The 72,089-nt window shown below is 37.6% G+C and overlaps 1 protein-coding gene and 1 long non-coding RNA gene across 4 annotated transcripts; both read left to right on the forward strand.

Annotated features, from left to right (window-relative positions):
* The first annotated feature begins 1,464 nt into the window (after positions 1-1,464).
* On the forward strand, positions 1,465-3,506 carry LOC109611444. Its single transcript, XR_002193829.2, has 3 exons — positions 1,465-1,925; positions 2,812-2,996; positions 3,126-3,506. It is a non-coding gene; the product is annotated as an uncharacterized LOC109611444 (long non-coding RNA).
* Positions 3,507-17,978: 14,472 nt separating this feature from the next.
* Positions 17,979-43,773, forward strand: LOC105286176 (LHFPL tetraspan subfamily member 6 protein). 3 transcript variants are annotated; one of them, XM_011350924.3, is made up of 6 exons: positions 17,979-20,238; positions 26,554-26,672; positions 31,553-31,728; positions 32,522-32,617; positions 35,937-36,183; positions 40,939-43,773. In XM_011350924.3, exons 1-5 carry the CDS (start codon positions 20,149-20,151, stop codon positions 36,068-36,070), a joined length of 615 nt encoding a protein of 204 aa, XP_011349226.1. In that variant the 5' UTR covers positions 17,979-20,148; the 3' UTR covers positions 36,071-36,183; positions 40,939-43,773. The 3 variants fall into 3 exon arrangements, with proteins under 3 accessions (XP_011349226.1, XP_011349227.1, XP_011349225.1); XM_011350923.3 differs by having other exon boundaries at positions 18,632-20,238; positions 32,519-32,617; XM_011350925.3 differs by lacking the exon at positions 35,937-36,183 and having other exon boundaries at positions 17,983-20,238; positions 32,519-32,617.
* Positions 43,774-72,089: the final 28,316 nt, after the last annotated feature.

Consider the following 72,089-nt stretch of genomic DNA (forward strand, 5'->3'; position numbering starts at 1 on the left):
GATCGAGCAACAGTTTCGAGAAGATTGCATGAGATGAGAAGTTAAGGAAGTGGGTACCGCATGAATTTTTCGAAAACAGCATTGCTGGCCGTCTCAATGTGCATTTCATTGCTTGTCAGAAGAATTTTCTGTGAAAAATTGTTACCGTTTATGAAAAATAGATCATCTATGATTTGATATTTACCTGAGAGATAACAAAGTCATAGAAAACGAGAAGAAATATTTGGATGATTAAACTTTTGCACACATCTGATAACATTATACATAATGAGACAAATTATTCGTAATGCTATAAATAGATTTTCAATAATTTTGATAAATTTGTTATTACAATACTTGGTTACTGTTTATAATAAATTTTTAAAGCGTAATGCAGGTACGTGTAGGTCTCAAAATATTTATTTCTAGCACATATTCACCTAGAAGTACAGAAATACAAGAGTATCCAACACAATATGCATGGACACATGAATAGTCATTGCAGAGTAGATGGTAAACTGAATCTTTTACACAACACGCTTTGAATGTTCAAAGCACTTATACTTCCAGGTACTTTTACATCAGGCACTGAAAATTGAAGGCATTGAAAAATCCTTTTATCACAAATGACAATTCTAAGCATGAAGCATATTCAAAATCCAGAAATATGACTTATATGGCTAAAAAACATTTGATATATTAATATAGTTTTACAATTATTAATTAAATAAATATTAGATTCGTCAACGCAAAATTCATATATTTTTTAACTGTCGAAAGCGACAAAACAAAACTGTAAGAAATATTTTACAATCCCGGTTTCCCTGAAACTTTCGGACCAATTACAATCGTTATTGTCTTCTTTTGTTGTGATGCCAGTGTCGTGAATGATAGTATTGTATTTTTCGATTTTTCTGCGGGATGATTGCTATTGTTTAGCACTCGTATGTATCCATTGAATTCTATTTGTACAGGAAGCCAAGTGAACATTCCGTTCTTGTTGTATATTCGGAACTTTTGTTGATGCTTTACACATTGTGTCATTAAATTTCAATTAAAATCGTCAAAAGTTGATTACGTATCTGCTATAGCGCTTCCAGTTTCTATCCAGAAGCTCATTCACGCACAGGCGGTGAAAGAAACATCGTCTCTATTCGGCGTCGAGAAGAGGATTTACACCAGTCACTTCATTTTTCAGTGCGGGTTTACCCGTCGCCCACAGTTTCGTTGTAACATGGAAAACGCTGCTGCGGCGTCGTTATCAAAAGCCGGATAGGAAATCCACGTTAAAGCGACACCAGCGAGAACCTCGGCCCGGATAGAATAAGAGGGAGGATGGGATAGTAGCGTCGAAGAGGATAGGGGTTCGTTCAAGAGTGACGGAAGACGGACGGGGTGACGGGGAGAGGTGGAAAAGGCAAAAGACGTTTAATGCCCGCCATCGATAATGTCGTCTGTGCCCAGGCACCGGGGGAATACGCAGTTAAGGAGCGGACGAGGTAGGAAGAGCACGCCTCTCGGCAAGACGAAAGAGAAAAGATGGACCATGGAAGAAGCGACAAGTGAGTGACAAAGAGGCGACGGCGGGGAACAAGGATGGGTACCGGATCAGCGGAGAATGGGAGGTCAGAGGCTGCAAGAGGAGGGTTGACACGAACTAATAGCAGTCGAACGATTAAAACTAACGATCCCGTTGCGTCGACTAGTTCATCCCCGGGCTTGTCCCCTCGACCAGGATTAACTGCCGGATGACGGGCGATCCCGGACCAAATGAAAATACGGTGCTCTGCCTCCCGACGACCACTACCTTCCATCTTCGTCCGCCACTCTAATTGGCGCCCCGACCTCATCGTTTCTTCGCGGATCGACTTCAGATCTCCTGTTCGTCGCCGGACGAGTTTTCCCGCACGTTCATCGCGCTTACGCGTCTGCCTGATGCGTGCCACGTAAGTGCGTTCGCGAGTTTAATTTTTCGATATATTAGCGGAGAAATTCCCCTTTCATGAAATTGAGGAAAAAGCTTAGTTATATAAAAATTTATGAAAAAGTTCAAAAAAGTAGAAAACTGTTAAGCACAGCTTATGACAGGGCAATATTAATACTTTATTCGATGCTAAGCGGTAATCGAATAAAGTGCCCGCAAATTCTGGTCTAGAAAATTTAAAATACCATATAAATGCATGACCTATAACCAACACAGAATCAACCTATTATTGATACATGTTATTTTCAGGTTTCATATTTCAATAAAACATGAATTTGATTGCAAGCAGCTTTTATCTAGGGCAATGCAAAATCTAAATAGAATAAAGTTGTTCTCATGATAAACTGTTTTCGAAATATATAAATATATGTAATGATCCTATAGCAACTATAGCATATCTTTGTCTTAAGAATTGAATATCATTCTTTCAATAGTTTATAAATTTAAACTCGGCAAATTTTTTTGAGCGCACATGTTTGATCTGTAGTTGATTTTCGTGATGATGAAGATAGCGCACAAGTTATCTGCCAAAACGTGCAGAACGTGAGATCGTGCATTATACAATATTATATTATCTCCATAGTAACTTTTCAAATCGTACACCTTCTTCCGATTCTTTCTCCTTCTTGTGCCTTTATATGGAAGATACCTTTGTCGGGGATATCGGGAATAAGTTACATGTATTTTACAAGCATCGTGCAATATCATGACACAACTGGCTCAGTTCATTTAGTATGATTTACTTCATCTATTAAGATAGATTGACTGAAAACATACAGCCAAAAATTAAACTATTAAAGCAAGAATTATTAAATATCAAGTTTTGATGAAACAATTTGTTTCAATAGAATAGTACAGCATTCTCACGCAAAAGATGCTTACGTAAAAGGATCCGTCGAATCCGTCAATATCAAGATTTATGGAACATTTGAGGATAGATGTGGGTAATTCAACGCGGAAGCGTATTTCGTTCGTCGGCGACGCTATAAATGCACGTTCCCCGGACCAATTTCGATAGCAGTGCGCGAGAAAGGTAATCCATCAAGAAACGACACATCGTAAGACTTTCGTACACAAAACGTACATATCACACGCACTCTCTGCGCTTTTCTTGTCCTTTTATGTCTCGTTCACGTGGATTGGGGGAATTGGACGAAGACAGACAGAAAGGAAAAACATAGCGCGAATGGACGGAGAGCGCGACGAGAGAAGGAAAAGAGAAGGAAGCCAGGACAATACCTCGGAGTTCCCATCGTGACCGGCATTTTCGATTCCTTGCATAATTCATTTTTTTTTCCCAACGCTACCACCATCTACTGCTTTTACACCCCTGGGTTCCTTTCGTTATCGGTACTACTTTTTTCCCTGTCACGGCTTTCGAGGACACGCTTCCAGTGATTCTCGGGGTATTGATCGATCGTTTTACAAACGAGGAAGCATCCGCAGCCAATAAGAGACAGACAAACGATTAACAATTTAAAAGAAATCGGAAATAAAAAGACAAAAAATATAGTATTGGGTCGTCCGGAAAGTTCGTGCCGATTTTTAATAGATGGCGTTGGAACATGTCTGAATATATCAATGTTATTGAAAACATACGATTTATATACATATGCTTAAAGGTGACATTTTAACGCATCTTTAGGAAAAAAGTTGTTTGAGATAAATTGATTCGTGTCAGTTTTGTACTCTTTTGAAGATGGAAGAAAACAAAGAACATTTTAGACACTCGATGCTTTTCTATTACCGGAAAGGCAAAAATGCCTCACAAGCAACAAATTCGATATGTTCTGTTTACGGAGAAGGCGCTTTAGCTGAAAGAACCGTACGTAAGTGGTTCGCTAAGTTTAGAGTTGGTGATTTTAACCTTAAAGACCAAGAACGCTCGGGCAGACCCTCTACTACTGATGATGACCAAATCAAGACACTGATCGAGAATAACCCGCGCTACACGACACGTGAATTAGCAGAGATACTGAAAATATCGAAAACCACTGTCCACGATCATGTAGTGAAGCTTGGTTACGTAAGTCGCTATGATGTATGGGTTCCGCATAATTTGGCCGAAAAAATTTAATGGATCGCATTTCCATCTGCGACTCGCTGTACAAGCGCAACGCAAACGTACCATTTTTGAAGCAATTAGTGACGGGTGACGAAAAATGGATAATTTACAACAATGTAGAACGAAAAAGATCCTGGGGTAAGCGAAATGAACCAGCATTAACCACTCCGAAAGCCGGCCTTCATCCAAAAAAAGTCATGCTCTGTGTCTGGTGGGATTGGAAAGGAATCCTATATTATGAGCTCCTACCACACAACCAAACGATAAATGCAGATAAGTACTGCTCGCAACTGGACGAATTAAAGACAGCGATTCAGGAAAAACGTCCAGAATTAGCTAATAGGAAGGGCGTCGTGTTCCATCAGGACAATGCCAGACCTCATGTTTCTTTGACTACCCGACAAAAATTGTTGGAGTTTGGCTGGGATGTGCTACCTCACCCACCGTATTCACCAGACATTGCACCTTCAGACTTTCACTTATTTAGGTCTTTGCAAAATTCTCTTAGCGGCAAGAACTTCAACTCTTTGATCGACATAAAAAACCACCTTGAGGAGTTTTTCGCCGAGAAACCTAAGAAGTTCTGGGAGAATGAAATCTTCCAGTTGCGTGAAAGATGGACAAAGGTTGTGAAACAAAACGGTGCATACATAAGTCAATAAATATTTATCGACATAAAAAAATGTTGCCTTTGAATTTTCCTTCAAAATCGGCACGAACTTTCCGGACGACCCAATATAATAATTAAGACTATTAGAGGAGAATCCTCTATTATGAGATATGCTCCTAATATGAGATAATGGGGTTTCTGCTAAACTAGTGAGCACCAACTGTTAGTTCCACCATGAACTTATTACTCTTGGTGTAAAATGTATTTAGTGAAAAATTCATTGTTCGTTATTGCGTTTAGCCTTTGCAAGAAAAGATTTGTGAAATTGTAAACATGTCAAAGGAACTTGAGGTAAGTCTTTAAACCTTGTTTATTATATAATAAGGAAATGGTTGGCAATAAATTCAGTATGCAATGATAGAGTAGAATCATAGTAATAGGAAAATACGCAATTTGTTGAATTGCTTAATTGTAGAGGTTAGATTTCATGATCGCGGAACCGCTAGGCGTGTGGCTCGTATAATGAGATATTCAGCGTACTCTTAATATGAGATAATTATTGCTTGAATATGAAGATTATGTAGTGTAATAAAAAGAAAGAAAATATTACTTAAGGTTAAAGAAAAGTTAATACGAATTTATATTACGAATTTTTGTGTATTTAATTTTTATAGAATCTGACTATGGAGGTTAGAGATACGAGGAAGCGTCGACAGTGGAATCGTGAAGATTTGGCGAAGGCTGTGGCAGCAGTATTTTTATAAAACTATCTAATAAAGTTTTTTAATTGCAATACTGATGTATTTTGCACTTTTAACACCGATTTCTCGAAGTATCTTATATTAGGAGCACACTTTCTCGATCCTGCGTAAAGCTCTTTTTTCAAATTTTTTTAATTTTCAGAAAAAATAATATTTAAATTAGATTTTTCATTTTACCAACCTAAAGCTTATTAAATTCTCTTCAAGATAACGTATTACATTTTTAAATTCTGCCTATAGATTTCCTTACATTCGGCAAAATCGATATGGTATCTCATAATCGGGGACTTTCCTCTACGTATTTAATAATGCAAATATATACAATTATATATCTACTTTTATCTCATTACATTAAAAAGGTAATTACATGAAATATCATATCGCACCCACCGTATTCTCTTGTATCGCATCATCATATTATCACTTTTTTCGATCACTGCAAAATGATTTAAATGGGAAAAAATTCGCATGTTTCGAAGCCGTCAAAAAAATCATCTTTCTTCCTTCTTCAACGTAGGTCATTTTATATCGATATCCGCATACGACGTTGGAAAAAGATTGTAGAAAGCGATAGCGATTACATCATTGATTAAAAGAATTTTACATGCCAAATTACTGCAAAAATGTATTATTTTTTTGTAATAAAGGCTCAATTTGTTCGAAAAAAGGACCGAATTAATTTACGCACTTAATATAGTTATGTTACAATATCATACTGTTCAAACAAACGCACAGTTTGCCAATTCATTATGTAACTCGCGAGAAGCTCGCACGGCTAATAAAATCCCTCTCAGAAATTACGGCAAGTAGCTTCTACAACGCATCCCTCGCGCTATTGCATCCTACTTTGAAGTTGACATGACGGCATGTGTTAGTCTCTATTGGTACATGTTGGTATGTATCACGTATATGGACGACGAATTCCGCAGCCTCCGCCTGTGTGTAAAGTTGGCTAGAGAAGCACTTGAAGACGAAGAACGATCTCGACGAGACCCTGCACATGCCACTTGCCATCCTGCGCGTTATCCCCGTAATAGGGTTCGCACATGCGATCTTGTGTCACGAGATTCCACAAGTTCATGAGATTTCGCAAGTTATGATGAAAATTGGAGAACCGCGGATGTGTGTGTGTGTGTGTGTGTGTGTGTGTGTGTGTGTGTGTGTGTGTGTGTGTGTGTGTGTGTCGTGCCTTGATCATAACAATTATCCGATTTTCTCCCGTAACATAAAGTCATTATACGAGATACTTAGTGTGTCTTCGTGTCTCAATGTTTTGTTTTATAATATAATACATCTGCTCATAGTGCTAAATTTTAAGGACTAACATAAATAAGTTATATACACACTAACAAACAAGATTATTATTAAAAATGGAATGCAAGGATTAAAATAGCTTTGAATTTTCTAAGCTGCAATATATTTCGCTTTCCTTAATTATGGCTTTAATTGATCATTCAAACGACCGGTACTACATATTTCAGGATAATGCACTCTGTTAATTTCACCGTACACGGCCATTCTGCATAGTTATCGAATATGTCTCTATCGCGAATTACTACGAGAAACTCGATTTGAGTTTGCCGGATAAGGGAATGATTAAATACTACGGTAGCGCTACGTTGTATAGCCGTTTACGCATATCTGCCCGTTTCTGTAATCGTATCGTTTGCGTATACATCTGTATTTTGAGTTACTACACGAAACTCGATTTGAGTCTAGTGAATTAAGGGGTTATTAAATAGCATTACGTCCATGCACGACATGCATTGTTTATCATCAATATCGCGGAAATGGAGGAATGCTTCCGTACCACCTCGCTTAAGATAATGACACTTGATTGTTACCGTTACATCATATGTTTTCGATGTGGTAGTTCCTTTGAATAATAACACGCGCATTTCATCAAAATGGATCGACATACAATCTATTTCGGATAAACTATCAAACGTTTATAATTACTAATCCTAACTTTCATAACAGTCCGCAAAATGTTCACGAAACAAATGCAAAATTTTTTACACGAATGCCAATAAATATTTCAATTGTACACAAAGGTAAATTGTATTAAAAAAAAATATTTTTCGCGACGTTTCTATGTAGGAAATTAAATGCTCGCGCCCTCGTAAAGTAGCCCTCATTGTACGTCACGATGATAATCGACTTGCCAATTAAGCGTATGCATAAGTTTCCCGTTTAAGGTCCAGTCTGCGTGCAGAAGTTTTCAATTAACTCTCTGTCTCGCAAGTCGTATTGTTTTGTAGAACTTTTCGAGGTCCATAATTTATGGCATCCAATAGACGGGGTACGAACGACGAAGAACGACCTTTAGAAAACTCGCGACGCACGGCCACGCTATTTCTGTGAGGCGCGGAAGAAACTTCACGTCTGTTAAAGACATCGACGAGTGATGAGTGAGGACAGACGGAGAACGGTACGGTTGGAGAGAGGACGATGGCGAAATACCATTAATAATTATCGTGCTTAAACAAAGGCTCGTGAAGTGAATGACCGAACAACTTGCATAAAAGACTTGACAGGATCGGCCGTTCTCGGTGCCTCATGAATATTCTGTTCTTCATTGCCTGGGAGCTAAAGGTGCTGAGTTGAACGCGGAATCATTTCGAGAGATTGATAATCGGACATTAAAAGCGGCGATACCACATCATCCCTATGACGCGCGCGAGGGACAATTTTTACGACGCCAGTCACGATCTCCCCGGTGGCCGACGACGAACGACGACGACGAGATTTTATCCAGATGGAATTCCACGGATAAGACACGCCGTGCTGACGTGAAACGAAATTTCTTCGAAAGCCAGTAAATGCAAAATAATTCTCGAAAATAATGCTAGCGTGAAATTAAAAATGCCATTATTTTCATAACGTCACGGTCGACGTCAGTTTAGATTACAGAGATATTTTATTATATTCGTTTATGCTCGTTATCTCTCTTTTTGTTGCATGCATGACCGACAGTTTCATATTTTTGTAAATATTTCATTCAGATTTCGATACGTTGTACTAAATAAAATTTAAGTATTGTGCGTAATGGAATATGCGTGTACATAGGTAAATGTATGGAAAATTTTTTGCCGAATCAGCGTTATTGATTAAATATGCGGGTGCGCAAAATGCTCGGTTTGTTGAATATAAATGAAAAGCAATATAATATTTATTATTATATGTAGTATCTGCGCTGCGTTAAGTATTCGACATACACGAATGCAACACAAACATGAAATGCAACATAACGCAACAAGCTCAATGCGGTTTCTCAATCTCAAAGAAGAACTATGAAATTGGAAGTTATTGCCGAAGTTATTTCATTTCGAAGTTAAGTCATTTCGATGGTTTAACATGCTTAGTAATCACAGCCAAAGGCAACTTAGCTCCTGATAGTACCTCGTACATACTCGGATAGCAAAAGTTCATCGATTCTAACGCTGCCTCGGGGTCGATTTGATACATAAAAATCGTTGTATGTAATTATATCCTTTTAAACATTGCTCGACACATAGAGTTATCTTTTATTAACATTGCGTTTTTGATAGGAGCCATTAAAGCGCAAGAAGTGCTGTTTCAAATAATATTATAGTCCAATATGTTTGACGTTACTAGCTTTCATGTTATATGTTTCACGTTACACGTTTAGTGTTGTTGCTTAAAATATTTTCGTGATATGGTTCTTTAATCATCAATTATCGCGAGCTTCACCGTGCTTTTGTTGCACTACTTATCCTTGCAATCACTACATCCCGACGATAAAGGCTTGTTCCAAGCGTGCCAGTAAGTCTCTTTTTATGGCGCAGCTTCACCTTTTCTTCACCTTACTCCACTTATTTCCTCTCAACGAATTTTATTGGTATTGAATATCGATACATGGTCACGACTCGTTACATGCAGTTTCTCGATTAATTATTAGAACTTATTTTATCGATTATCACAAATCATAAGAGTACTATAAACCGTACTTAGAGAGTGCGATTCTTATTCTAAGCGATCGCAACGTATAATATTGTAACAGTAATTAGTGTAGAAATTTCAAAAAATATATATTACAGTAAAATAAAAGATTGTTAAAACTGACGAAAATATGATTTTAACAGACTTTGAATCATCAGATTAAGAATGATTCTTATCTTGTCATTTATGACAGTGAACTTTTCATTGTGATTAAAATATATCAAAATTATTATTATTATTATTATTTAATAATACACTTTTTATTTTACATGTTAGTGTCATTATTGTAACATTCATGTTATCAGAGTTTCGCAAGTATTGATTTATTCGTTACATTAATAAATAAGCTCAATAACGTCTGTTCTTGATGGACAGAGGGAAGAGAATGGACTCCTATATACCATTAAAAAATCAAGAGGAAAGTCGGCCACTAAGTCGGTCGATGATAATATTAACGATATTCAATGTGTTAATTTATAAAAATATAAATCTCAGAAATTAAATTATATGCCATATTATAGCATACATGTTATTATATGCGTGAATACAGAAATAAAAACACGCAGAGTGCTGATCGTTAGTAATGACTGTTTAGTGGCGCATTTTGAAAATCTCCGCGTGCAATGATGTAATATTGAAACATTTTCACGCCAACAGCTTTGATGAAATTTCATGGCGCCGAAGGAATGACTGGTAGGCGGACTTGCGCTGTCGTATATTTACTGGAATAGCGCTGGATTCTGTCGCAAAAACGGCAAAACGTAACCGAGCATTCGGTCGTACATCTGACCAAGGCGTGAAATTAATGCTCCTCGAAAGTTAGGCGCACCAAGAACGCGACACGATTGTGACGTGACACGAAGTTTTATCATGAAATACGCAATGTGAAAATCCCGGTGGCAATGGCACCCCGTGAATATTCTAATGTCATTACACATTCATAAACCCGCCATAATACCGCGCATCCTCTGCGCAAACTTTATAGTTTCATAAATTCTGCTCTAATCCGACATTAAATATTTTCGCATTAGATAATAATAAAATTCAAAACATTTGCATGGGTGCAGCGCATTATGAGAATAAGAAGAATTGCAAATTGTTTTGATTTTCTTATGAGATATTAACAAGAAAGGAAGAAAGGGCAATCGTAAAAATTAAATTAATGAAAAACACGTAAATCAGAGTTGGCATTACTTTCTAGCGTAGAATCGCTTTAACAAGAAAAGGATTACTTTTTTATTCAATCTTATTCAATCTTTTTTTATACCGTTTGTACCACTTTATCAGAAAATGTTTATAACCCTTTCCGATTTATAAAACATTTATAAAAGTCGGAAAGGGTTATAAACATTTTCTGCTTCTATACGATATTATTCTATACGATATTAGTAATAGATACTTTTAGTTTGATAATCTTATTCAGTATCAAATATATTAAATTCAAACCAAGAGATGTTTTCATTATAATAGTTTTTGAGATATATATAGTATAAGAGCGCTGTTATCATTATTACATCCGTGGGCAATAACTTTTTCATGCACGAACGACATCGCACGTTTTTACGTTTTGCGACATCCTACTCTACGCACGCGGTGCAACGCAAATTATTTACTGCAAACGCATCCCATCGTTATTTTTGCTACCCAGACGGCCACGTAATATCTTTTAACTCCCCGGCGAAGTTTCGCGGGGAAAAAGTTGGCGAGTGAGCGAGCGAGTGCGCGCGGTTGCGCTACACGACAGACAGAGATCTCGGATTTTATACATAGTATATTTACGCTTCCGTGTGATTGCGTTGCGTCGAAATTTTCCGTAAACTCCCATTCTCGCACTATGGAACTAGTATAAAAACAACGAATCGTATCCGGCCCCGAGATCGTCTGTATATCTGACACGCGAGCGTGAAATTAATGCGGCATAAAAGTTGCAAGTTTTATCACGAAATAAGTAATACTTAAACCATCTCCCGTACTGCCCATTCTGGATTTTATATCCACGAGTCATTAAACATTCATGACTTTTGAGTGTTTCCGAGTTACTATGGTGTCAATAATTCCCGTTCATTTTCTCTGTCGCGTTTGCACGTTTGTGCGTATTGCATTATCTGCATTGCGTATTAGATTTAATCCGATTTAACACGCCAGCATCCAGCCAAGTCCCATCAGAGCTTGTGTTGTCGTCGATTGCCTTTCTGATCCCAGATTATGTGTGGATTTAAATACAGCGCTATAATTTGGTTGCACCTTGCTACTGACCATTTGCGCCATTAAATGACGCGAGAAACATACACAAGGTAGATGTATCTCCAGCTTTATAAAGAAAAAAATAAAAATGCTTTAAATGTCATTTTAAAAGAATATTTATAATTAAAAATATAATTAAATATAAATATTTTATATAATTAAAAATTTTAATAGTCAGACGTATAATGGGTTGAGACTAGAAATTCATCAAATAAACAAAATTATTATTACACATATACACACACAGAGCAGTATGTTAAATCACGTGTTGACCCCATCATCCAGCGGAAGCTGCGTGAGCGTGCGTGCGTGCCGCGTGTCACATCATCATACCACAAATTCCGTCCGCGTTTCATTTCCGAGGCTTTTTCTGTCATCGTCCTACCCCTGCCACCTGCCACCCACGCCCTGCTAACTTCGTCGCTCTCCTTTCATTTTATTTCATTTCATTTCGTTTCATTCTATTCCATTTCATCTCGTCTCATTTCATTTTATACCGCATACTCGCGTGCGACTGCCTCGCGTTACGACGCGCGAATACGCGCAGTAAGCAACGTTTTCTCGTTTTTCCATGTCTTTTTTTCTGGCGCTTTTATTCGGCGGTTCACGCGGGGCGGGAGACACCGGCGATGAACGAGAAGGAAGGAGGAACGAAGGAGGCGGAGGCAGAGAGGACGTCCGGTTTTATTCCTGTCGTAAACAATATTTTTATTACCGCCTCATCTGGAGAAAAAAAAAACGTGGGGTGTGAAAGCGCAATTTCGGGGGATGTTTGCCGTTCCTGTGCATACCGACGGCGTTGCAAGGCCGAGTTACTGCAAGGCGTAACTCGTACGTTCTCGAGCGGCTGGCGTCCTTATCTTCGCGAGATAAGTATACGTGCCTATAATACACGCCTAACATATGCTGCTTTTATGCATATAGGCAAACTTTTTAAAAACTTTTTAAAAACTATGCCCAACATATAAGATACACGTACAATTCTTGATGTCTAGATTAAATATTAAACAAATGCGAAAAAACGCTCTTTAAGTATTATTTAGTGTAACATTTTGAGATTTTTTCCAAAAGATTAAAAAATTTTAATTATCTTGAATAACTCTGCTTTGCACGTATGAAAGAGAAACGTATATTTTTAATTGTTTTATATACAGGTAATATGCATGCATATATAAGTACTTAGTGCATTTTGCATGTATAAATTTCAAACGCGTAAGAGAATAAAAACCACTTACAAAGAATAATAATCAAGTGGAATTGATAACGTTCTATTAATATATAAAAGCAACAATATGAAAATATCACAATGAAAATTGCGAAATTTCCTTTAATAACAGCGAGCGCACGTAAAACATACTCGTAATATAAAATGAAATTTCCGTTTGACTGTATCAGACAGAATACACTATTTCAAAATTTACTTTAGCTTTCATTCAAGGAATGTTCTTTTAAATTTTGATAAATATCAAATATTGGCCATTTACGTGATATATATCGGTGCATATTATTAATTTATGTTTATGTCACATTTGCGCAGAAGCTTTCAGGGCTCATCGAATAACGATCGATTATCGCGCACGGTTGATAATTTTCATTGTTATGCCGAGAATCTAAATGGACGCGTTAAACGGGCAATGTATCTGTCCAAGGCATTAGATGGGAAGTTTAATTCGGATTTCGCTAACGGATACAGAGCACTAGTTTATATGGGCATTCATGGATACGAGAGTTAACGGCGGCGACTCTACGCACACCGTGACTAAAGCGTCAATCTCCAGAAAGTTTTAGGTCGTTACAGCTTGAAATTTCGCTCACGTATTCGCCAACTTCGTGCAGGTATCGAAAATTGAACACAGTCAAACTGTGACGCACATATAAATACACATACGCATATATATGCGTGTGGACAGGTGATATGGCGTTCTATTGCTGTAACGGCGATTAGTTTGAATATATTCAAATTGTCATGCACAAATTTCACCTGCGTTCGCATTTATCTTTATATTTTGTTCGTCGAGTCGTCGATCTTTACCTGCCTCCCTATTTCCCTCCTTTTACGTCAATAATCAATATATCCCCACGCGTTAAAAATAAAATTATGAATTATATATGTTGTACAATATTGTACGAGAGACATGCATATTATTTTGGATTAAACGTTTCAAAGAGATACTTTTTTTTAATGAGAGGCTCATGTAATTCGCAGAAAAAGACCGCGGAGAGGATGCTAAGGACGATTGTAATTATTTGTATCTCTTTGATTATAGCACAAGCCCTTCATTAGCATGCTCCGTGCCTGTTGTCTACATCGTTTACTACCGGGACGACGATGCCGGGGCATCGACGTCGCAACTGACGTTGACCTCGGCTCAAGTTGTGCGATGCTATCCACGGATTCTCGCCACTTAAGTACTCGATAGCAGCACTCCAAACTCTGTGTATATCACGTAACTATTCGCTACCCTCATTAACTAACGAACATATCTGATCCTCGCAATACCTGATGCAAGATCATCTTCCCAACTGGTGAAAAATAAACCGTTATTTAATTATTATAAAATACTTGCGCGTTGCATAACACCAAATATGACATAATAACTCTAAGTACCTTCAAGTTTCGTAAATTTATCAGAGTTTAAATCCACAAGAATAAAGTTTAAAGAAATGAAAGAATTCTTATTTTAGAACAAGCATGCCGCGTCATGTCGAGATCACGTAGCGATTGTTATTTCGAGATAATATTGAAAAATTTATTTCAAACAGACCTAAGCAATAAGACAATGTACTCCATAGTGATAAGGATTAGGGAAGACTAGACATCAACCTAATGTTAATATAATGATGTTATTCCAATAAAAAAAACAATTATTTAAAATATCTTTAAAAAACAGTAATCTTATAGGTAGTTCACTTCAATGCGATTACATCACATTTTGCTTCGCTAGTGATTCATGACATTTACCAGTTCTCGAGAAAAACGTCTGTTTCCGCGCTAAATGACGGAATACAGATCGGATGGTGCGTAGAACGATAGGAGAAAAAGTACGTAATTAGGCGCCTACGGGGAAATGAATTCTTTCCGGCGGAACGATTAATTCGTCCGAGCGAGAGGAGGAGAAGAGAACAGAGGGAGACTCGTTCATTTATTATATATATGTATGTGAAAGAATGCGAGAGTTTTTCTATGTTTAATACGCAATTCTGCTATAATCATTATAGCTTTAGTTGTACACTCTTTCAAATTACATTGATCCATCGTAACGTGAAACATTTCTGTGATACACGTGAGACACGAGTGCGTTTTTGTGATTATTTCAGATGAATGTTATTTATAATAAAATAAACGAAATGTTTTCACTGAAAATATTCTGTTATAATATCCATGAATTTAAAAATACTTTTCTCTATAAGTTTCTTGTTTCTTCTAAAAATAATCTTACATTATTAACTTAATTACATTATAAATATCTTCCATTATAAACATTATATATTTAATTCTACACACAAAAGCTCTTCTTTATATTTCTATATTATTCTGTTTTTTACTCTCTCTCTTTTTCGCTTTAAGTATCCTTGCCCGTATTTCAAATTTGGGCGTTGGACTGGAAGGCTAATCGCAAAGTTCATCGGTTGCAAGTCGAATCGATGGTATTTATTCAGCAGTTGGTCCCATAGCTGTTCTCTGAGATAAGATTTTCTTTTCGAGTAACGATCACCAATGCGTTGTTAAAATGCGCGAGGCAAAGTAGCAGAGTGTATCCCACTCCTGCTTTCCTTTTGTAAAATTGTTCTCGCGTACAAGAAGGAAAGAGAGAGAGAGAGAAGCATTCGCCCGAAGCATTTCGTTTGACGCATTGTATTGTAACAGCCGGAAGCGACGCCGTTATCCGATAAGTCATTTTTTTGAGCTGTTGCCTGTCTTTGATCCTGGTGATACGTAATTTGCTCCGAAGCGTATACAGGCGTAGTAACAGCCCGTTATTTCTCATGTACGCGCTTCCATGGACAGACAAACATCCGTAAGAGTTGGCACAGGGCAATGTTGCATTTGTAATATAACGGTTGGGAAGGTTATTACCCGAACAAATGCAGGGAAATAAGAGGGTAGATAAAAGAAAGTTCTCCTTCCCTTCCCATCATCCCCCTTTCTCTCTCCTTCTTTTTCTCCTCCTTTTTTTCTCTTTTTTTTCCTCTGCACTTATACCGCTTGTATTTTAACTTTATTTGGTTAATTATTGACGCAATTGACGATAAACATGAGAACGCATTGAATCCGTTCCGACATCGATGAGGCAAATGTTTCGACGAAGACGCCGCTTTTCGTATGAAGGAAGAAATAATTTAACGATTCCTTTGACCGTTCGGCCGACCATGATTATTTTCGCTCGCGCAGCTTCCTATAAGAAAGTGCGCTATACATTTCACGGTGCCGTGATTCGGAACGCTGCCATCGAATCAAGAGCGGTATCAGTTCGCCTTTGCCTCCTTCTCTGCTCGCAAGCGGAGGCACAGAGACGAGTGCCGGGATCCGACCGATCGTAAAACTAAATCCGGGACTCATAATCTGTTTGAACGGATAGCGCCTTTCTCGTTTGGCGTCGGTGGACTCCGAGCCCGCGCGATGATATCGGAGACAACGAGTTCACTCTCCGTTTTAGAGCTTCGCTGCATCCGTCGTCGTCCTTCCTCGGATCTTCCTTTTGACGATTTTCTTGAAAGCGGGTTCGTGCAAACGCCCATCGGATCGAACGTCTCATATAATGTACAATATATTGCTGATTCTAGTTCACACTAATGGCATTACTTGTGTGTGGCAGCGTCGTAATAAAATTATCATTATCATTGTGCCGTTGTAGCTGGTATAATATGGCGCAACCGTATGTAAAGGCGCATAAAAGTGTGCTTACGCGAACGAAATTTCGCGGTGGCGCGCATTATACCTACCGCCGACAATAAAGCTCGATGAAATTTACGCCAAAATGAGCTTTTACCGCCCTTGAAACCATCCACTAGCGTGTCGGCTCTCGCCTCCAGTCGGCTTGGCTTGACGCAACTTTGTCTGCACACATGCGAAAACGTGCAAATGGCCGTGGCAAGCTGGGCGAAGGGCGAAGGGTCGTTCTTTCCCCATGTGCTGCCCAGCAGAATGGAAAGTTTCATACCATCCTATGCGAAATGGAACGTTACATGGTAGTCGTTTCCGCTGCGACTTGTTGGCTCGCCTTTTTTTTTACTACGTTTCCTGGTTTCGCTTTTGTTCTTATTTTCCAGCTTTTGTCCTGTCTTTTTGCACTTGTCGCTGCCGCGCTCATTGAAGAAAAGAAGAAAAAGCGACGCTTCATTTTCCTAATGCGACTGATAGCGGCGCCAAATGAAACACTCGGGTCTGTCGATGAGCAAGTCGCGATTACGCGCGGCCGAGAACGAGCGAAAGCTATGTTCATGATGGATGATGGAAATGTTAATGAGATTTCACCACAATGAACGTGTGGAAGAGCTAGTTGGGACAGAAATGCGGTGGCGGGTTTACCAAAAAGCTGTACAAAAACGTAGAAAAGAAATACTTGAATATAAAGAAGAAAAAAAACATAGAAAATTTATGAGATGCAAATTTAATATTGAAAAAGAGTTATTGATATCTCCGCAAATCTGCGCAAAAATATAATTATGCGAGGATGGGTTGTGCCAGTGTGAAAAATAATATTAATATAGTAACATCATAAAAATTTACTCACCAGCTAGCAAAATGAGAAATCGTTTATAAAATTGGACTTTATATAATTATGTACATGAAATTACACTCACTGTTTGACAAATGGAAGTTGTTACTCTGACAATACCGGCGAACTCCTAGCAATTTTAACAACCGAAAAATCAACACTGTGACAACCAACTCCCTACATATGTCCCCTACATGTTTCAGTCGTACTCCCCACTGCGAACACTAGAAAGGTTCTCTATTTTTTAAAGATCCGATGCGTGGGGTGTGTCACATGCATTCCGATCCAGGAGGTCCCAAGTTCTAGCAGAAGCAGCAATGTTGCCCAATGCTTCAAATCAATATACGTGTGATTGGGACATGTGTACTTGTATTGATAAATAAGTTATCATTGAAATTATAGGGAAATTTTATAATACTAGTATATTATAAAACGAAATTGTTTTTTGCAAAGTTTTACTTTGTATTATGATTTCAGAATTTTAGTCGGCATTTTAGTATTTTAGTCAACAAGAATCATTATATTTATTGCCTCATTTCAATATATTCACTTTAAAATCTTAGTTTATAATAAAACTTTCCAATTGTTCTTTTTGTTCGACGAATATCCATTTTGCTAGGAACAGAGCTTTACACCGTACTTTAAACTTTCCAATTACTATCTCACGCGTAACAGACAAAAATAGTTGAAAGGTCTGTTGCATCAATCGATATGTCATGATATTATTAACGAGCGGTGGTACTAGGGCGCGTGTAGAGTATAAGCCCTCAATTATTTTGGCCTAGCGTATGACAACTGAAGCGTCCAGTCCTTCATCCCTAAACTGATACGCCGGGGACTCTGTTAGGATCCGTCCGTTACTCTATCGATTGGGTACTAAAAAAAACATGATTAATGCCAATGTAGCAGCGAGAGAAGGATGAACTCCGTCATCGCGGTAACCTGCACGAAAAATGGGCGATAAAAGACAATTCTCTCGGATCACATCATGTGCTTTTTGGTTGACCACATATTGTATTTATCATGCCGGAAACTCCTGACAATGACGATTACCAGAGCGTGTTTGCCATGAGTATTTGATCTCCATTAACAAAGGGTCTGTTTGACAGTGATTCATACACGTGTACGTAGCGCACACGGACACGCACACACGTACGCGTGCATCTCCCGTGTATGCTCGCCAGATGTCCGAGTGCGGGATGCTGCGTCGCGGCGCTCTGTCCTCCCACACAGTGCGGTCACGGGGTGGCGCGGAGCAGTGCGACGTGGGGCGATCTGGCGCGGAGGGAGACGAGAAGAGAGGAGGAATGCGCCGAGAGTGGAGAACGGAACCGTTCAGTCGCAGCCACGAAGCGGCGCCGTGCGCGACTGATGACGACGACGGCGACGACGACGCCGACGCCGACGCCGACGCCGACGTCGAACACTCGCGCACACTTCTTTTGCTCTCGTCCGCGTCGCGTCGGCCGTCTCGTCTCTGTTCATCCGAACTCGGTGAACACGTTCGTCCAAGTCGAGTTGAAATTCAATTTCAACCGGGAGCACCGTTGGCCATCCGAAGCCGGACGACCGCGCGATTTTCCGTATTTTCACCTCGCAATTTCACCGTGAGATCTTCCGCGTCGGGAGTGCAGTGCCTGTCTCCGAAACGGACCGTCTTGGATGGTACGACGTGTGAATGCTTTATTGAGTTCTCGCCGAGAGCGAGAGCGCAGCGTGGGTAGCGAGCAACGGTGGTGGTCGAGTCTATAATTAACCGGGGACGACGCGTTTGGCAACTGAACGAAGCACGATCCTTGCGAGAAGCAGCTGCAACGTTTGGGGACGACTCTCGATATGAAACCATCTCTCGATAAATGAACAATGACATACGAAAAAGTGAGGGATGCAGTTGGCAGTTACGGACTCGTCGTTGGACATGTTTCAACAACCTCCCGCTGATCTCTCGATCGATCAGCTAGGATCAATGATCGATACGATGTAGTAACTTAGGAGAGCAATCTTCGGGATACCTGCCAGAGGATTACCTCGACGAACGACGTAAATTCCACCGAATAACAAATTTTTCATAATAAACTATCCTTGTCGGCACTGTGACGGTATAAAGTGAAGTAGATCGAGCGTGAAATTTATATACAATGAGTGAATTGTGCAAACTTTTGGAAGAATAACTCTGTCGTTAATTTCCCCGGACACAAGTACGCGAAAATCCCCTCAGCCTCTCGCTTCGTCATTATCCGATATCGATTCCCCGGAGTCTCATCGCGCGGTAAGAATTAGAAATAACCGCGAGGCTTAGTCAAAGGAGCGTCCGGGTGATACGCCTCAGTCACGTTTCACGAGTGTTGCGATCTCGCGGAAGCTGAATTAACGGTGACGCTACACCGGGAAGCGACACAGAGGACTCGGGGATGATTGAAGCGCTCGAGAATTTAAACTCGGGGAGAATGCGTCGCAGGCATGCCCTGATCCGCGATTAGGACGTCGATCGATCGCGAAATTAACGCCCCACGAGCATCAAACGAGCCACGACGGAACTATCAATACCCTAATAAACGTCATTCGCACGATCGATGGGGTGCCTTTTGTCAGCCATGACGTAAAGAGAGCGCGATTTAACGGGAGAGTGCGACAGGTTCAACGTTCGCCGGAAGAGTCGCTGTCGCGGACCCTCGTTGCATGGTCTCCCATACGTCTCCCGTACGCCTCGAGTGCGGGTGCGTCGAAATTCGCGGTCGCGGCATCCTAGTACCGTTTACGCACGAATGGAAGATGAACAGCCGTGCGTGAGGGTGAGAGGGGGACGCTTTTAAGCCGATGAGATGACAGTGCTGTGTGCGTTGTGGGCTACTCTGTCCACCGTAGCCTCGATCCTGGCGTGTTCCGGTTTTTATTTGCCTTACTGGATACAGGTGACCACCTTTTTAATCTTGAATAAGATGCACCAGAACTGTCCTTCCTGGTTTTCCTTTCCCCGAGTTTCCTTGCGTTGAAACTACTCCTGTAGATGGTAGTATAATTGAGTAATCTGTAACGAACTTTTATACCTTCGTCAAATTGCCGATGATAACGTTTTGATCGTTACTAAACCGCGCTTAGATGGCTCGCTTAGATGAAGACTGACATTAAATGTTTCCTCCATCGTTAAATCGATTTCTCGCTATCCCGCGGTACATCGCGGGGCGCTCAGAGATGTTTGATGCGTATTAATGTGCGACATTAATGGAGCGATAAAACAGTGTATCGATACGAGAATAATTCGTTGAGGATCAGGTATAGCAGGTATCAAAACTAGCATTATTACCAATCACGATCGAATTTGCTTTCGCATTCGTCCGCGATGATGATGCGAAAGGTTGCTTTCTACGCGATTGGCAAACAACTACGATAACTTTTAGTTAACTCAACTGGCAACTTGTAGAATTATGCTTGACGAGCGCGCGAAACTTCGTCGTAGCGACATTTCTTTGTATCATAACCATACGATTATACGATGTTATTCTCGCGTCTGTGCAACTTTGCCAAGGAGTCATTTCAGATTTTGTATGATCATAGTTCGCGCATGTTCAGGACTTTGATCCCCGTGTACACGTGTATACATGTACACGACGACTGCACGGAGATACGAAGGGAGTCGTTCTGCTTCCCTTTCGAAAGGGCTATTTTCCTCATCATCGATGAATATCGACGGTTTTGATGACTCTGATAACTTCATCGTAAAACGATTTAACGTCGTAATAAGACTAGCAAAATTTGTTCAAGCTCAACAAAATATCAATAGTCTTACACTGAGAAAAATAATCTAATCGGATAATCAATTATTAGGGGTGTGATTTAGTTTTGAGGGTTTTTTTGCTCAAAAACGCATGTATTTAAATATGATAATGAATGAATACCTTAATCAAAATATTTTCCTTCGTTTTCTATCACTTTTTCCCATCTTTCTGGCAAGAGATGGATTCCACCACGATAAAATCACTCTTCTTTTCAGTTGATCCATTCGTCGACGAATTTTCGCACTTCTTCCAAATTATCAAAGTGTGTATCCTCTAAAGCGTGTTGCATCCACCGGAACAAATAATAATCGCATGGAGCAATGTCCGGAGAATACGCGGGGTGCGGTAAGACTTCCCATTCAAGCTCTAATAGTGTTTGTTTCACTGATAACGCAACGTCAGGTCAAACGTTGTCATGAAGAAGAATCACTTTCCGTCGTTTACTCGCAATTGGTGGTCGTTTTTGGTTCAATGCTTGCTTCAACTTGTACAATTGGTGTCAATAACGATCAGCCGTGACAGTCTCATGCGGATTTAACAGCTCATAGTACACTATCCCACCAAATACAGAGCATTACTTTTGAACCGTGAATATTGCGTCTCGGAGTGGATGTTGATGGTTCGTCTGGATCCACCCATGATTTTCTGCGTTTCGGATTATCAAAATAGATCCACTTTTCATCCCCAGTAACAATCCGAGACAAAAGACTCTTCTTTTTTTGCCTGGCGATCAACGAAATGCAAATGTTCAACCGGTTCGCAATGGCACTTTCCGTTAATTGATGTGGAACCCATTTCCCTTCTTTCTGAATTTTTCCCATTTCATGTAAATGTTTGGTAACTGTTGTACGATCAACATTTAATGCTTTGGCAAGTTCTGAAGTGGATTGTGTTGGATTTTCGTCCAATAATGCTTGCAAATCTGCATTTTCAAGCTTTCTCTGGTTGTCCCGAGCGTTCTTTGTCCTTCACACGTCTTAATTGATGGGGCAGAATCACCATAAGTTTCCACAAGAATTCTATAACCCTCAGCCGCAGTTTTCTTTTGATTAAAAAACAAAAGCAACGTATGTCGAAAATGCTGTTTCGGAAGTTGCATTTTTACGATGATATAAACACGACTGTTATTGCATCTATTGCTATAATGCTACTAAATGTCATGGATAATGTCAACACTGTAAGAAACAACAGTTATCGGAAACAGCTATTGGAACAAACTGACACTACAGCCATCTGTTGCAAAACCCTCAAAACTAAATCACACTCCTAATACATAGTAATAAACAAAGATATATCCAATTAAATTGTATTAAGACAAGAAGATGATCGGACATATCCGATGAAGGTAACCGGATATATCCATCATTTAATCGGTTAATCATTTAAACAAAATTAACAATCGGAAACACTATTTTATCGATTTAACCGATGGAAATTTTTCTCACATCAGTGTAAGAGCTTGCAGAAGATTTTACAACGAAACGTACAGGAATTTATTTTGAGTCTCGGATAACATATATTGTGTCTTATGAGAGATATTAATGTGGTATATCCATGTTAACTATAGCATGATAGTTCACACGCGCAAGAAAACGGAATTTTTATGCATATCTTGTTGTATATGTTCTTATTGAATTATTTTGAACGTAATGCATCCTCAAACGTTCAAGTGTCAGTCTATTTACGATGCTTGAGCTATTCATTGGGATTCATTAGACTAAAACTCGCAAACTCGAATTTCAAGACTTACCGAGATCGAGTTTCGAGCCATGAGAGCGGCGCAACAGCTCTTCTCCAATACCCATCTCCATTAATCTTCGATTCCTGCCGCGTAATTAAGTGTAATCCGATTATACATGTATCAGTATATTTCAATAAATTAGCTAGAAGTGCCGCTGATAGAGTCTGCTTCCAAAAGTCTATAAAAAATAAATATATAAATAAATATATAATTCTATAAAAAATTCGAATACGAAATAACGGATCTTTTTCATTGTAAAGCTTTATTGCAAGCTCTAACGCTTGAAATAAAATTGTAATGTTATCCAAAGATAAAGTTACTTATATGTGCTACTTGCGTTTTCATTTTCACATCGATGTGTTCGTGCACGAGATGTGAAATGAGATACGAAGATGGAGTCCGCGACAAAGGAAGCGAACCACGGGAAAAGCAGTGGGAAAAGAGCAACTTGGAAATAAGAGAAAGCAGAGAAATAAAAGAGGAAGAAAAGGTCGGCAAAGAAAACGTGGAGAATCGAACAAGCTCGGGTCGTCTGACAAGATAGATCGTAGAACGGCGATAGTAATCGGATTCTTCGTTCTAAACGACGAGTGAAACAACAAAACTGAGACCTTAGCTCTACAGTACGCGTGTCTCAATACAAGTTTTTGTTACAGCTTGTAACTTAATCAGAAGTTTAGCGATTTATTAAATAAGAGAATTTGTAAACAAATGTTGCATTATGATGTAACAGATATGATACAAAAAATATAAAAAGATACAGCTTAATGCTCTAACTAACTGCACTATGCATTATTAAAACTTACGTTAATTATTAACGAATTGCTAAAACTAATTAATTAATAGATGCTAATAAAAATCATTGCTAAAAATTAACAACAGAATGCGTATAGGTTTCTTAAATATTATTTTGATAATTATACAATTCATACAATCAAGATATTATCATACAGGATGATATACATCTCTCATTTGCGTTGTGTAGCGAAATATATTCATATAATTGAATTATCTCAATTTAGCTGTAGCAGGCGTTGTCAACAAGTGTAACAAAGTCCCGTTTGCGACGCGACACAAAATTTCGATCCTCAAAACTTACCGAGACGTTCGTTACGCGTACAAGATTCTTGAACGAGACAAGAATGCTCCGGGCACCAGCAACTTGAAAGAGGCAAGTTGATGAGGCGAATATCGTCGGGTAGGCAACTTTGTGCGCTTCACACGACTACTTGCCTTTACCTGGACCTGATGTTGCTGCAGATTCAATGTAGTTTGCAAACGAAGTCCCAGTCACGGCCAAATTGTTCATATTCTCCGCGTCACGAGCGGAACGCTCTTGAAAAATAAAGTTCCGTTTTTCAATTATACAGTTAAGAGTTTGCGACTTTTTCCACTTTGAATCTGTTCGTGTCCTTTCGCGGCATTCAACTCCATACAAACTTTTTTACTACGTAACTTTGCGAATAGGAAAAATTAATTGCAATTCTATTCTTTAAAAGCTTATTATTAATTTGAATTATCTCCGAAAATTTGTTGTTCAGAATTAATCTCTCTCTCTTCTTCTCTCTCCTTCCTTCTTATTTTATAACCACATCCTCTTTCTTCTTGTGTTACAAGAAAATACCTCCATTCTTCATTTTTCATCCAGTTTAATTAACGGATAATATTTCTTCTTAATATTTACATTTTATTAGCGATTTCTGTTTTCAACATTCATTATATCATCCATATATGAATCTACTTTAATGTTCTTAGATTTATGGCAGAAGTTAAGTATTCTCTTAATAGCTTACATTTTTCTTTGCCACAAATAAAATCTCATGAGAATGTCGGTGTGAACCTAACGCCCACCTTAAAAAAATAAAAAAATCGTTTATATAGGTACCTCGTTTGTACCCGTTTGTACCACATCTCGTTTCGTTTGTACTCAAAGGATTATAAAGTTAGAGTGGATGAAAAAAACGCCAGCGCCCAACTTTAAAATATTTGAAAACGGCCAACGACATTCAAAAGAGCATCATTTGTAACCGTTTGTACCTTCTTCTAAATCGTTTGTACTTCAAGAGAACCGGAAGTGCAGACTTTCCAAAATACATCCAACAGATACGTTCGTTATTTTTTGAGCTATCTGCTATTCGAAAAAGCATCGTTTGTACCTCTTTTCAAATCGTTTGTACTTCAAAGGGTTCGGGAAGCACAGTATCGAGCTTCTTTAATTATTAAGGGATGGTGCTTTTAAACTAGTCATTATGCGTGTAGTAATACATGATACACGCATAGTAATACAGGATAGACGTGATGGAATTAGTAATTGTGGTTTTTCTTATATTGTGTGCGTAAACTGCTCACAGTGCACGTCATTCATATTTCGTTAAAATATTCATGAATATTCTTTTCTTTTATATAGTCTTGTGTTTGACATTTTCTTTACTGTCGTTTTTAAGACTTTTAATTTACTAAACATTCGCACTTGTTACAAGCATGATTTTGAGTCATCATCTCAAGAGTAATATCATCATACATACATAATATCATCCATCACGATACATTTAATATGATCATGAATAAAAATCAAATGGCATTAAGTTTCGAAGAGCATGGCGACCAAGCTGTTGTTTCACTGCGACTGATTCAACACTGATATTTCGTTAATTTAAAGAAACTAGTTAGTAGATAATACTAATAAGATTGCTACAAAAAAGTCTTCCTATTAGCAATATTTGTAAAACAAACGCGTATGGCATAATAGCGTCAACTTGGTCCGTTGATTGGATACAGTTAAGTGCGCATCTGACGAATATTCAAAATTCTGTTTTTGAAAAATAAAACTTCGTATGAAAGAATTGTATTACATTTTCAACTTATATTTTCACACGTAGAATTATTTTCTTCTATTAGTATTTTATCAGCTACTGGATATCCTGTACTTACGATATCTGAAGACTTTATTTGTAAAATCGTAATGTGTTTAACTTCAATTTTGCACTTAACCAAGGGCTCCTACTACGATTTCTTAGTAAGGACAAATGTGAAAAGAAATTAATTCAATGGAAATAGCAATTGGTAAAAGGCGAGAGAAAGAAAGAGAAAGCTTATTACGATTCCGTTAGACAGCTACGTTATATTTTTTTTCTTTCGTATTAAGAGAAGCAATCAAAAGCATTCAGACCAGACGGTGAGGTATTTTCCATTTCTTTGGTACTATGTAAAATCTGCTAAGAAGAGAAAAAAATTTTCCTCGCTCTAGCCATTGCCTCGCATATAAATGAATAGTATGCATGTCGTATTCCAAACGTTGCTGCATATTCGAAGTAGTAGCTAGTAAGTTTTCATGTCAAAGAGCAAATTTAGATAATATTGACATTATTTAGATAATATTGATGTCCATCCATTTTTTATTTATACTGTAAAACGTGTACATTATATCATTATACATTTCGCAATATATTTTTGTTCAATCAAATTTTATCCTAAACTCAGGAAGATTACGTTAAAAAAAGGAAGATGAAGTTGTTAAATTATTATAATAACATTTGCGAGCTCTACTTTATTCTCGCCAAGTTTTTATTATAACGTAATTGTAAGTTTGGTCTAAATTGTAATTAAGTTTATGGTTAGTGAGCCTCTTTGACTCTAGACTTATTATAGAAGTTGGTGCGCTTAAACGCAATAGCGTAACCGTCGCATTTCCGTGGCCTTGTATGTTTCAGGGACGACTACTGGGGAAAGCAGACGCGTATTTCAGTTCCTTTCGGCGTTGCAACTACCCGCGAATCAGGGCTCCTAACACCACGCCCGAGATAGTTTACGAGTGCGCGAGATACTCCAGGTACGTTTTCGTATTCTCGTATTAATGTATTCCCGTATCAAAGAGGTGAATGCGAGTGTATTCTGTGCGAGCGCTTACGCTTTTCGTGGAGAAGGCAGGAGCGATGCGTGCTCCAGATGCTTCTTGCACTGCGCGATATTTTAAAGAACAAACGTTCATGAATGTGCTTTGTTATTCTAGCAAATTATCGCAGATTGAGTATAATATTTTCAACTATTTTCTCATCATATGTTAAACAAAAGATTTTTAATAATTTCTTAACTCAATACATTCTAATTCTAAGAGATAGCATAATTCTGATAATCAGGAAAGCAAAGAATTTGATAACTGCCATGGAAAAAATATGAAAAGTTATTAAACAATTAGGAGCTTAAAAAACGAGCATTTATTATAAATTACGTGGCGTTTCAGTAAAAAGAAAAATTATCTGATTAAGGAGATTTCACATACATTCGATCCAGGCGTGAATGATATTTAAAATTCAGCGATAGTCGGGTTAATTTGAGTTCGCGAGACGCGAATCCGAATAATTTCAACCGAGCGGTGGCTCATATAATTCGTGTCGTGCGCGGCCGGAATAATTCTACAGAATACTTGTGCAGGAATCGCACTCGCGCGAGAAAACGAGACGTCGCCGATGCTATAAAAACTTTCTTCATGAGCTACGACAGTTCTGCCGCGCTCACGATTGTAAAAATCGCGGTGGCCGGCGGCATTGAAACTAAAGCACAGTCATTAACAAAGGGAATTATAAAAAGCAAGAGAACAGATAAATGATCCTCTTTTTGCGCGAAACGGGAGATTATATGGAATATCATGTGTTTAACTAGAATGACTGCGCAATTGTTTTATTTAAATAAAAGGAACATATCTCCATGCATATTAATGCACGCATTTTTAATTTATTTGTCTTTTACAATTATTTTAATAACTTACATTAATTGTATAACATTTCAACGAATTCTGAATATTCTGAATATTCTTTTACGTATAAATTATGAAATTTAATATTAATCGTATAATCATTTGTACATGTTTTCGGAATTTATGTTAATTGTATTTATCTGTGAGGGGAATAGGTATAACAAACTATAATACAATAATTCTAAACTGTATTATATATTTAAATAGGTGCCGATTACATTAAATAGTTTACATTGAACACGGATTGAAATAAATATTGATAATATTACTAGTAATTGCGATAGTATCGATATCAATGCAGCTAATTAAGTATATGTCCGTTTATGTTACAGCATTAATATTAATGATAATGGGAGTAACAGTTACACGTAAATAACAGTGTGTGCGACCGTGAGATTAATCGGATCGGATGCATATTGGACGCAAAGTATTATGAGGCATTTACAATGATGTGCATACTTTTTGTGAATATCACGTTATCCAGTATTGCAGTGAAATGACGCGCGTCAAATCCCTGTATTCGCCGTGCGGAATCAGTGAAAGCGTAAAAAAATAGAAATTGGATATTGGGAAATTATTTCGCATCTGTAATTATCGTCCATTATCGTCTACAGCATGTACTGGAGAGAATTTGCGATAGTCGTAGCCGAAAATTTTACTCACAAGACTGTATGTACATGGTATATAAATAATTGTAATGTGCAACTTCCATCTTTTTCGTTATTTCACAAATTTATCAATTCGTTCAACAGTCCGTGCTCGTACACGTTGATGATGTTGCACGTAATTTGCAACACTCTGCACGTGGTTGCGAGAATAATTTATTTCAAGTTTAAGGTGATCCTGGAGTGACTAGTGAAAAGTATTGCCAATTGCACACACACATATACAAAAATTACAGTTGAAATGCTTTTTATAAAACTTTCGCAATTTGTACGCACAAAATTGCGGTTGTTTACAATCGGGATAAAATAAAGGAATATTCTTGCATGTATGTATAAGTATGTACAAGATTTTCATTTATACTATTCTTTTTTATTACACTTCTAAAGTCACTTTGAAAAGCTTCATTATATTCCTTTATTTTATCCCGATTGTAAACAACCGCAATTTTGTGCGTACAAATTGCGAAATTTTTATAAAAAGCATTTTTTTGTGCAAATGGCAGCACCATCGCGAAAAAATCCCCTAGTCACTCCAGCATCCCCTTAATGAGTGCTCGAGTAAATATGATATAATTGAATTATGCCTGTTAAGTGTCTTTCGCAAAGTCAGCACAAAGATTGGAAATTTCATTGCTGTACATGAGGTATAATAGACAATGGTAATAGTCGGTTTAGAGATATATTAAAAGCAGAGAATTGTATAGAATTCGTTCTATCACCTTAGTTCATAACATCACGTATAATAATGGAAAGCGGATAGAAAGTAAAGTTAACACGCGTACCATACACTAGTTGACATATCCCTCCCCTCCCACGAAGCATTTATTAACGATTCTATACTGAAATCAATAAATTAACCATTTGAATGCCACTAGTGTTTGCGGAATATGTGTCAAAAAGTCTAGAGTGTAGAACGACACAATCGCGCTTCTACGCTTGTGTTTTATATTGAAATGTATCAAGTTATTCTGCTTCTTTATGTTTTCTTGTAATAAACATTACGAAACGAAAAGTTCCGATTTAGTAGTTTTCTTCAAGTTGTAACACTAATGCGTTGCGTACTACCAATGCGGTGGCATTTTTCAATATTTTTTTCACTTTTCAACAACATGATCGTGTTGCATTCAAGCGGCTAAAAGAAGAATGCGTTACGGATAAAAATGTCAAAACTCTAACGCATAAATCTTATAATTGCTTTATTTATAATATAAAATATAGTTACTATCATAAATTTATATATATATATATATTTTTTATATTTTTATATAGATAAATTGAGATTATAAATATTGCTATAATATATTTTACGCTCTTGTACCTTTGAAAAGTTTCTCTATAAAGCGTACTTCTCCCATTGAGAATATCACATGGCGAACACGAATGCTGACAATGAGTCATTCGCAGATTAAATTTCCGGGCACACTCTCTTGCGTGAGATTTCACGGGCTCTTCGTTACAAAAAAACGATAAAAATGTATGTTTTTCGCGCATGTGTCTCTGTAATTTAATTTTCGCAATTTCGTACGCGTAATATACATATAAATTGCAGTATGCGTAGTAGGTCGATCAGTACTTCAACATTAGCTAAAGAACTGCCTAACAGTAAATTCGCTCGATTTTTCGATATAGTGTTGAGCGAAGTTTTCGATAATCTTTATTTCCTTAATTTGAATATTGGATTCTTTGCGAAATTTAATGTTTTTTTATTTCTGCCACGTACATAAACATATACATACACGTTATTATAACCGTAATATAAAAGAATAATATAGTAGAAGTGATTTTTGTGTTCTAGCAGCCGTGCAAACTGGACAAACCGAAATGATATTTGTTTCAGTACCTGATTTTCAAAACTGTCAGGTACAAAAAGCGATTTCCCGATTGACCAAACAATCGATAGTACAATCGTACGCGAAATGCGTTACTGTGACACCCCCATTCCTCCCCTTTAAGCGGCGCAGGCACAATAAGTGCTAATAGCAGAACCGCTCTCTGCAAACCAGGACGATTCGATAGTTCCATTTGTGTCCATGATAGGCCCGCAAACGTTGTCTCTCGGCGTGGAGATAGACCAACACGAAACTTGATCGACATCGATCGTTTCGTTGTAAACTTTACAAAGGAACTTTCAAATAATCCATTAAATAGCGGAATCGTTTAAACTCTACCTAAACACGGAACACGAAGAGCTATCCCAACTAACTGACATTACTCAACAACTAACAGGTGATAGTCGTTGAAGGGGCAGTTTTCGAAATACATGATGAACGAGGAACGTTTAACTTTGCAGCATTCGTTACGATATATATATTGCATTTTTTCGAAACAAAAAAGCGAAAAATACGTTATTTTACGTCAGAATGCACGCGACGAAAACATATATTGCATTTGGTTACGTTTAACGGCTGCAAACTTTGGAAAGCTAAAAACGGATAATACGATAATTTTACTCAGTGGTATCTCTGTCGAAAAACATTTGCATAGAACGGAAAATATTCTGCGTACCTACGATTCGTATCCGTATCATCCATCCATATCATTTCGTATCATTCTTTCATTTTTGGGCAATCCACAATGTCGCGAGAGTTGATTCTTTACTTGGGATATTCAACATTACATTTTCTAGATTGTTTTTAGTAAACCTTCGCATTTTAAAAGCAGCAAAAGTTAGCGTTTAAAAATTTGCGTTATGATGAAAATGCAAATAAAATAATATTATCAAGTTTCTAATATGTGCATTTATACTCACAATACGAGAAAATTGTGCAAAGCAATAACTTAGTTTAACTTTGTTAACTTAAATCTGCTCTGAAAATTTTAATTTATTACATACATTGAAATTCAATATTCAATGATTTCATGTTTAAAGTTATTTGTAATATTAGTATGATGTAATTCGATTGTAATGCATGTTCCTTCATTTTGTAAGCAGCGATGCGCTAATTTCATCGTACAAATTGCGCATATTAATATTGATTAGATCATGTGTAACTGTGCATTAAACAACTCGCATACCATTCTGCATCGTTTGAATTGTTTCCATTATAATAAAAATTTCGTTAGAATATTCGACGTTTGATAGTTGTAATAATTAATAAATTTTAATTGCAAAAGATAAAGTTTTAATAATAATTGTAATAATTAATAAATTTTAATTGCAAAAGATAAATTGTTTCATCTCTTATAAATATATCTCCTGTGGAACAAAATGAAATTTTCTATTGTCGAGAGTCGCGAGACTCTTCTTTAATTAGGTATTGAATATTGCACTTTAATTGATGGCTATTGCAGTTTTTGGGACATACCGAGTGCCTGGTGGCAGGCGAGTACCGTCACGATGGGAATCGGCGTCGCGATCGCAGTGATTGGGGCCCTTACGCTTCTGGCAGCGGCATCCTCATTCCTGCCACACATTCTTAAGACGCCGAAACACACGAGGATTCTTGGTTCCTTGCAGTTGCTCGCTGGTGAGTGTCATAAGCGCATTTCTGCTAAATTCCTGACTAAATGTCATGGTTGCGATAATGCTCATGTGCATAGTTATCATTAATATTACTTGTGAAAGAGAACGATACTCTCTACGTGTCGTTGAAATAAATAAAACGTAATACAAGCTCTCTTTATCCACTGTGGAAAAGTTATGCAACTGTATAAAAGTCATGAGTCATCCGTTCGTCAAATTGTGAAACAAATGTAGCGAGGATCGATGAGAAACTCAGATTCCACGGCGAAAATAATGAACTGTCCCCGAATAAAATAGATATCATAGCGACGTCATCCTTCTTCCAGCATTGACGTATTCCATTTACGCGCTTCAAGTTAGTTCGTTGTTCTCGATTTGCTTCTTTCCGCGTTCGAGAGTCGCTTTCGAAAAATGACAGAGTCGCCCGCGGGGCTTCGTGCGACATGATCGATGCGAGAAAAAGTTGGGGTTCTCGCTGATACTGATTTCTCAGGAGAAAAACGCATTTGGCACAATGTTAAAGTCACAAAATCCGTGACTAGCTTCTTCAAATCACTCGTTTTTTCAGTGAACGATTCTGCAATCTAAAACATTTTTCATTCCTCACGTTTGTACAGTAGTTCTTAAGGAAATTACGTATTATATTACTTCAAAACTATTATCACTGTTGATAGAATAAATTAATGAATAAAGAATTGAACGTAAAAATGTGTAAATGACTTTTCGTCAATAGCTTCAATTTGTCTATGAAGTTTAAGTATAAATGACACACTATTTTCACTTGTTTGTTACAGCAGCGATGATATGCGGCGGTCTAATAATGTACCCGATAGGCTGGGATAATCGGGAGGTACGGGAGTCCTGTGGGAAAGGGGCCAACGTTTACAATCTCGGTGAGTATTTCTCGTTTTCGACATCTCTCGGGAATTTTCAGTGCTCGTACATGCGTATGCAGTAACGCAATGCAGGTGAAGGAAAGTGCCGCAAAGTACAAGACGAATGGTGTCGGAACTTAATTCTGGCGGAATGCTGGCGCGAGTTATCGATCTAATTCGATAACTAATTAATGCTCAACGGACTCACGCGCACCGGGAGTTGCACCTTAGTTGCTCGTTTCCTAGTTTAACGACGTCTTCAAGAGAAATTGCCGTTTCGATGTGACGCGGAGAAATTCGCGAACGTGTGTCTGTACGTGATTACTCTTACAGACGACAACGACGACGACGACGACGACGACGACGACGACGACGACGACGAACTCGGATCGACGATGGAAGTTTCCGCATTTTCGCAGGCGAGTTCCCGGAGCGTTTTACCGAGCACTCAACGACCTACAGCCATTCCGAGACTTTACGTAAACCAGTCAAGACTTATGGCTCTTGTAACTTCGTGGGGTGCGCAATCCACATCTTGCTGATCTCGGACGTAGTTCCCGATTTCCCTGTAATTTTCCAACGCTCGTAACGATCTGATTCGACATCGACGATTTACATATTTTCAATATGCCAGTGATCGGTATTGATTTACTGCAATGACTGCGAATGCTTGAGTTGTATTTCTGACAGAAAAGTCACGTCCGATAGATTTGTCGCGTAATACAAACCGAAGAAAATGTTTGTCTATAACGACTATGTTCAAAAACAATTTTTAAAATAATTTAAAACCTTTATAATACAAATTTATCGTTATCGATTGACACTCTTCTGGATTACGCAGAAACAATCCAAAGTTATATTTTACATTGACCAGAAAAGGTTTATTATTAAAACATTAAAATTTTTAAATATTTTCTATGCGCAGATATGATCATACATGTTTCTTTTTACAAAACTCCAAAGTACAGCTGAAAATATCCGGATAATAAATTATCCGGATTATCCGAGATATTTTTTATCCGACTACTGAAGTTCGGATCCTTGAACTATCCAGATAATTCGGATTCGAATCCGGACCTTAGTATCCGAATATTCGAACCTATCCGAATCTGCAAATAAATCCGGATCCAGACTATCTACAATAAATTAAACAGAAAAATAATCGTTAAAAGCGTTCTATCTTTCTTCGACATGTAATAAGCAACAATGATATAATGACGTTTTCAGCGTGCCAGCGCCCATAGCTCTATACATAGTGGACAAAAAATCTGGATACAGTCGATTATCTCGTAAACAATGCAATTTTGAAAAAAAGTTTTAGATAAAAATTGTAGCGCTTGAAGGGGGCTAAAATTAATTTTTGGAAAAATTGAATTTTTAAGGTCATATGGTCATAACTTCATATCATCATCGCCATTTTTTTAACGGAGTAACTAACGTTATAAACAATATATGATTCCTTTAATTATTCTGCACATAAAAGTTCCACATTAATACTTTTATGTGCAGAATAATTAAAGGAATCATATATTGTTTATAACGTTAGTTACTCCGTTAAAAAAATGGCGATGATGATATGAAGTTATGACCATATGACCTTAAAAATTCAATTTTTCCAAAAATTAATTTTAGCCCCCTTCAAGCGCTACAATTTTTATCTAAAACTTTTTTTCAAAATTGCATTGATGCCAGTTTGATCCAACCGATTTATTCCTGTAATATTCACTTAGGAACCGAATAACATGGATTATGTGCTTCAGTTGGATATTTGAAAACCTTTGAAGTAGGGCTGTAAATACGATCCGGATTTTCGAATATCCGGATATCCGAATAATTCGTTTATCAAAATATCCGACTACTGAAGTTCGAATCCTTGAATTATCCGGATCTTAGTTTTCGAATATTCGAATCTATCCGAATCTGCAAATAAATCCGGATCCGAACTACCTACAATATGTAATATGCAATTACATATTTCTTTTTAAAGTAACTAAATATATATTATTTTTGCACTAATAGATTAATTTCATTATTCGAAGCACAAAAGTATTAAGGTACAATTGTGAAAAACTAAATAGTTTATCAGATATTTTATATTTTATGTCGAAATATGCCAGAATAAAGTGTAAAATATCTCGTAAACTATTTTCGAAAGTTCCACATTAATACTTTCGAAAATAGTTTACGAGATATTTTACACTTTATTCTGGCATATTTCGACATAAAATATAAAATATCTGATAAACTATTTAGTTTTTCACAATTGTACCTTAATACTTTTGTGCTTCGAATAATGAAATTAATCTATTAGTGCAAAAATAATATATATTTAGTTGCTTTAAAAAGAAATATGTAATTGCATATTACATATTGTAGGTAGTTCGGATCCGGATTTATTTGCAGATTCGGATAGATTCGAATATTCGAAAACTAAGATCCGGATAATTCAAGGATTCGAACTTCAGTAGTCGGATATTTTGATAAACGAATTATTCGGATATCCGGATATTCGAAAATCCGGATCGTATTTACAGCCCTACTTCAAAGGTTTTCAAATATCCAACTGAAGCACATAATCCATGTTATTCGGTTCCTAAGTGAATATTACAGGAATAAATCGGTTGGATCAAACTGGCATCAAAGCGATGACAAGCGGATGGAATATATTTCGATAGTGCGTTCCGTTGGTTAAACGACATCTCCTGCGGATTAAATTGAACTTATTTATGAATTCTGTCAGAGATACGAGTACATGTATAAAGTATATACCTCAAATTGCCACATAGTTCAAATTATTCAAAGCTGCAATCATTCCGACTGAACCAATGAGTGCAGCATACTTTTCCAATTAACATATATATTATTTTAACTATCAATTGAAGACATAGATATGTTCCACTTGGGTCGATGATTTTGGTTATATATTATGCATTATTATTCGATTATTGAATAAAATTCAATTACAATTATCTCATATATATTTATCGTATACGTTATTTTTAATAACAATAAAATAAAAATGATTATAAAGTAAAAAGATTAATTAAAAGCAAAATTATAACAAAATGTTTGCTTTCCTAGCCGTTGCATTATTTGCTAGTAATCCTCTTTCTGCAATCTGTCGCAGTACAATTCCAGAACTATTACCTCTTCCTGATAATAAACTTGTCCATCTCAATTTATTGACCTGCATCGATTGAACCATTGTAGTGCTGATCATATTCAGCCTCGGCACGATGATTAGACTACCGAGTTATCCCCTGGGGGATCCTCGAGGGAGTAGAGATTCGCAAAGGGGTTCATCGAGTCGATGACAGACGGATGCTATCTGTTTCAGGGAAGTGCTCGGTGTCCTGGTCGAGTCACTTGCTGGTCGGCTCAGTGGCATTGCTGATGCTGTGCTTTGGCCTGAGCTTCTGCGCGGCGCGGCACAAGCCGACGAACTCGCACACGGATCCCTTGCGCATTTGACAATCAAGATATTCTCAGTCGATTCACGCCTATGCCTCGCCGAAGACGACCACGACGCTCTCCATCGTGACGGTCTGTTGATCGTGTTGCCTGTTGCGTGCCATGCGCCGTGCGTGAGTATGCGATCCGCCGTCTCTCGTCCATCCGCATAGCCCACCGGGTGCGAAACGGGATATACATATGTCATCACGCATATAAACACCTCGTGCATTTGTGCGGAATCCCGTGTGCGCGCAACGGTATGCACTCGTGCGTACTCGTTGCGGCATGCCGGTGCGACGCCGCGCGCGTTTACCGCGCGTATTACATATATTTTTCAATTCGGACGCGAATGTGCAAATTCCTGCACGATTTCACATCGGTTTAACGCATGGTTTAACGCAAACGCACTTCCTGCGTGACTAGCGACGTGCCCGTCGACATTGACAGATCTCACGCTACGGTCGGCGAGACGTACATATTTTGTAAACCCGTTACACCGCGCGCATCGTAGCATCGATAAACTGAATGATTGATCATTCAAATTTAGACGATAAAAGGGGTAGATATACGAGTTTAGTTTCAGAAAAATTTCATACAACTGAATTTCGATCTCGAGTTCAGAAATCGAAGATTTCTAGACTAGATTCCGTTGCTTTCAGCGCTAAATCAAGTGCCAGAGAAACTTACCAAACGATAGAAATTCGGATAGATTTGAATTGTTTGCCCTCATAAAGAATATTATTTCTCTGTAAAATTTTTCCTTGTATAAAAACGCACATTTGTAACTTTTTCGGAGGTACCTCCAAATAAATGCTTTTCGTTTAAACAACTTTCCGATTAATGTCTCTCTGCGAAAATTAATTTACGAGCTCGATAGAGATTATTATATCACCTCCGTGTTCAATTACTGAACTATTCCTAACAGAATTTACGAATCAATGTGAATCAGATTCACGTGGATTCGCAGGAATAGTTGCACGACAATCTCGAAAGATTGATTAAGCTTTCGTCGGTTAACGCATATCTACCCCCTCGAGACGAACTCTGCGTCTCTGTACATAGCACGCGACCTGCACATGTATGTATGTATGTGTATATATATATACGCGCTAGAAAGAGAGTGAGAGTCCTGCAGTCTTATCTCACACCTGCGGTACGAGAGCGCTGTATTTCCAATTCGGTACCGTAGTAAGCCCTCCAGTTGGAAGCGTCGAAGCAATTGGCAATTCGCCTCAGCGGGACTTTCAGCACTTTCAATTCGTACGGAGAAGCCCGTCCACTGACTCGGGCGTATACATGATGGTGCGAAAGGATCCTGACGGAGCGGTGCGGCGATTCGCTCCTATATCGGGAGTCTGCATTCAGATGCGCTGTAACGATCGCGACGGTCCAGGTGGACCAGACTGCTGCAGACTCCTTCCGAGGAATCACTGTGTTTCCCGCGACGCGAAGCCTTTTCGGATATATCGATCGCTACAGAGCGTTCCGATTCCCTGGAGAGATTTGCACGTTCCTCTTTTACCCTCGTCTCGGAACTTCTTCTCGACGTGTTGTTCCTTTTCAGGAAGTAATTTATCGGTTCGATGATGAGTATCGGTTTATCGTTTCTTTTTAAATTTATCTGGAATGGTTGTTATTGTAGAGATCTAAGATTGTGCTCATATTTAATATTTGTGTTACTTTTTTAGTATACCTTCTGCCTGTTATGTTGTTATGAAATAACAATTTTGCGAGATAACCGAAAATTTTATAACATATGGGAAATTCATATCGAAGATGAATATTCTATGAAACATTAATTTCTGCTCATATATTGAATGGTATGAAGATTGAGAAAATTGGATTTAAGCTAGAAGCGAGTGAGAAATTTAGCAGGTAGCCAAATCCGCGTAATTAAAAGATAAAAGGATCAGGGAAGGCTGGAGTTCTGGGCAAGCTGCGGGTAGTAGTTTATTTGTATCGCGGCTCCTATCTAAAGCAGCCACAGGCCTTCTACTTTGTTCTCTTTTTCAAGCAGAAGAATCAAAAGACTTAGTCAAGCCAAGTAAAAAGAAACGTTTTCTCGCTTAATAGTTGAAGTTTTCATTAACTTCTATCTAATTACGAACGCATTTGTAATACTCTTTAGAAATTCACTCTTCAGAGAGCCGTTTGTTTTTTCTCGCTGAAGATTCGAAGGCGGCCAATACCGCTGGCGTTTGCTAAGAAAAAACCGACTGCCATTTAGTCTCGCTGCACATGATACAGATCCGCGAATATTGAACCATCCTGTACTATCTCAGCTAAAAAATAGCCCGCGGTCGTGCCTGTGCGCATATGAAAAAACGTAATATTCAGAACGCGCACGTGCGTATGTAGCCAAGGTATATGTGTGGCTCCGGCGAAATTCACAATTGCGGGCGCGGTTGAGCTTCACGTGCTGACGGAATGGCGCACAACGCAAACGATAGCGCGCGTTATTCGGTGAAGGCATCGGTATTGGGCGGATAAAAATCCAAGCTGAACAAACACATCGAAGCATGCATCGCTCGCGCTGGTCCTCCACGCACCGCTTACTTCTTGCGTTGGATTAATCGGGTCGTTTTTTTTTGACATACATGCCTACACATGTGCGCATTTTTGAACACGAAATAACGGACTGGCTGTCTGGTTTCTCTCGTTGCGCGACTGATAAAAATCGCTTCACCGTAAATAAAAGAATCCACAGTGATATGATTACTGTTCCAGTTCGCACGTTCCCTCGCTCGCTCCCTCACACACACACACACACGCACATGCGTACACCCTTTTTCTCCCTCTTTAATTCTCTCTTTCTTCGTGGGTTCATGCGTCCGAAATATTCGGAGCGTGGAAATCGCTGGAAATTCCAAAAATACCTCGGTTATCCGTTATTGACGCGAAACGAAGTCACGCCACGTGCGTCGACGTGGCTTTCACAAGCGCAACCTAGAATGCGACCGGCGAAGGTGTCATAAAACTACTGAAAGCTTTTTGCGTTATCCGCTTCGCGGGCTTCAATTTGGATCTCGTGCTCATCAACGTGCTACATGAAAATGCCGGATCCACAAAGTCCGATAAATGCGCCGGGCAAGTTGGAAATGTGCTCTTGGAATAAAGATTTTCCAACAAGATCCGATAACTTGCGCATCTCGGGCCTTTAACTCAATTCACTCGCTAACTTGTGATTCGCTCTCACTAGTTAACTCACTATTCGTACTAGATTTACCGTGTTTTCCTCGAGCTCTGTAACTTTAGGCACCATCGTCCTGCAGTCTCTCGAGCGGAATTTAACAGAGAAAAAAGAAAGATAGAGGGAAAATGGCAAGGAAACGAGCTACCAGTTCCGGATCTATCGATCGATGGGTCGGTTTGCTCGTTCATACAGCGGATGTTCCATTCCCCCGAGAAACTTTCGCGGTAAAGCCTCTCCCGTTCGCGTGCGCATTTTCCAGCATCCCGTTCCTCATTCGTCCCGCTCTTTCTCTCCCGCCCGCCGCCTCTCTTGCCTGTGTCCCGCAAATTCCTCTCTCCTCCATTTTTCGCTACGCGCCGCTTCCGCACGCCGCTTCCCCGATTCCACTTTGCCTCTTATCGACTTCCGCCTTCCTTCCTAACGTAAGAACTCGCCCGACCATTTCTCTCGCGACCACCGATCCGGCCTCACCGTTCTATGCGCCGAAGGTGGGGAAAAGAGATAGCCGGAAAAGCGAGTTCGTTCCCGTGACTAATTGAGCTATCGGTTCGCCGGCGAGAGAGATACGATGGGTCCGTGAGCAAACGATCCAGAAGCACACGAGGAATGTCTCGACAAGCCAACCGTTGTTCCCCTTTCTCCACGTGATTCTTGTGTTTTCCTTCGCTCCGCTCACGAGCACTTATCCTACGACTGGACAGAGCAAGTTGCGACCATTTCTCCGTCTCCATAAATGTACTATCCCGTAACCGGTTAGCCTACTTGGAACAACAATAACGATTGCGAATGAATTCTTAGGTCGTTTTTTTACTCCCTCTCGTCTCCTCTTTTTAATTTTAACTTTGTGCTTTCTTGCACATTTTAAACGCATATGAAAATAAATATATGTTTCTTATTTTTTTGCTGTTTCAACATCATGTCTGAAGTCGATGAGAATCGATTCCGACTTCTTCCTTCTTCTGTGAAACTGTTTCCATTTTATAATTTCTTCTTTTCTACCTATTTTAGTAACGGATAATATGTTTTGTTGATATATTTCATTTTATTTGAATCTCTGTAAAAATTTTGCCCGTTTAAAATTTAACCGTATTTTTACTGCACCAAAAATACGAAAGATAACCGGATCTAGAGTGTTATTACTGTCGCTCTGTCGCGACACATAACGTGAAATAACATGATTACATTCGCATAGTCATGCAGGAGAAAATGTCAATTTCTGTCGCAGAAGTGAAATTTTGACAACTTAAACGATTCTCTCAGTGTTCTTGAAGTTTTTGTATAAGTATCGTGGTCGCGAAATCGTTTACAATGATTGGTATAATAATCGAAATGACGATCGAAATGGCTATCGATATCTATCGATTTTTTCTCGTTATGTTCTTTCTTTTGGGAAAACCTTTCCACGTCATAACTTGAAATAAAGATTTAATCGCCATATGATTAGAGAGAGTCAAATTAAATACTAGCTAAAAGAAAATAACTTTCTAACAAATGTCTAACAAATGTCTAACAAGTCAAAACAAGACAATGTTGCAGACAGATGTTAAATGATAGTAATGGTATAATTCTGTTTCTTTCGAAAATTTGTTTCTAAAAGGATTTTAAAAAAGGATTCATATATATGAAGATATTAAGTACTCTGAATATTATTTCTGAAATTAAATGCATTCGTTTATTAGTCATTGATCCGCAGGACAATCACAACCTGAGCTGTGGATGCAAGAATATTGACGGAGCCGTACTAATTCGTCTTCGTGAAGAGCGACACGCTCTTTGATTAGCTTCTGCCTGTGATCGAACAGCGTAAAGCTTTCCCGCTAATTTGACACTTTGGATGCGCGATCCAATAATGAGGGATATTAGTCGACGCTGTTTCCTGAGCATCTAACCGATCCACGCGAGATTGTAATTAATCCTATTGAATTGTCGATGGCTCATAAGACGATTATCATTGTTGGTAATAAAGAATTTATTAATCGATCGATGATTATTCACCGTGCGCTTACAAGATCTAAAAAAATAATTTTCTGTTAATATTTTATAGGAAAGATTATTATTCATATAAATCCAGCACTAGATTTGACTTTGTTATATGCATATTATACCGAAATATAAAAGTTTATTTATTTATCTTTATTAGTTTAAAAGATATAACATATTGAAATTTTTGTGAAGTTGTGGAAATCATTTATGAAGATGAAAGATATGAATAAAATAGAGAGATTATTACAAATTTTGACTTTATTATATTATTCTATGAATAATAGTGATAAAGAAGATATTGACATCATCCGAAATCGATTTGATTTCTTTTCAAATGTGTTGTTAAATATAAAACTTTAAAAAACATGTATCTTTTTATATGTATTTTTAAATTTAAAAAATGAAACAATTTCTGAAAACTGATAGGGCATATCTAGTTTTGAATATATAGTAATTGTTCGTTTTAACTGGCATCCAAATAAAAGTCTTTTTCACTGATGCGAAATATATAAAAACACGATAAACATGATAAATAACACGTAAAAATATGTGAACAAATTTCGAATACTTATACTATGGAGCGAAATCTCAGTGTTGAATTTATATGATGAATTTATCAATATGACCTTGCTATGGTATAATATAATATATTGCAGCTATAAGCTTCCTGAGTTTTTTTATCTTTTTCATACAATCTGTGACACATCTGAAAGTATACGAAATGCAAGAAAATAAATTAAATAAAGAGCGAATATTTGAAAAGAAGAAAATATCTTTGAAAAGAGCTGTTTTTCCTTTTTTGTTATACTTGTTGTATGATACATGGTCAATAATATCCGAGCGGTTCTTATTTGAAATCAAGACGACGCAAATTACGACAGTGTATGTTTATCGTACTTCCTAACTGTTACTATGTACATTTTCCATCTTTAACATATTCATCGTCGTGACGATCATTGATGGCATTGAGCTTCCTGGTGACTGATACACAATGAATATATTAAAACACATGAATGATATTATAACACGTAATTAGTTGCATTTGCAAGATAATATATACTTTCATAATATTAAATAAGCTTAACAGACAAAGTGCATTTATAAACAATTTGATATTTTTATTTATTAAAATTATGGAAATTATAAAAGGATGTATTACAATAAATCTTAATAATCCAATTAGTGTGAACGAAAAGTTAGCTAAATTACGTTCGGCGGTGAATGTGTTAATCATCAAACCAAATTAGTTACTGAATATTAATCATTTTAACGTATTGTCGCCTACTGTAACTTCATGTTGAAAAATTAAGGACCATGTTAATTCAATCATAATTTTACGTATATCGTAAAAACTCACGTGTAAATACGGATTCTTGAAGAGACCATTTACATCCACCTGTTACATCCACCATTCTGTACAAAAACGTATGCGAGTAGACAAGCACCATAGCATTATCAAGCTGTTTTACGATATTCACCAAGAAGCGAAATCTATAAAATAATATTCTTCAATATTAATATCGATACATGCTTGATTTAGAATCTTATCAAAAAGATTAAGTACTGCATAGTCGAACAATGTAAACTTTATAAAAACTTTTTATTTGCAGAAAACTTAATTTCCTGTCTAAATATTCATTGAGTTTTATAACGTGCTTCATGTTGCAAAATCTTGTCATATTGCTACAATTGATATGTTCCACCATCAATGACTATGACAATTGTTCTCTCAATGTGTATAAATATACTGCCGAAATGCAATAACAATATTTCTCTAATAGTGGTATATTAAACGGATGTGCCTCAAAAAGGACTTTCGTATACATATTGATATACACATTTGTTTTTAAAAATGCGTATTTATTAATATAATTTTCTAATAGCATTACAGTAACAGTATCCGAAAACTTTTTAGCAAAGTTTTTCCAAATTCGAAATCCATAAACATCTAATGTTCTAGAAGTTTTTGACCCAACTGCAATGTTAACTTTATAATCTTTTCTTTTTAATTTTGGTTTTATCAATGAAACTTGTCATGCAATTCTTCTAATAATGTATCGCAACGTCACATGTGTGTTGCGCAGAGTTAAATATTCTAGAACAAAAGTAATAATCGATATTGGTGCCCACATCAACTACATTCGCAGTAGTAAATGTATATAGAATATTTGAAATTCGTAATCTATACGTGCCAGATGTAAAGAATGGTGACGGGGGCGTGCGTCTAATTAGAACTCATGTAAATAGAAATATGCACGTGCATTCAACATGAAGGTAAATAAAAGATGTTTGATATGTAATCCGACACTCAATTAACAATGTCATCTGAAAATTTTTGTTCTCGTAATTGCAAAAGTCAGGCATATGGTGCGTGACATGTAATTTACGATGCAGAAAACATGTTATTATGGTCCTTCGTACTGTCATCTCCACGACCGTTTCCTTGTAAACGACAATTATGTACATAATATTATACGTATTCATCTGATGTAAATGTTACGTATTAATATATTTTATAATAAAAACGAAATCAATAACACAAAAAGTGTCGCTTTGATTATCCCGTCAATTCCTCATTTCCCAAGTTAACAAATTATAATTATGTCCTGTATTTCAAAAAGATTAATTCCGAATATTCGTTGGAACAGAATTTTACGTTTATTATTTTTATTCTGTTCAACTTGGGCATAATATTTATTTATCATCTTGTTCCATCGCGCTATGTATCTTCATGAACAATCGTGCATCGCGCGATAACGATGTATTATTAATAATATACATTCGTCCCGTTTGTTTAGTTTTTAATAACGAATATATGTTACAATTCGCATTATTAAAAACACTAAAAAAAATAGACGAATATAATGTTAAAACTCAATAATTGTGGACATGATTCTCACCCATCGCGTCGTCTTCTCTCTAGGAGGGTGGATACGATGAGAGAGGATTTATGAGAAAGATCACTTTCGAGGGCAAATGCTCTTACGCGGCATGAAGTAGTTTCCTATAAGCGGACTAGTGTAACAGAGAAGAGGAAGTGGAGGAGGATAATGACATTGGGGCAGAGGAGATAGGAGGAAAGGAACGCGGTAACGCGGCGAATCAGCGTCACGATAAAAACAGATGACGAGATAAGCGAGGATGGAAAGGGGGGTTGCATTGTGCGCGAGTGAATGAATTGGATCGATAGCGATCGGGGCTCAAAAAATTTCTGCCTCATTAATTCGACAACATTCGATACGCGCCCGAAGGCGCTCAATCACAAGCGGGGTAAAGGTAAATGTTACACGAGCGAGTAACATGCTGATATAAAATGAAGAGCACAGATAAAAAACGCGGGAAAGAACTGCATTATCTCTTATACATGCACTTTCGGAGTGCACGCTGTACGACTACGAGGAAGTAATCGTTTAACGGGAAGTATTACGAGGCGACGTAAGGAACGACATAATAAAAGCACGAGTAATGATGAGCAATTCTGTGTCAAATGCGCTTGTAAGCGAGAAGAAATGCGCGTATAAAACGCTCTTCAGAGCAACTCTAGGCGGGATAAAATTTAACTTGAAACTCTACTTGGGAGAAACTAGCCCACGAGAAAGCAGGGATGTTAATTGTACGTGAGAACCCTAAAACTGAACTGACGAAGCTGCCGCGTCGCATCGTAAAGCCGTTCTCTCCGTAAATGGCATGCACATACGATTTGATCCCCAACTCGGACGAAAGCCGGGCATCTCACAAAAGTTGTACGCGATAATAAAAAGACTTTACGTTGTAGAGCAGGCGTTATAAGCCGGAAGTAAGGTAATCCGTGACTACGGCAAAATCCTCCCGCACGGGCTACAGTTCGTGTTCAGAACTCACCGGCAAGAACGCTAACGCTTATTAGAGTTTGCTCGTTAGAACAATCATGGGAAACAGACGGCAGAATTAGCCAGCATACCAGTTGCTAATAGCTATGAATTTCTTGAGGTAATTAACAACGAGAAACTATCACGCGAATGATATTGATGAATGACCGTAACGTTTCCTGACAGACCATAATTTGAACGTCAGTCAAACTGATTTAACGAGTGCTTTTATAATTCTATTTTTCTTCAAGTTCACGTGAGAAAAATAAAGAGTTTTACTCGATACCTTTCATGATATCAAGAAGAGAAAAAGTAGCATCGACAAGGTCTGCGCGGGGCTCTCATCTAAATTAAAAATTTTGCAAATCCTGCTAGATCAAAAGATATTCGATGAGATTTGACGTGTAATAAAAATTGGTAAAGTTCAACGTGATCTGGCGAGATTCGACGAGGTCGATGACTTCATGTAGAAAAGAAGGCAAAAATAAAACGGATGTTTGCTCAGTAATATCATCCGCAATAAAACGCATAAATAAAACAAATTCAAAGCAAAAGAATAAAACTGCAACATAGCATTTGTATATCGAATTCATTACCGACCTGATTGCATTTTAATGTCTCGGTACGCGGATCAACATCTCCAACGTTTCCCGTTCGTCTCTCGAGCGCTCAATAAACTCCATTTAGAAGGCGAGTGTAGAGGTATGCCTTCGTGAAGTAATGCAAAGCATCAAGCGAGCCCGCCACGCGCGTCGAGGCAAAATCCCGATAATGCAAAGCGGAATAAGGCAGTCCGCCGGGTTCGTGAACCGGGATACCGCATTGCTAAGGAGATTGGAAAGTGGAATCTACGTGCGAAGTAGCACTTGTCGTAGCATCCTCCCACCCTGCAATGTCGACGATCTTTTTTCTTTCACTCTACACCCCAAGCGAGATCGCGTCTTACGCGGGGATTCTCGCATTGCGAGAACTAGACTGCCCTCATGCTCGCGCTCATAGATTTTGTTAACTTTGGCTTTCACTGCGCTTAACTTTCTTAGCTGGCTCTCAGTCGCGGAAAATGCTGTAATTATTTTATGGCAGAAGCCGTAATGTTACAACTGAAATGTAATTGCAGAAATGTGAATGTGTGAAATATAAAGTTTTTTTTATAACACTCCACGATCAAATTAATACAAGGTAAAACTGAATTTTTACATGATAGTGTAAACTGCCATTGAGAAACTTGGCGTTATTTATCGTCCTTTGTATATCGAATACATCATCAAAATATATCATTGTCTTTGCTGTTTATATCGTAGTATGTATTACAAATCTTCGCGTGTAATCTCCTGTTTCCTCTGTCCACAGGCAATGAGACAAAGCATCTAACTTCCATTTTGCAGTAGAAATAAATTATCGTTACAGGATCTTGTATCATATTTCAAGCAAATTCGGATATCATATCGGATATTGATTTACATAAATTTTAATAAAATTCACTTTATTATCATATGAAAGTATTTTATATATTCGTTTAATGCCGAAAGTTTAAAAAGTATAGAGGAAATGTGAAATAATATTGAGGAAAATATAGAAGAAATGTGTAAATAATGAAATTTTCGCTAAAAAAACCTTTTTCAACAATTAAGTTATTATTATGGCTTTTCGCTTTCGATATTATCGACACGTATGGAGAATAAGTATTATATTATTATTTATTATTATATCGTTGTACTGTGCTTGGTTAAATCTGTGAACATTGGCTTTGAAAGTTGCATCTTATCCAATCTCGAAAAGAAAGAACTAAAACTGACAGGAACTTCTGTTTTCTGAAAGAAGCTGTGGATCAGCAAGCTTTTTCATTCACTCGAATCACTTTGCAAGTTAAGCGGTACTTTCCAGGTTGTACGTGACACGCTGCGTGAATGTACGTATCGTATACTTCAGCACGTAACTCTGTGCACTTCTCCACACTTCTTCGCGAAGTAAAAAAACACAGCTTCGAATAATCGAACGTAGAATTTTACGCCAATTTCGATATAACTCACGATTAGGAAATGTGAAAGCACACGGAATTTTAATGAATATGTACATATTAAAATATATATATTATATTTAAAAATACTGAAATAAAGCGAATGATTTTCCGAGGACTTTAAATTTTTTATGAGCAACAGAATAACTAACTAGATTAAATAGATTAATTTTATTTTCTATAATTTTAATCTTTACAGATTTGAATCGATTATAAAAACGTGAAGAAAAGTAGCGAATTGTTTTTGAAACATTGTTTTTGAAATTGAATTTGCAAATCCTCAGTTATAAACTATGAACAATGATATCTTGCATATCGAATTACTCAAGAAACTCATAACTTTCAAACCGGAAGCTATACTACTAGATGAAACTGTTCTAAACAAGTTGACAGGAGCAAAGTAAACCATAGTAGCTTCATAATTGCAATATACATATAACTGCACGTATACATTTTATCGAAATAGTTACAAAAAGAAAACAGTATTTCATATTATTTCATTAATTACACATTTCCTCCATAATTTTTAAACTTTCGGCATTAAATGAAATTACTTTTTAATATGACTAGTACAACACAGGCGCGCGCTATTTTATTTTTCAATGTTAATATTGTTTTCGAATAATAATGTATGAATATTATTATTCGAAAACATTATTTATTTATTAAAAAATTTTTTTCTTTTTTCGAGTTCTGAGATGTTTATATTATTAATTGGCATATTGCCTAGAGTTCTCTGCTATTGAAAATACCGTAAACTCGGAAATGAAAAAGTTCTAGCCCTTAGACATTTTTTCTTTTCCGAGAAGTTCTGAGTTGTTGAAATCATTATTTTTTATATTGCCTAGAGTTCTCTGCTATTGAAAATACCGTAAACTCGGAAATGAAAAAGTTCTAGCCCGTAGAAATTTTTTCTTTTCCGAGAAGTTCTGAGTTGTTGAAATCATTATTTTTTATATTGCCTAGAGTTCTCTGCTATTGAAAATACCGTAAACTCGGAAATGAAAAAGTTCTAGCCCTTAGACATTTTTTCTTTTCCGAGAAGTTCTGAGTTGTTGAAATCATTATTTTTTATATTGCCTAGAGTTCTTTGCTATTGAAAATACCGTAAACTCGGAAATGAAAAAGTTCTAGCCCGTAGAAATTTTTTCTTTTCCGAGAAGTTCTGAGTTGTTGAAATCATTATTTTTTATATTGCCTAGAGTTCTCTGCTATTGAAAATACCGTAAACTCGGAAATGAAAAAGTTCTAGCCCGTAGAAATTTTTTCTTTTCCGAGAAGTTCTGAGTTGTTGAAATCATTATTTTTTATATTGCCTAGAGTTCTCTGCTATTGAAAATGCGACGAGATGCGACATTATTTTGTATAAAGAACAAACTTATGCCCGATTCCACCAACGTCGCTTAATTTTAACCGTAGTTTAACTGACTCTTCGTCTCTTTCTAAGGGCCGGTTTTTCAATCATGGTTTAAACTTAGATCTAAGTTTAAACCATGATCGAAAAACCGGCCCTAAGAAAGAGACTTTCTTAGAAAGAGACAAAGAGTGAGTTAAACGACGGTTAAAATTAAGCGACGTTGGTGGAATCGGGCCTTAATTGCATTTTTCTCAAGTTTAGCTTAAAAATTTATGCAAATTAATCGTAATCACGACGCAATTAGTATTCAACGCTCGTCTCTGCCTAATATTTACCTGCGTTAATTAAAGCAGCCAGTTTTCAGACAGTATTTGCGCCAACACTCCTGCTCCTCGCGGCGCTGTGTATATTTCACAGTCCTCAGATAGTCCTCCTGTATCTCCATCGTATCACGCCTGCCGCAGTGGATCAACGCACAGAGGAGCAACGTATTCTGCGTGAACTTTTTAAGCTGTTTACTGAGTATCGTATCCGCTGCGAGCGGCTTTGTCGCGGCTTATGAACTTACTTCGAGTTCGATGATCGAACAGCATGGAGGAACAGTGGAGGGGAAGTTATAAGTTCGTTATAACTCGTATATTAAGAGATATCGATGGAGTTCGCGAGAGCGACGGTATCTCCAAGGTAAACAGATGAAGGATCCACGTGAATATTCCGTAGCGCTGCATCTATTACAACGACGGAAGCTCTTAAAGATGTTTTCAAAGAAAACCACGGGGATGGTTCCGAAGCGATCCTTAAATGTTCCCCCAATGTTTGTTCCCAGATTGTTATTTTCCTTACGGTACAGTGTTGCCGAGGGACTTTCAGGATACACGTTCGAGTAACGTATCACTGCTGTGCGCCGTTCGTGAAAACGCGACTGTGAGACCGAGTGAGCCAGATCCTGGCGATTTAAATTCATCGTGCTTGCTTTTTGCTTTACATTTTCCTTTACTTCATTTAGCGTGGAAGTTCGCTTCAACCACCTGGACCAAGTAGAACTCACTCGAGATCCACCATCAAGGTAAATGAATTAAACGTTTTGAGAGAGGTAGTCACGTTCCGCACGAAACGTTCAGCCGGCTTTCTTCTTTTTTCTCTTCTTCTTCCCTCAATTTGCCTTTAAATTTATCTTGCCTTGCCTGCCCATCGATATTGTTTTGCTCATGCCGGGAAGTTTGTTTTTAATTACTTTACTTTCGGCATAAATTGCTTGTAACGTTTATTGCCGACCCCCGTGTGCAATATCCTCGCTTATACACGCGGACGCAAATCTTCGAAAGTACTTTTACTGTGTACGACCGTACTCGTAGCTTTACTACTTTAGCATCTACGATGACATTTACGCGGGGGTATATCGACATTATAAATATTTTTTTGTATCTCTTTTCCTGTCTCTATCTCATAAAGTACCATTTTTTCTAAAATACAAATGCGCACACAGTACTGGCATTTAAAATTGTACATCATAAATAAAATACGTAAGTTTTTGACATATAAACTTATATCATTATTAAAAGACTAGAAGCATCCATTCTTAAAATAAATTCCAAAAATATAGTAAAAGTATTATATATGTGTACACTATATTATATATAGTGCATAAATATAAATATAAACTTTCTTATGAATAGTTTCTTCACTTCCTTTCATTTTCTAATCCTATTTTTTTCATCCCTTCACAGCTAAAAATTCAAATCTTGATTAAAAGCTAAGAGAAGTAAGCGCGGAATACGAAAGAAACGTCGCGCGCATATTCTGTGTTGCTTGTTTCTGAAGAATTCCGATGTCTCCTCTAGTAATCTCGCATATCAACGGCGCATAACCGCTGTCTCTGTTTGTGCAACAACGCGGCAACTTCGCCAGCAAGTAGGACGATTATGTTTTGAGACCTGGATGAATATTTGCTCGACTTCTCCCCTTCAGGATAGGTCGTGCAGGCGCTACCGTTGTCCCGGTAGGACAGCTATAAATACTGCTTTGTATGCATGTCGAGTGAGCGGACCGCCAAGCACGGATAATAGGGAAGGAAATCCCGGAGAAGCTACTTTGTCCCTTCGTCCTTGCCTCGGCGCCTTCCCATCTCTTTCCATCGTCCGTGTGTGCGCATGCATCGATGCTATATAATGCGATAATGCAATAACGCAAGGCTGCTGCTGCTGCTCATGACGGCGACAGTGGCGACGGCGGTAGCAATAGCGGCGGCGGCGGCGACGACGACGCCCGCGCCGGCGGCTCGTGTCCCCCCACCACGCGTCTAATTATAATTATCAAAGGATTCACGGTGCGGCGGCGTCTCTATCAGCGTCGTACCTGGCGGACATTATTTTGATCCTTGCGTTACAGCCGCTCAGTAATGAAATGATTATCTGCGCGCGCGCGCGAGGTATTCGCAAGCATATCAGCAAATACTCACGTTCAAACACTTCTAATCTGGTTCAAACACTTCTAATCTGGTTTTTTTTCGTTTAAGTATAAAAATGTTAGCTTCATTAATATTTGTAGGAGTTGATTTAAGGGGGGAGCCTGCTTTAGAACGTTGAAAATAAGGTATAATTTTACGAATTTTTTTTGGAGAAACTATACAGCGGATCATTATAAAACTTTGATGCATTTATTAGTACATGTTTAAAGATAAAAAAATTATTTTTTTATTTGAATATATCGCCTGTAGAGGTCGTCCTGGAGGCATCTTAGTGCAGCTGGCATTGTAAATTGGTGAGTATTCTCCTGCCTCCAAATTTCATCCAAACTGAAAAATTGAAATATTTTCTTGTTATTTATGAATTCCCATCGTCGATGAACCTTTAATATTCATAAAAACATTAAGTTAAACAATTATTTTTGCATGAAAAAGTTCAAAACCTTTGCCTAAAAATCGTACTTTTGTTGTTCTAAGCTCCACCATTTTGGCACTTTTCAACTTTTTTCTTCTCTCTTTGGTTCATCGACGATGGGAATTCATAAATAACGAGAACATATTTCAATTTTTCAGTTTAGACGAAATTTGGAGGCAGGAGAATGCTCACCAATTTGCAATGCCGGCGACGCGGCTGCACTAAGATTTCTCCAGGACGACCTCTACAAGCGATATATTCAAATCAAAAAATAATTTTTTTTATCTTTAAACATGTACTAATAAATGCATCAAAGTTTTATAATGATTCGCCGTATAGTTTCTCCAAAAACAATTCGTAAAATATACCTTATTTTCAGCGTTCTAAAGCAGGTTCCCCCCTTAAAAGAAAATGTAGAATTGAATGTTTATTCCTCCTCCTTCATTTGTGAAACGTAGGCAATATGCTTAAGCAGCACACACATATCATTGTCAGAAGAATTGTCACATTATTTTTATGCACGGTTTAAAGTGTAGTTTTTCTCTGTGACATTGTTAAATGATTTATAACGGCTGCATGGCTGCATGGGAACAACGTTATGAAATTCCTCATGCGTAAAAGCAATATTTTAACGCTGATGTGTTAACTTATCCAAATAACGTCAATCACGGAATACAAGTCGCTCGGACGAAATCGTCCACATTAATTTTGTTTTAACATCTCTCGCATTAGGCAGCACGTATCACGAATCGCACGTACGTGTTCGCATGTATGAAACATATATCACGGAGTACGTGACTAACAAATCGCATGCAACCATGCCGGCGTAATTTACACGAATAGATTCCGCCGAACTATGCGATTATATTCCGAAATTGAGCATTTTGTTTGGAATAATATGTTCATGAACGGAAGCGAATTCATATCGAAGAGGGTGTATTTCGAATTTACTTCCTTTAAGCAGCTTCATTATTAAGCGAAAATATTATCAGAGATATACGCACCACTGCAACTCATCACTAATCATGTTACTTTCACGCGGCATCGATAATAAATTCAGTAAGCGTATGGAATTCCACGTATGGAATTAGTCGTTCTTTTGTTTCACTAATTCTTGTAAAACCTTTTCCAAAAAGCCTGTTCTCTGATAACAATTTTTAAGCGGTATGTTTATTTGTTTTTCTCATAGTAATAACCGACAAATAATTCTGCAAACGCATCAATATCGATATGACATCAATGTATAATATGTAAAATGTGTAAAATTCAAATTTTAATATTAATTAAATCCTTCATATAATTATAATATATAAATATATTATACATACGCTATATCTTATGAGTCTTCCCATATACATTTTAATTCTTTCTTGTCCTAATCTTAACTAAATATTTATTAGATTCCTCCGATTTGGACCGACTTTGTTGAAGAAAAACGCAATATCACGGTGCGAGACTTGGACGGATTTTCTCCCTCATGTGGCTGGAAGTTTGCATACCTTATCAGAAGGTGTACGTAGAAAGATTGAGGTGGCAGGCAGAGAAAGGCGGGGAATGGCGAATATTCTCTGCAATTGCTGCGAAAGAAATAACGAAGGAAGCTCGGCATGCAACGCAAAACGGATGGAAAAGAGCATACGAAATTCTCATAAAACGCAATCGGAAATGTCGGTACAAATAAAACGGCTGACAATCAATGTTGTGACCATGTAAGCTCAAATATCACAAAAAATGTTCGGAAAGTGTAGAAGAGCTTTCTGTGTGCGTGCTTTTATCGAGTCCGATTTTGCGTGAGATTAAATTACAAAGAAAAAAAGCAAAAAATCAATCGACAGAGAAGTTATATCGCGCTTCTTTTAAGAGTTATTTCTATGAAAATCGAAATTGCAAAAAATGAAGGAAATTATTAATTTTCTATTACGCGAAAATCATTCTGTAACTCTTCGTAAATATGATTATTAAAGATACATTTGACTCATATAATACCAGAGAATAATAAACCTCCCACTGAGATTTTTTATCTCTCTCGGGACTGTAACGTCAAAATTGCTTCTCATATTCTCTGTGCTATCGCTGTGAAATCGATAATACAGAAGATGGAAGAATGTAAATCGTAATATTTCCCGTTGTACCGGTTGCTACACCGGGAAACGTAATGAATATCAAGCGTCGGAGGTGCGGATACAAAAAAAAGAGTACGCCACGCGTAAACTTCGTATTTCAATGTCACGCCCTGTCCACACCAGCGCGGCGTTTTAGTATAATAGAAATGTCGGTACAATGCCCGTTACTCGGCATGGCGATTCTTTTTTTCCTTTTTTTTTATTTCTATGTCGACCTTTTCCGACAACCCGTCAAAGCAATCACCATCGTCGCACTCGTCCGGCACGGCGGGCACACGTAAATTCACCGAAAAATCCAATTAATCTTAATCAAGGACCGATTGCATAAAAGTTGTTCGTACTCGCGCGAATTCTGGTTGGCGCGCGGAAGCGGCTCTCCGATCGCCGACGATATCGCAAAATTGATATTACATGCCAGAAACGTTCGTTCCGCAGCGAAGATTGACAGTTAAATGTCATTATCCGAAAAAAGGTATACGTCGTGAACCGTACCCCATGGCACTAAATGCTCGCGATATTCATCATGGGATAATAAACATTATTGTTTGACAATTTTATCGAGAATACTTCATCTTTGTACAGATATGTGGCCAACTCTATTAAATAACGCGTAGATTGGAATTTAATAAAAGTTCTACACTTTAATAATCTCGATATTCTGCGCGAAATTGAACGGGGTTTCAGTAATAGTGACAGTTCTTTATACGCTGCCAGTGGAAATATCGATAGCGGTTGGTCGCGGCGTACGTGTGCTTTCGACGCGACCATGTCTTATAACGAGGAGGATAGAGGACACCGGAAAAGTGTAAGTGAAATACGATGTAAAGGAACTAGCGAGGACAGCCGAGATATAACATAGCGAAAAGTCCAGGGTCTCAGGTTGCCAGCACAGATGGAGTAGAAAGAAACGTAATTACAAATAGTTCTATACCTTTCCTCCACAGTCCTGCACCGCCTCCTGCCCGCTAACTTTCGCCGGTCATTCGTTCTTTCCTTACTCGCGAAGCGGACCGAGCTATGGACTGAATTTGATAAATGGCGATGTCGATCGACGGGGTTTCCACTACACAGGTAATTTCTGGGAACGTTCAATGTTATCCCACGTTTATTAGATCGAATCGATGTTCTTGACAACGAAGACTGATTTACGTTATCGGGTTGGGAATTTTACTCGACAAATTTTTTAATATCTGTTACAGGCAAATTACTTTCGCGGAACATTTACCTTTCGTATTTTTTATACATGTAGAGATGAAAATGACCCAAGCATGACGGTAATTTATTCGGTAAATTGCAGTATATTACCCGATAATTGTAGAAAGCCATAAAATGATAATTTTGAAAAAAATAATGAAATATTGATCAAAAGTAATTGTCATTTTGAATCTGACCGTATTTTAATCTCTATATGCACGTATTAAATTTCATAAGAAAAGAACCATTAGGACATATAATAGTGTAAGATGTGCTAAAGTATGTATGTATACATTCCTGAAAAAACTTATGCAACTTATGATGATATTAATTATATTATATATTAATGATAGTAATTACTATATCATCATTGTTTAGATATAAGAGTAAAGTAAACATTTTGACATAATAAAGAATTTCCATTTAATTAATAAATATAATAGTTGATACAGACAATTTCATTATAAATTATTGTCAGTTATAAATCCACTCTAGCTATTGCATTATTTTAATTAATGGTTTCGTTATTCGAACAACAGTGGTTTCGATTTCCACACAAATGCATTTTAACTAAATTACGTTTGATGTTAACGCGATATATTTCAAAAGAATGCAAAGTATGAATTAACGTATCCATTTACAAGCCAATATTTAAAGTGCAGAATGGTTAAAAAGTAATAACAAACAAAAATATATCTAATGTAAAACCAATGACAAAATATAATCGCAACATTTATATTTCTGTAAATTAATTGACTAGTTATAATTATTTGTTGCATATTTGTTAACACAATTAACAAATGCATGATTGATTATTATAATCTTTGTGAAACACGACAAAATTATGACCAATTGGATCGCACGTTTTCCTTTTTCATAAAATGCAATTAAGTTTGAATTTAACTCACTCAGTCACTGACATGAATTACGCAACTAATGAGGAAAATTACATGAATAAAATTATAAATAAAGCAGACGTTATATTTATGAATAAATAATTTATAGCGGTCCTTTTATTTTTTTAATTAAAATTATTGCTTGTAAAGTAACAAACATATAATTGCGTTTAATTTATTTAATATATTCGTATGAAAATTTAGGAGAAGTGCGATTTACAATTTTAAGTTTTATTTTAATTCATACCAAATGAAATATATCGAATTAAATAAAATATTTAATAAATAGTAAATAAAAAAATGAATAAAATAATATAAATACTAATATTTATATACAATTATTCTAGAATGTGCAACATTTATGTTTATCCATTTTTGTGTTACTGCAGATTCCAATTCAGTTATTCTTTAAATTGGTTTATTATTATATTGTTCGTCACCTAGCTAATCGATGAAAATTCAACAAATGTAAAGTGTTTTATTTAGCGTATTTGTTAAATTTTGAATTAGCTTGGAATTGCATAATTATAATTTATATGTAACCTTAATTTGCAATTGAAGTCAATATCAAATTGTAATGATTTGAAAATGCGATACCATTGACAATGCTGATGATGTTTTCGAAGAAATTAATGTGGCATAGAAGAGCAGAAATGGTGTAATAATAAATGGTAATGAGTATGCTATTCCAACTGTCAGATAATACTTATAGTCATTGTAATCATTATTTTTGAAATCATTATCAAACTATTAACATCAAACATGGTTGATATTGTATTTTCATTTTATGTTTAAACAAAAGTAAACAATTTAAATTTAAGATATATATTAATATTTCCGTATATAACGTTAAACTTTATGTGCTTTCCGTTTTCCTGTGTATTTATAATTTCGTATTATTCTTCTCGAAATTACGTACAAACTGTTAATCTCTTAAATATTGTACTCTATAGTCATATTGAAAAGATAAATAAGAGAAAAATTACATATATCAAATAAACTCTAAGAGCATTTCAATAATATAATTCACAAGAAAATATATTTAATAAAATCATGAAATACTCTCAACAAAAGCTAAAGAAAATCAATAATCACTTTATTTTTCGTCTTACTACACGGATATTTTAAGAGGGAGAGTCAAACGTTTCATCAATTTCCCCTGTAAAGATACCTATCATCTCATCTCCGCAGCGTTCGCATCGCGAAAATTACGTAAACGACGGAGAGTGCAGTGACGCGCAAAGAGCTCTCGATCCTCTCTCATGCCGACGATGCAAATGAAATCTCATTAAAGAGCACGCGCTACCTCGCTAAGCGGCTGGTCCAAGCAAGCGCGAGATCGACGTTCTGCAGGATTCATCATGCGAAACCGTCGAGACCGACGGGGGATCTGGAGAAATTCATTGCGGACGGCCCGCCGACGACAGTGCAAGTATTTGCTGATTGCGCAAAGGCGACTTATTGAGTTAGATGCAAACCGACCTTGCAAAATCGGGAACTATCCACACGAACGTCCACCACACAATCATCGAGTGCGGAAGCGTAGTTTCGGCAAGCTGGCAAGCAGACAGGACAGCCAGAGAGACGGCCGGCTCGTTCTGTCTCACCTCCACTATATACGAAATTAACGGTGGCAGCAGTCCTCCAGTCAGCGGAGAGAGCACCGAGTGCTTCGTTAACTCATAGAGCCCCGCTGAAAGACGTGCCGAGGGTGCGAACAGGGTGCCGGGGTTCCGATCCAGAGCAGCTGTTCTACAAGACGACCTACCTTTACGACCACGGAGAGCTGTTCGTCAACCACGAGTGTTCTTCGACGAGACGTAGCAGCGACGTGTTCGAGAAAGAATGGCACGTAATATGAAATTATATCGAAGCATTTTCCTTTCCTTCAATATTGAAAATTACATTCTCTCGTAGAAAGATGTGACATTATTTTTCAGTAGCAACATATAAGAATCATTAAATTATTAACATATATAAAAGTCTTATTTTCTATTAATATAATTATGTTAAATATCGATTCACAGAGAATAGTTACGAGTCTGTGTAGTTACCGGAATCGTCAATATTGTAATAATTAATAATTTTAACATCAAATTTTTCTGTGAGATTAGCACACAACCAGATATTTTTATTATTTATAATATTACAGCGCAAGCTAGGAAGAACTGCTGACTGTGCCCAAAGTAGTTAATCCTCGATTAGGATTATCTTATAGTATTTATATAGAGAAATCGGATAGAACTCGAAGAATAAAACTTTCAAGTCATCAGAGAATTGTAGAGCGAAACACAAATGGAGGGAGATGGCAGTACGAGTCTTCTGACCGAGCCTCAAGAGGGTGAGTAACGATTACTGATTTCGAGTATCTACTCTGTCAAGCTAAAAAGAAAGAAAGAGAACGAAAATAAGAAAGAATGGTCGGACCTAAACAAAGACGCTTGTAGATTCCATTAATTGCATTCGACCCTCGATCAAATTAAGATCCTTTGTTGCTTCGTTATTGCACCCTATCCATGAAAACAAGTGTAACGAGCGAATCTATATTGAGGATGAAACTCTTGTCTTCACGCTGTAACTTATCGCAAAATTATATATCAATTACTAAGCCATTCATCTATCAACATGGAGGCATTTGAACGCCAATAGATCCAAAATAAAAAATCAATCTGTAAAATAAACGTATAAGAAATTTAAAAGTTTTCACATGAGTAGCATAATAATAGTGTTTTTATGTGATATAAATATTTTATACTTTTATCATATATAAAATACAGAAATACAATAATGATTTCTGATTTGAATTACGCGCTTTTTACTTTTGAAACTTTTGTTTTCAAAAGATGTGTTTTGAGGTAAATAGCAAACACATGAAAGATTCAAAATGAAGTTAAAACTATACGATACAGAGCATTTCGATTATTGAAACATTTTACGAAAATCAGAATTTAATTGCGCAAACGCAACGAAAATTATACGAAATGTTTGGTCAAAAATTTGTTCCAAGTGTTACCACGATTCAACCGTTAGTGGCTGCATTTGAAGAGAGTAGTTAAAAATTGAACACTATTTGTATATCGTCGAATCGATCGTTTCAGTAATTGGAAAATATTGCTGTGCGTAAAAACGTAGCCAAAAATGACAGAATTTGATCAGAAACCGCTCACAGCAATTGGCTTATCTTATAGTATCACATGCAGAATGTTGACGATATATCTGCACTTGCATGAGCATAAAATTCAATTAACACAACAGCTGCAGCCTGCCAACCATAGACATCGCCAAAATTACAGTAATTGATTGTTAGAGCTCAGCCAAGCAGATCCCGAAATTGAGCGAAAATTCCTCATGATGAAACTCACTTCGACATCAGTGGCATGGTAAACAAATAGAACAACCAAATTTGGGGAACTGAAAACCACGAATTATTGAGGAGAAGCTTCTGCATCCTCGCCAAATAACCGGTTGATACACAATGTGAACTAAAGTTATAATTGGCTCATAATTTCTTGAAAACAATGCCGGCGAGATTATTACAGGATGAGTGTTATCATGCCATTTTAACGATTTTTTGTTATCCAAATTGAATGGTTTGGACTTCTTAACACTAGATTTATGGACGTTGCTTGTATATCTAATTTTATTGAAACCCGTTATATTGACGGGTACATTAAAATCGCTCGTCGATTTTGCTTTTCAGTTTTCGGTTTTTCGTTGATAAAAAATAATCATTTTGATTTCTGTATCTTTAAGTATGAATTCTCAATTCTCAATCTTTAAGGATGAATTCTTAGTCAAATTGACGGGTTCCATAAATGTAGTGTTAATCATTATTTTCAACAAGACGATACAATAGCTCATATAGGCAATCTCTACGATGGAGATTTTGAGAGGAGTGTTTTTCGGAATATAATCCGAAAAAAGTGTGATTATATAATTTTACTAAATCAACAAGTATATATAGAGAATAAAATATGCAAACAAAAGTTATGCTTGTATTAATCGTGAATTTATATATAAGACTAGTTTGTTAATATGGTTAAATCAAATTAATGAAGGAATAACAAAATTTAAATCAAAGATTTGAGAGATTGGTCTCACTGCACAAAAATAAGTAATAACAGAGAGTCGATATTGCGGACTCAAAGAGACTATACAATGCAAACTGTCTTGAAAAGAGTCAAATACCGTCATTCAAATACGCGCATGCTCTTGTCTCGAAGACAATTAAAGCGGCGCTGAATATCTTTGTAATATCTCCGTACTGACTGCCTTTCCCATTATCACCAGTACTCTAGCGTCCTCATTGTTTATATTCAATGAGATAATTGCTTTTAAATGATCTCGCGAGAGACAAGAGCCTTTACTCGTCAAAAGCAATTTTTCCCTCACAACTAGCGTGATATCTTATTATTTCGTTCCTGGACATTACTATTCTAATATTTCTATATTAATAGTTTATTAATAAAATATGTCTTTTTATATTTTATTTATTTATTTTTAATTAAATATTTAATTAATTAATTTTTTATTCATCTTTTGTATTTAATTTCATTTAAAAAAAGAATATAATTATACATAGATGTTTTCTCTTTTTCTCTCTTTCTATCTGTATGTGGCGGAAAAGAAATTTCACAGAGAGGATTTTGTGCAATCTTGCAAGATTTAATTTAAACAGTACAATTTTACGCTACACATCATGAGAAATCTCGCGCTACGACGCTGCATAATGCGGAAAAATACGGTAAGAGATGACTTACTTTGTCTTATTCTCTAATGAGAGATAAACAAGAGCTCTCTCTCTCTCTCTCTCTCTCTCTCTCTCTCTCATCTGTGCCTCCACGTTTAATTTTCCGGCTTCTAGCAATCAAGAAATTAGCGTTGTCTGAGAGTTGAAAGCGACTCGTCCTGCTTCTTAATACAAGCGCAAATCGCAAATGAGAGGTTGTCGCCTTATCTCGCGAAAGTTTGAAGAGTACAAACACATACATGCAGATACGATTCATGCTAACAAACTAGCTCGTTAATTCTCATCAAATAAGATCGTCTGACAGCGCGCGAGGCAATCCACCGAGGACGACTGCAGATTTGCGCCAAGAGGCAATTCTGATTACGAAAGAAACTTAATTCAGTCCTTGATTATATTTTTTCCTTACTACATTCTTTTACGTGCCTCGTTAACGCAATCTTCTTCTTTCAACTAATTACATTCCTTCTCATCTTCATTCAATGTCTTGGTAGCGAACGTTTTCTCGCGTAAGTGCAGATGCAATCAATATAGACATTATCATATTTGCAGCCTCATCGCATAATTAAAAAAAAAGATTCTACCTGTTTACTAAAGTAATTAAGGAATTTTAGATTTATTTTATTTCCACATAAAATATACCACACACGCACAGTTTAACCCTAGCTTCCCACTTTCAATTTTCACGGGCTTCCCACGTCGAACATTTAGTTAAAAATATAAGAAAAAATCAACTGTTTTTATAGCTTTTTTTCTATCGATCACACATCAAGGAATATGCCTATGCATGGAAAATGTGAAAAAGAAAGTGTTTGTGAAATATTCGCTTCTGAAAAAAGGGTACATTCAAAAATCGTGAATTATTTTATTTTACTTGGGGTTTCAGGCACCTCTGTGTTGGAAGCTAGAGTTAAGACCAATCTGATATAGTTTCAATCAAAGTTAAGTTATTTATCAAACAGAAGATCATACATAAAATTTGTGATGAATCGCAAGTTCGAGAGCTTTTTAGGAAGTTGTCTCACGAATTGTTCGGTTCGCCGAGCAGAGGCACAAAAAGTCTGACTTCAATCAACAGGGTACGCGGCGGGGTTACCTCATCTCCTGCGCCTCCTCCCGCATTAACAATGGAACATCCGGTGTTGGTTTCCTGTAAACACTCGTGCCGTACCACCTTACGGCATTCAAGCATCAGCTGAAAAGCTCCGTGTAAGCGACGAGGGTGCGAATGGCCGTGGGTGGCCCGTGGAAGGGTGGCTCGCTCGCGCCCACTCGAGCCGTCTGTTCTCTATTGCGGCAGTTAAACAAGCTCGCCTGAATATTTGATTGGCAATTCCACGGTCTCACAAAAGATCGCGTCGAGACTGACTAGTCCATAGGGCACGGGTTCTCTAAGCGGGTATAATCAACCGCACATAATCAAACCTAGCCCCATCCACCCTCTCGAGGGTGAGGCCGCGCGCGCGAGCCGTCGTTTTCGCTGGCGATATAATCCTGTCGCGAGAACGAGCGAGCGAGCGTACGCCGCGATCGGTGCAAAAGCTGGATTAAGCCCGGTGATCCTAATGAAATTCGTCCTCGGAGGATTTTCGCGAAACGACGCGCTGTAAAATCTTGTCGGCCGCTCCACGGAAAATTGTTCGGTCCGGAAGCGCGGAATTGTCTCTGTCGAGCGTGTTCCCGCCGGCGATCGCGCCAGAAGAGCGATTAATCCTCGCGCGCAAGTCTGGCTGCGCTCGATGAAATTCGTTAGTCTACTGTAATCTCGAAAGGGATAACCAAGAGTGCCAAATTTCAGAGAAGTACATTACAAAACAATAAGCTACGGAACAACAAATTTCGAATGTTCTATGATTTCAGAATAAGAAATTTTCGTTACAAAAATTACATTCTGACATAACAGCATTTAGATACGTTTAAAATTGAAGACAGAATTATTTGTATGTAAATTAAAATACATTAAGTAAAAAATAATGCAACTAAATAGAAAATGCAAAAATAACAAGATTCTGATATCTAAGCTATAAATCTTACTTCGCTTCGAAGCACACATCGATTTGGAGTGCATCTCGCTTTACTTGGAAGAACACAAACCTATCTGGAATAACATCCGTACGCAATCATGTGTAAATGCACTCACGTTTGTTTGCGAAGAGTTATAGTGTGCAATAGATACTGTCTCCGACCGGGATGTTCTCTAAAAGGATATTAAAAAGGATATCAAGGATGCGTTGTTCTTCTCTAGCTCTGCTTGCCACGTTCATTGCTAATATATTATAAATAATAATTGCTAGATAATAAATGATTGCTGCCGTATCCAGATCACTCTGCCTCTTGCCGCATAAGATAATTAGCTTATTTATGAATTTTCTTTAATTAATTTCTCGATAAGTATTGCGAAGATTGCAAAATGATGACTCTTCTATTCAACTCAATCCGATTTATATTTTTTCACATAACCGGACACCCTGTATATATAATCTTAATAAAACAATTCTTTTCGTTTTATTGTTCGCACTTTTATATTTTACTGTATAATAATGAACTCTTTCTTAGAAATCTTTCTTAGAGATCATATTATTTTAATATCAAAAAGTTTTCACCAAAGATTTGAAAAACTAAAGCAAATTAAACTTTCGCTAAGAAACAAAAGGAATAGCAAAACCTTAGTCTTCAGTTAATGTCGGATGGGGTCTAGTTTAACTTTAGTTAAAGAGAACTTCTATCTGGGACTTTGTTACTATGTTCCTTAATGCACAGAGTTTAAAAGTTACGAAACCCCAAGATGGCATCCAACGAAATTTTCATTAAAAAAGCAAAACTGTTTGTAGTACGCCATTCGAGGAATATGCTTGTACTTGATATCTAACGAGATATTTTACACGAGAGAAAATAATATTCGAAAAATATTGACGAATACTTTCCCACACATCCATTCATTTAAAAGTATAATTCATTTCGAGATTAAACGCAATGCATTTTCGTCGTAAAACGTTTCACCATCCGACATCATATTTTGCGAGATCATATTGCAAATAATCGATTTAATAGACATAATATTCCTGCTAGAGCAACCGTCTGAGCGGAAAGATAGCAGAGAAGTGGATCGTAAAGTAGCATCGAATTAAAAGCGCCGCGAAGTGGAGCGATGAGCTTCGACACGAACGAGCCTTGACGCGGGAAAGGAATACGGAATGAGACGGCGCATGAAAACCTACGGACCAGCTGTCGAGCAAACTGAAAAGAAAGGCGGATCGTGTCGACGAGAGAAACGTATTCCTGGCAGGATAAACAGAACCGTCTTATCCTGGCGACACGGGAGGGCGGCTCTCTGCTTCGCCGTAATGCCTCGATAATATCTCAGTGCCGTTCGAACTGCAAAGGGAAACGCTAAGGCGGATAAGGGTAAAGTTGGCTGGAGTCGAGACACTTGTCGAGCGGTATCAATTGCTGTCGACACAGAGGATGACGAACGACGGTAAGATAAGATCCGTTTTTCTATTTCGAGAATTCTATTTTCGAGGGAAGAGGGAAAATGAGATAGAAGCAGGATCAAGCTTCATCCCGTAGGAAACATCATCTACTCAGACTTCAGACTTCAGAGTCTGCCGACGGAAGTAATACGATCCGCCTGCAATGGCATTTGCGCATAAAGTATATAGTTAAATACAGTTGGAAGTAGCATGCGTCTCAAATGCATGCGGGTCTTATTTATTCACTGGCTAAAGGTAACACATACTTTTAACTTTTCCTACTGGATACCGTGAACTTGCATTGTGAAAGTTTAGAGACATGCATCTGGCATATATATTCAAAGAACTGTACTATCTCAGGCACGACATGTTATCAAACTTTCTTCATTTCTCTTCGAACGCGCTTGTCCACTCTATACTCTCTCTTGCAATCTCTATTCTCGATACAAATGATGAAACACAATTTATACTTGTTCTGTTAGCATTAGCACACACACATAGTATTATAATAGCTCTCTTAAATCTAAATATAAGCAAAATTAGCTTGTGTTATAAATAAAAACTTTGAAGCTTTTGCTGGCTAATCAGTTTTGGGTTGGAGCCGCGTTTTTCATCATTTTAGTTTCGACATTTCGTGAACATTTCAGTCCACTTCATCAGGGAGAGAGGTAACCTGATGCTGCATCAGTTACTGCTCTCCCTGATGAAGTGGACTGAAATGTCGGAAGCAAAATGACAAAACACGTAGCTCTAATCCAGAAGCCAAAACTGATGTGTCATAAATATTTTTTCATCACTACAAAACAAAATGAACAGAATATAAAAATTATAGCCGAGTCAAATGGTTAAATGTAATCCAACGTGAAACGCAAATATATGTCTGCAATGCCATAATTTCCTTTTGAGCGGTAGACATAAAGGCCGAATTAAAGCCCTTTACACGGCGCAGAACGATAACTTTGATCGCCCGTGCTAATTTACTCGCGTACCGACGTCGATTGCTTAATTGAACTCGAGAAGACGAGCTCGTTTCGAAGTCGATTAGAACCTCCACCGACTTCGACGACGAACTTACTAGATACGGACCGCATTTGTCGCCCAGTGCATTGCATTGCGATGCTATCTACGCATTTGAAGAAATTTTCCATGCGGAAAGAAAGAGGAATAATATGCCATTAAGCCTTCCAGTCCTTTCAAATGCGGAAATTGGATCTCTATCCACCATCTTGCGATTCGATATCTTACAACTTCACTACGTCTGGCATCTTTTGTTAAGTAATTGGCAACATTCATAATATAAATCGAAATATGTGCAAAAATTATGCTTATAGCGAAAGTATTGCACTGAATATAAACCTATTAAAGTTTATACAATCTTTTTCCTTTTCCGCTAAATGTCTCGCTAACAACTGAACTTTGAATTCACTATTTTTCCATATATGCGCAATGGCTGATAGCTTTATTAAGAACGATGTACGGCATACTGGGATAAGAAATCTGAAATATAAATTCACAAATATAATAGTATCGCTTAAAATGGTTATAAATAAACGAATATATTGGTACACACAAATTTCAGCAAGAAACAATTCTGAAAAACATGTGAATCGATTTATGCGATTTATCAATTTATCGATAATCTCGGACGAGAATATCATGTTATATGACATGTATGAATATTGGTTTAACGGATTTAAAGAAGAGAATTTTGACCCGAATGACTTTAAAAATGTGAAGACCGATATCCAAGACTGAACTGAACAATTCTGCAAAATTTAACTTTAACCCAAAAAAATTTGCATTACACTTGGAAATAACCCAACCGCAAATTTCAAGTCGATTGCACACAAGAAACCGATCTTTTATAAACTCGTCGTCCAGTCAGATTGCTACATGACGAAGCTTGATCTCATATGGCCAGATTGACCAAGGATGTTGGAACTTGGCTGAAATATTTTATCCATTCGACGTATACTCATCGAATATAGCGCCTTTAAAGTTACTTGAAACCGAAAAATGTCGATATATGAATAACTAATAAAAAACATTCAAGGAGTTTCCGCGGCGTGTCTTTGTAACCGGAAGACTCACGATGGATTGTAAGAGAGCCGAGCTGTGATCCAGGTGGCTGAAAGCAATTACCGGTCTCTAAGTAACGCCAGAGATTGGATATCCGGCTTGACGAAGGAAAACCCGTAATTCCCGGCGCTCGACGCCACGTAGCCCGAGGCGAAATGCGTACGAAGCAACTTGGCGCATTACGATAAACTTAAAATTTGGAACAACAGTTTGCACGACATTGCAAACTAAACTACTTACGTCTCTACCAAGACTCTGCCTGTGCCAATGCACGCATAATACTATAACAACATGTGTCTAAGAAGATATAACTTGCGATATATTCGACGTCGTAAATGTCTTCATCTTGTCTTCAAATAAATATATTTAAAACAAATATCTTATATCTAGATATTCTATATATCTTATAGACATCTAGATATATTATGATGTGCGTTCATGTAATTAAAGGAATAACTACGATGCATTGGAATAATGTATAGAAGCCAACATTTAGTTACGTAAATGTAGTTTGAGATGTAATGAAATTTATTGATCAAATCAAAAAGCATGTGTTTTGCAGCAATACAAAAAACAACAATCTATAATATATAAACAATTGATACAATAATAATTTTATTATTCATCGATAAAACGTGATTATATTGGCTGTATGTTGCTTTGAGAATTATCGACAGTCATAATGCACAAATAATATTCGATCATGATGTTCATGGTTGAAAATGGCTCTCCTAAGTGAATGTGTATCCATGAAAGCGAGACACTGGCTTTGTAATATTATGAATAATTATATAGATAGTAGATAATACATATGACATGCAAGACACTTCCGAAAATTAGTTGTTATATATATATATAGGATTATACCGGATATCTCTAAATAATTGTCAGCCAATATGCGGAATCAGAATCGTTCTGAAACACGATAGCTGGATTATTATTGGTCTATTCGAGAAGCGTATGTGTGCGAGTTCGTATAAGTGAACAATTTTCATCATGGATCAATCTCGCGTTCGCCGATGCTGTTGAATAATTAACGGCGCAGCCAGATCGCGCCGTCTGTTCCGGAAATCTTCGTCGGTGCATTCGTTTATACATCGATTTGTGCGCGGTGACATTTTCCGTGAGAAATTTCGTCCAGCAAAGTAATTAACCGTCGCCGATTATAAGCTCGGTCTTCTGAAATTTTAATATCCGGAGAATCCTCGTTGCAAAAGGTCCTCATGTAGCTTCTTATCGATCGCGACGAATAGTAGTAGCGAGTTGTCGCAAGCTTATAATTTTCGTACGCTTCATTTTGCACATTAGTGTCAATTTTAGTTTTCCGTAAATGAATATGCTAAATGCGTCAATGAGATTATTATTAAAATTATAGTAATAACAATCACACACATCGTAAGATTGATATAAAATAATATTATATAAAGATAATTACGAAATTTAACAAACCTCGTTGCAATTTTCATACATTTGATACGGTTTTTTATATATTTTTCAAACATATTTAATAAGGATATTTAGATTTAATCAGGAAAAAAGTATGATGATTGGTGTTAGGTACATTTCCCACGGAGTGTATGCGGATCCAATTTCTGATCCAACTTTCGGACGACAGTCGTTGCCGAATCCGTAATGGACAAACAGATGCGCAAATGTCACGTCGCCTCTACTAGAATTAGCTCCTCAGGAGTCGCAAAGTTGATTGTGATTATCTGGACGGAGGAAAGGAAAATACGATGTGCATTTAGTCGTACGGCCCTGTCCAATTGAATGCGCGAGCTGGCGAGCGGCCGACGTGGCCACGTTTCGTCAAGAACGACTCGTGGAGCGACTTGAGTTTTACGTGACTTTAATTTTCGTCGAATTTCATCGAGGTAGAAAATTGAAACGCGAAACTGGGCCCACCCTCCGACGACGGAGCGATTCGACGAAGTGTTCAGAAGAGCGAGAGTCTTACTCCACGATCGTTTCCTCTCCCCCCTTCTCTTCCGTTTCGCCTTGTCAATCCAAAAGTATAAATTGCGAAAGTTCCACCTTGGCACCGCAGCGACGTAGTTAACGTTCAGTTCACGCTGGTTCCCGATGAATAGAGAGATTGCAGTTCTACAGCGAAGATCAGAATGGAGACATCTCCGATGTGTTCTTCAAGCGATTCTTGCCTTGTAATTGCAATTGCGTATTGTGCCAACCTCACAAAGATGCATTATTAGCGTAGGTGCATAATAGAACAATGACAGAACTATAAAGGAACATTTTACGTAAATTAATTATTTTTTTCAAGTAAAAGTATTATTTTTTGATATACACGCGAAATAACAAAGACCGTCTATTAAAATTCCAGCCGTTTTTGCACGTTAAAAGGAACCGTTCGAGAGCATTGCACCATTTCCGCTTGAGGTAATATATCGTTGGTAGAGTAATTGCCGTCGAACGCTGTCGCATACGAGAATACGTAATTACGAGGGTAAAGTGCAACGTGTATTCCACGTGTATCGCCGTTCGTTCGTTGCGATTCGATCGCCGTTCGAGGCTGGAATGAAGCCGAACGCGAAGAGAACAGAGAAGAAGGAAACGAGGCGGTTTCCTTCTCGCGGAAGAAGCTATGGCGGCGGCGGCGGCTGCCCAAGATTTATCTCGTCGCGTCGTCGTTCTCCCCGGCGACAGCCGTAGGAAGCATAGGGCACGGTATAAAATATCCCGGAGTTCGTAGAACATACCGAGCGGAAAATTACAAATAGTTCGCGGCGAGGTCGCGACCTCGCGCGAGCTACAGCCTGATAGCTGGAATGTAACACGGTGTTGCACAAAAGCGCACAGGAAAGGAGAAGGAAGCAGTCGTCATGAATCCACAGTACATGCCATCGCGAATCTACCGATCTCGAGCGCGATTTCGAGCAGTTTTATTCCTCTTTCTAACGAATATCTTAAATGCCAGAAATGTTACGATTTGCTTCACATCGCGACGTTTTAATTAAAAATATCTGTGAGAGTGATACGCTCCGCGCGATTCAAAGGGCCGGGAACAAGTTTGACAGGATCAATATTAAAATATTGAGACATCGATGGTTGCGAATGTAAAAGGCGTTTCTTTATTTTTGTATCGCAAAAATTGCTCGCATATTGCTTCGCGGGCTTTGTGTAAAACTTTTCACAGAATAATACTTAGTGTTAAACAAGGGAAAACTCGCGGCGGGAACTTCAATATACTAAGCATACCGCATCCTTCCCTTCACATCCCAAGTTTCATCTTTACAGCCGCAATTTTGCACGCTTGTCGGTCGCGAGCGCGTCGCATAAATATATAATATGGCAATAACGTACACATAAAGCCATAATATTCGATCGGGCGTGGCAGTATAGTACGTCAACGATGATTATAAAGTAAAAAACAGGTAAGCTCAACATCAATCTTCATAATTAAAGTAAATTAAAATTTTGAAACAATTTTGAATTTAAATAGATAAAAACTTGCTCTAGATAAAGCTTAATTGATAAAATACTTTTTATCTTAAACAATCTATGATTACAAACTATATACTGGCGTCTCGACATTTTAGCTCAAGGAAACTCTCGTTAAGGAATAATAAAATAATAAAAGAGCATTTTAGTCAAAAAGATTATTGTTATTAATTGTTATTAATATTAACGTCAGACTTCTGAAGATAATCCATTAAACTGACGACTCATTACTGTCACCACTTTGTTCTCTATCCCATTTATATATGGTTCTAACGTTATGCAAGTTATCAACATCGATGGCAAATGTTTCGTGAAGAAATACGTTCATTATGCCGCATTGTGCATAATTATTTTGTCAAAAAATCTCAGGAAGTTCAGACGAATGCACTTCCAACTCACGTTTGCGGAAAAAAAAGAACAAACATCGGGGGTGTCCGAGAACCGTAAGATTGCATTAACCACTCGGGAGCGAACGTGGCGAGTGGGGTTCGCTCGTGAAGACAGCATATCGTAATGAGTTTCGACGGGACTCGCGTGAGCTTTCAAGGCCCGCAACTTGCAGTATTTCAATAAACCGACACGTGTGTTCAGGGACTGCGCGGAGCGACGGTGGAGAAACGAGAACCGCAGCATTCCGCGGCCGAGAGGCGGCTCGAAGCCGACATCGACTTCTCTTGCCTCCCGGAAGCTGGTGGGAAAGGAAAGGCGAAGTTGTGCGAGAGCGCGTGCTTTCAATAAAGTTTTACAGTTCTTCTCTCGCGGCAGCTCGTCGTCGTGCACGTTCGCCGGGAATGTCTAACGGCTGCCGCGGAATCGCATGCCGGTTTACACACGAAGCTAACTTTCCCGCCTATCGCGATGCAATCTTTCTACCCCTTCCTCGCCCTTTCCTCGGCGGCATCATCCCGCTGCTCTTATTTCAATTTTGCGCTCCTTCCTCCGCGAATTCCTCGGCCATTCTCTTCTGCCCTCGCTACCTCGCCCGGATCAGAGCGCACTTTCTTGCCCGGTTCCGACTTTGGTTGTCTGAGATGATGTACAGTTACATGGTTATTGGTATCCGCCACAGGGCACGCCTCAAGGCTCTTTTTTCGCGTATTTTGGATAAATTTCAAGAATATTCTCTCAGTCAAGAATATAAATTCCGATGAAATATCGTAATTTTAAATATTTCACAAAGTATTCGTACGTCCGCCACGTTGGTCGTAATTAATTTTATTTGTATGTGCTTAGTAACGTGAAAAATGTAAGCGATTTCATGGACGTGTTAGCTACAACAGAGGAAAGAAAGAATAATAAAGACGGTGGAAGCATATCCTGTGGGATTAAAGCAAAGCTCCGCGAAATTGCTCGAAAGCCACGGAGTTTCAATAAACCTAGCCGCCATCGCTAAGGGCGCTTCGTGATGGATATCGATTTTAATTTCAAACAAATCCTATCTCCTTCGCGCGATGTTTAACGCGGCCAAAACTTCAAAAATGGCGGCAAACGAAATGCGAGGATAACGAGAAAAAAAGACGTTCAAGAGGAATTTAAATGCGCAAGCAAGTTAACTCTTGCATAATGAGCCAAGAAATATTTTCGAATGAGAAGTTCATTATAATCGCAAGAGGTAAAAGAAAAAAAACAATTAAGATATAACGATGCACACGTGATACATGCTTGCATGATTGTTTATACGTATCGCACGCCTCTTCCCGTACTCTGGCGATTTGTGCGTCGAAGCTTGCTAAAAACGGCGGGTGCCTCGCCGCATTTGCACGTTGATTGGCTTTGTGCAGCCATCAGGCAAACATAATGCAAATCCCATGCCATATAGTCAGGCTCGAGCTGCAAAATCGGCTCGCAAGGGCCTGTGAAAACAATTTGAATAAAGGTCCCGTATGAATAGTGAAACGAGTACAGACAAGAGGATGTCGTTGGTGAAGATATTCCCATGAATCTGCGGCAGAGCAAAGACGGATTATGGGAACGCTCTGGCGAAAACTTTTTATGAATCGATAGTGCCCGATTACCAATTCAATTTGGTTGAATAAAATATTATTTAAAATAATGCAATTGTAATCGTCTTGCAAACAAATAAATTGTGCTGTCTAATACAATGTAGAAGGCACAAAGAAATTGTCAAGGTACAAAGGGATATATACAACGTCAGAACCACTCGGTACTTTGAGGTCGATCCCATCCCTATGCGCAGTTTCTATTCTTGAACTTAGTTTTCAGCATGTTCGTCGTTATAGCTACTAATTATTCTTGGAACATCCACGCCAGAAAGCAGTAACTACAGACTAGTTCGAAACCAGTCCTGTGAAGTTACGTTAAGTCTACTCTGTGACCTCCGGCCAACATACTCGACATAAATCTACTGGCTATTCGCTTTCAGAAAGTGCTTGTTTAATTGATCGTAATCGTCAAACAGTACTGAACACAATTATTAACTGACATTTTTAATAAGAGACAAACAGATTCCAACTACTCAAAAATCTCCCTAGAAATATATAAATAGCTATATATTTATATCATACGTAAATAAGCGCAACGATAACGGATTTGATTTACTTGTGTCAATAAGGGTAGGAAATATTCTAAAAGTTTTATTGAATATCTTAACGGACATGCTTAATATGCAAGTTAATAATCTGCTTTAATCCTTTCAGGGACACAATTAGAAGGCTCGGTTAAATTTTTTATAAATAAATAAACAATTGTATATTTTTGCGAGAAATGTAAACTTTTTACTCAAAATATGTATTGAAAAAATATTACAAGTTGAGTTTTTTACTATGTGA

This window comes from Ooceraea biroi, chromosome 4 (genome assembly GCF_003672135.1).
Source record: "Ooceraea biroi isolate clonal line C1 chromosome 4, Obir_v5.4, whole genome shotgun sequence".
Lineage (NCBI taxonomy): Eukaryota > Metazoa > Arthropoda > Insecta > Hymenoptera > Formicidae > Ooceraea > Ooceraea biroi.

Coding starts and splice junctions, on each gene's coding strand:
- LOC105286176 (XM_011350923.3), top strand. CDS start 20,149: ATGACAGTGCTGTGTGCGTTGTGGGCTACTCTGTCCACCGTAGCCTCG. Junction 20,239..26,553: donor ATTTGCCTTACTGGATACAG/GTGACCACCTTT, acceptor TGTATGTTTCAG/GGACGACTACTGGGGAAAGC. Junction 32,618..35,936: donor GGCCAACGTTTACAATCTCG/GTGAGTATTTCT, acceptor TATCTGTTTCAG/GGAAGTGCTCGGTGTCCTGG.